The sequence below is a fragment of the Mirounga angustirostris genome, unplaced genomic scaffold (assembly GCF_029215605.1).
Source record: "Mirounga angustirostris isolate CCGP_5_RB_7025 unplaced genomic scaffold, mMirAng1.0.hap1 SCAF_9, whole genome shotgun sequence".
Lineage (NCBI taxonomy): Eukaryota > Metazoa > Chordata > Mammalia > Carnivora > Phocidae > Mirounga > Mirounga angustirostris.
This window is the reverse complement of record NW_026991717.1, coordinates 138,400,065-138,471,998: the sequence shown is the minus strand read 5'-3', so window position 1 is coordinate 138,471,998 and position 71,934 is coordinate 138,400,065. Positions and strand designations below refer to the sequence as shown.

At 46.0% G+C, this 71,934-nt stretch overlaps 1 non-coding gene across 1 annotated transcript; it reads right to left on the bottom strand.

The window, feature by feature from the left end:
• Positions 1 to 39,299: 39,299 nt before the first annotated feature.
• LOC123862558 (U6 spliceosomal RNA) lies at positions 39,300 to 39,406 on the bottom strand. The gene has a single exon (XR_006795262.1). It is a non-coding gene; the product is annotated as a U6 spliceosomal RNA (small nuclear RNA).
• Between the last annotated feature and the right edge of the window lie 32,528 nt (positions 39,407 to 71,934).

The following is a 71,934-nucleotide window of genomic DNA, read 5'->3' as shown; positions in this document are numbered from 1 at the left end:
CCATTTTGACTTTATTTTTGTGTGTGGTGTAAGAAAGAGGTCCAGTTTCATTCTTTTGCATTTAATTGTCCAGTTTTTCCAAAATCATTTATTGAAAAGATTATCTTTTCCCCATTGTATATTCTTGCCTCCTTTATCATAGATTAAGTGACCAAATAGGTGTGGGTTTATTTCTGGACTCTCTATCTTGTTTTATTGATGTATGTGTCTATTTTTATGCCAGTACAAGACTGTTTTGATCCTATAGCTTTGTAGTATATCTTACAGTCTGAGATTGTGATACCTCCAACTTTGCTCTTCTTTCTCCAGATTGCTTTAGTTATTCGAGGTCTTTTGTGGTTCCATACAAATTTTTGGATTATTTGTTCTAGTTCTATGAAAAATACTATTGGTATCTTTATAAAATTTACATTGAATCTATAGATTGCTTTGTGTTGTATGGACATTTTAACAATATAAAATTTTTTCAATCCATAGACATGGTGTATTTTTCCATTTGTTTGTGTCATCTTCAATTTCTTTAATCAATGTAATTTTCAGAGTATAGATCTTTCACCTCCCTGATTAAATTTATTCCAAGGTATTTTATTCTTTTGATGCAATTGTAAATGGGAATATTTTCTTAATTTCTCTTTCTGATAGTTCATTATTAGTGTATAGAAACACAACAGATATCTATATATTGATTTTTTGTACCCTAAAACTTTACTGAATTCATTTATTAGTATTAAAATAGGTTTTTTTTGGTTGAGTCTTTAGGGTTTTCTATATATAATATCATGCCATCTGTGAATAGTGATAGTTTTAATTCTTCCTTACCAATTTGGATGCCTTTTATTTATTTATTTTTTCTCCTATCTAATAGCTATGGCTAGGACTTCCAGTACTATGTTGAATCAAAGTGGTGGGAGTGGACATCCTTGTCTTCTTCCTAACCTTAGAGAAAAAGCTTTCAGGTTTTCACCATTAAGTATGAAGTTAGCTGTAGGTTTTTCATATATGGCTTTTATTATGTTGAGGTATGTTCCCTCTAAACCCACTTTGTTGAGATTTTCATCACGAGTGGATGTTGCATTTTGTCAAATGTTTTTTTTCTGCCTCTATTGAGATGATAATATGTTTTTTATCTTTTCTCTTGTTAATGTGATGCATCACATTGATTGATTTATGAATATTGAACTACCCTTGCACTCTTGGAATAAATCCCACTTGATCATGGTGAATGATCCATTTATTTATTTAAAAATTTTATTTTTTTATTTGAGAGAGAGTGAGCGAGTGCACAAAGAGGGGGAGGAGCAGAGGGAGAGGGAGAAACAGGCTCCCCACTGAGCAGGGAGACCGACATGGGGCTCGATCCTAGGACCCCTGGATCATGACGTGAGCCTAAGGCAGACATATAACTGACTGAGCCACCCTGGCACCCGTGAATGATCTTTTTAATGCATTATTGAGTTCAGTTCGCTAAAATTTTGTTGAGGATTTTTGCATTTATGTTCATCAGGGACATGGTCCTGTGGCTTTTGTAATGTCTTTGTTTAGTATCAGGGTAATGCTGGCCTTGTAGAATGAATTTGGAAGTTTTCCTTCCTCTTAATTTTTTGAAATAGTTTGGGAAGAATATTAACTCTTCTTTAAATGTTTGGTAGAATTGACCTGTGAAGCCATTGATCCTGGACTTTTGTTTGTTGGGATATATATATATTTTTTATTACTGATTCAATTTTGCTATTAATAATTGGTCTGTTCAAGTTTTTTATTTTTTCCTGACTCAGTTTTGGAAGACTGTATGATTCTAAGCATTTATCCATCTCTTTTAGATGGTCCAATTTATTGGCATTTAATTTTTCATAGTATTCTCTTTAATTCGTTGTATTTCTGTGGTGTTGGTTGTTATTTCTCAACCTTTATTTACGATTTTATTTATTTGTTTTCTCTGTCTTTTTTCCTTGGTGAGTCTGGCTAAAGGTTTATCAATTTTGTTTATCTTTTCAAAGAACCAGTTCTTGGTTTCATTGATCTTTTCTTTTTTTTAAGTCTCAATTTATTTTCCCTATTTCCTTAAAAGAGGAGTATTTTAATAGCTTTTTCAGAATATTGTCTATTTTCTTCTTTTATCTGATATCAAAACTTCACAAATGGTAGTTTCTTAAAGGTTAGTTATAATTTTGAATTTGAATTATAATTTGAATTGAGACTATATCAATGAACTTTTAATATTTTGTTTCATTAAAATCCATTGGTTTCTCTTGCAATTGGAATAGGTCATTACTCCTGCATAATTTTGTAACACTATATTGATTATTTGAAAAATATTATTTCTTTGACTTATGCAAGTCTTCCAAATGTTGACATATTTGATTACGTGACATAAAAATTACACTTATTTATATCAGCATTAATCTTACCAGAAAAGTCTTTAAATATTTGGGGAACCACTAAGTTCATGATGGCTAATAAAAAGTTTTCCAAAATATTAACTTCTAATTTCTAATTTGAAAACTCAAATTATATCATGGGTAATACACACCATAAATTGTTTTCCTTAAAGTGACATGTTAACTTTGTTAATTTTTGAGAGGAGGACTACCAAATATCCAAGTTGGAATAACCATAGTCTGTTAGCTCTTCTTTCCAACTGAAATGGTGTTGGATTAAAAGTGGTTAGTTCACCTTGCAACTTAATCACACAAGTGCTCTTCCTTGAGACAACCATTTTATTTCATGATGCAGTAGCTGTGCTTTTTGCCCATGTCCCATTTCATCACATGGAATGTTAAAAATATGTGGTCAAGGGTCATGATTTAATAGAAATTAATGCTTTAAAAAAAACTATTCTATCAAGGATAGTCGAATAAAATCGGCTCCCCGCATCCCACCTTTTCCCTGCAAGTCTATTGTAGTGTAGACTACAATGACTGGTACTGTGGTTTCTTGCACTCTCATGATTTGTGCTAAGGCAGCAGCATTTTTATCCACTGTAGCTTTTACAATATCAGTGCATATGTCGACAAGATAAAAAAAGTGCAAATAATGCCTTAGTATTTTTATGAAAATAGTTTTGACCTTGAAGACCCCTCTGGAACTCTTAGGGCTCTATTAACCACATTTTGATAACTGCTGCCCCAGAGATTACAATGGAAATCTTTGATTTTTTTTTTTTCCTATCTAATATGAAACAGGACTTTCCCCATTTCTTGGCAAGGGTTTTAGAAGGCTTTAACTTATTTACTCCCCCACTTATCTACTTATAAATGATAGTTTACTTGCATTTTATTTCTCTATTCCATGCCCCACAAGTCATTATTACTAACTTCCATACAGTTGATATTCATTTACATCTACCCACACATTCAACTTTCCATCATTTTGTCATTGTCGCCTGTGTCCAAGCTTTCTGCTCAAGAGTGCCTTTCAGTATTTCCTTTCTTGTGGGCTGCTAGTGTGGATTTTCTCAGCCTGAAAATATACTTTTCCCAATCTGAAAATGTCATTATTTCACCTTTATTATTGAAAGACATTTTTTTGCTGGGGAATTTTGTGTTGACAAATTTTGTTTCCAGTACTTTGTAGATAGTGCTCTATTGTCTTCTGGCTTTTTTGTTCTGCAGAGAAGTCAGATGTTAGTATTATTCTTGCTCTTTTGAAGGTAGTGCTTCTTTTTTTCTTCTCTCTGATTTTTAAGATTTTCTCTTTGTCTTTGGTGTTTAATCGCTTTAGTATGATCTGTCTAGGTGTGGTTCCCTTTGTGTTTATTTTGCATGGGGGTTCATAGTGCCTCTTGAATCTTTGCAAATATAATTTACCACTTTTTGAAAATTCTCAGCCATTATCTCTTTAGATATTGCTTCTTCCTCACTCTTCTGTTCTTCTGGGACTCCAGTTTCGTATGTTAGATTTTTGGTAGTTTCTCATATGTCTCTTACATTTTTCCCCTATCTTCATGTTTCTCCATGCATCATTTTAGATATTTTCTTCTGACAGATCTTTCAGTTTACTGATTATTCCTTTAGCTGTATCTTGTTATTAAACCTATCCACTGATTTTTAAATTTCAGTTATTCAATTTTTCAGTCCTAGAATTTACATTTGATCCATTTTATAGGTTCTCTGATGTAATCCTCAATCTTTTATTTCCTTGAACATAATAAGCTAGTTAATTTAAAACTCTGGGTCTGATACTTCCATTTCCAGGAGGTCCTGTGGGAAATTTCCATATTACGTAGTGTCTCTTTGTTTTCAGCCATGTAATTTTGTTTCCTTGTATGCCTGGTTTAGATTGAGCACTGGGAAATGTGTAGAGATAAATTGAATGTTGGGCTTAATGCTTGATTCTGGCATAGGCTACTAGCAAAGCCAGATGTGTTTAATACAATTGGGGTGGAGATGTTTTAGACTGGGCTCATTCCTTTTGAAGGACAGCATATTATAGGGTGGATCCCTCTAAAGTCAGTTAAAAAACAAAACCCAATCAATTCTTCCATAAAAGGCAAGGAAAAAAGAAAAGAAAAGAAAATCATAAGAAAAATGGATACCATTTTGGTGTCAGTGGTTTACTAAGTCCCCCTTATTAATGGTCCCTGAATTTTAATTTTTGTCCCTCTAATTATATGAATTTATCAAAATTTCAGCCTCTCAGCCTCTCCTTCCAGAATCAGTGGGCACCTTTAGGGGAAAAGCTGTCCAAATGTTGAGCTTGTCTCATTGAGTTTCCTTCTCCTGAATCTTGGCCGTAATTCTTCACTATCTTGATAACTCTCCAATGCCTTCAGGCATTTAATTTTTAATTTAAAAGTTTATCCATATTTTCTAGGTTTTACAGTGGTGAAGTTGGCCTTAATTATTAGTCTGCCATTGCCAGAAATGTGGTAATCTGGTACAACTACTTTCAATTTGTCAATATCTAAGAGAATTGAAGGTACTTACATTCCATGACCCAGAAATTCTACACCTAAGAATATTTACCCTAGAGAGAAACTTTTGCAAATGTAAACAGTTTTTATAATAACAATGCCAACCAGCAGGGGAAATGGAGAAATCAATTGTGGCATAGTCTTATACAAATAATACAGCAGTGAAAATTAATGAATTAAAGTTACATGTATCAAAATGGACAAACCTCATGAACATAATATTGATTAAAATGTGATGTGTCAAAAAATGTGTGATTTTTTTTGTGTGTAGTAATACTTACATTTGTAGTAAAATATATGGGAATTGATGGTTATAATAGGCCCTGAATTGGATACTCATTTTCTTTCTGGTGGGAGGATGGGTTTATGATCAGGGAGGAGTACATAGAAGTGTCAATTTTGCTGATAATGTTTTACTTCTTAAATGAGGTGGTGGGTACACCTGGGTGTTTCTTTCTTTTTTTTTTTTTTTTAAGATTTTATTTATTTATTTGACAGAGAGAGACACAGCGAGGGAGGGAACACAAGCAGGGGGAGAGGGAGAGGGAGAAGCAGGCTTCCCGTGGAGCAGGGAGCCCGATGCGGGGCTCGATCCCAGGACCCTGGGATCATGACCTGAGCTGAAGGCAGACACTTAATGACTGAGCCAACCAGGTGCTCACACCTGGGTGTTTCTTGAGTTAAAAAAACAAAAACCATTTGGACAGTCTTGAATTGGTTAGTTTAGTCCATTTATGTTTATCTAGATTACTGATTTATTTTTTATTGTTTCTATTATCTTTGTGATTTCTCTTTTTCCTATGATTCCCTTTTCTTCCTTCTTGCCTTTTGAGTTTTTAAAAAAGTTATCCATTTGCTTTTTCTTCTTATTCCATTTTTCTCTTCCCTCTACTGCTTTGAAATTTATTCTTTCTTGTTATTATTTTTCTGATCGTCTTGGACACTAAACCATGCATATTTAAATTAACAACCCATGAAATAAAGCATTATTGTAATATCTTTTGAATAATAAAAGGAATATCCAAAATTAAATCACCACCTTCTTGACTTACATATTACTGTTGTCTAATATTTTAATTCTGTTATTTTCTTTAACTTTATAAATTAGACTATTAGTATTTTAGACACACACTTTTGTTAATTTTATATACATGTCTGTCAGTTATTCCCTCTTGCATCTCACACTGCTCTTTTTGTGATCATTTGTTTTCCTTCCTTAGGGAAGATTTGCTGGTTTACCACCAACCACATGTGTCTGAATATATCTTCATTTCATTTTTGCTCTTGCTGGGTACACAGTTTTGTGAAGTACACAATTCTAGATTGACACTAAATGCATCTCCACATGTGGAAGGCACTCACATATGCCTTCTGGCTGCATTGTTGGAGCCAAAAATTTTCCCTCAGTCTTATTGTCATACTTTTGAAGATTATCTCTTCTTTTTATCTGACTGCTTTAAAAATATTTTTGTCTTTGGTATTTTAAAGATTCACCATAGGACGTTTGAGGGGATTTAAAATATTTAATCTTACTTGGAATATATTGTGATTCCTGAATCTTGGATTTATATTTCCCATCTGTTCTAGAAAGTTCTTAGCTATTATCTCTTCAAATATGGCCTGTCTCTGCACTCTCCTTCTGGGACTCTGATTAGATATATGTTAGCACTTCTCATTCTATTTTCGTATCTCCTACGTTTCCCTTTATGTTTTCTATTTCCCCGTCTCTTGTTACTGCATTTTGGTAATTTAATCAGACTCTTATTCTTGGGCTCATAAATTTTATTTTTAGTTGTGTATAAACAATCATCCTTTGAGGTTTTTAAAAATCAATCAAAAAGTTCACTTTTAGAACTTATATTTGGTTATTTTTCAAACCTATTTGGTCATTCCTGATAATCTTTTGTTGGCTGTTCATCTTTGTAATTCCTTCCTTTCTGTCCTTATATGTTTCATACTTGATGTTATATATTATGTATCAGACTATTCAATATCTGCCATCTTTGGATGTTTACATCTGTTGTTTGTTGTCACTGCCTCTCATGGACACTTGCCTCCTTCTATTTCTGTTACTTTTCATTGCTTATCTTTAACCTGTGGATGCTTGTAAGCCTAAATTGGGGATGCTTTCCTCCAGAGATTTCTAACTGGTTCTGTTGTGATTCAGGGCCACCAAAGACCTGGAGACACTTCTATTACCTTTGAGCATCCCAGATCTGCAAGGAATCACTAGGCTCAGCTCCTCTGCTTTGACTTTGGCTGAAGGGTCAGAATGCAAATTACAGTACTCTTATTGGTGCTCATCTTCAAGGCAAGCGAACTCCTGCTTTCCGTGCATTGCTACCTCATCCCTGCTTCACAGGTCTAGCTCACATTTGGGGAAAGAATGGGGTGGGGGATTTGGAGACCCCATATGCCTTGCCAGCCCAGCAGTGTGTCAGAAGTGCATGTTATTCAGGATAGTCTTGTTTTGACATGACAGAGTACCTTGGAGGACTTGATCTGCTGTACTCCCAGAGTGGAAGTTCTTGTATTTTTCTGTACTAACCTTTTTACTTCTTAAGCTCTCATAAAGATTACATAATAAAGGCAACTGTACTATCCACCTTGAAGGATTATTATGAGGATCAGGAAGCTTAGAAAGCCTCTAGCATTTAGCAGATGCTAAATATATGAGAGCTAATAACAATGATGATGGTGATTAAATATTTGCTGGACTTAATTGACCATATATTGATTGTTATAGATGCATAGACCCTATACATATATTATCTCACTTAATCTTGTACACCATTAGCCAGGTAATATTATTCTTATTTTATAGACTAGGAAACTGAGGCTCAGAGTATAATGAGCAGCATCCTTTATTAAATGATATAAAATATGCTTTTTCATCCAGTAAGTATTCATTTATTGAGTATTGAGTTTATACAACTACCAAGAGTCACAGAAGGGATTCAAACTCATTTCAGTCTGGATACCGTAGTCCACGCTCTGCCATCGGTCCTAATACCCACCTCCCAGGGTGGTTATGAAGCTTGGAGATACTCTGTGTATGGCTAGCATAGTGCCTCGTGTTGTAAGAACTCAGTATGTGCTATTCTCTTTCTTTCCCTGAGCAAAAGGAAATCTTAGAAGGAAGTGAAAATCTGTTGCCTTGGAGAAGTTTGAGAAGAAACCAGAGTGTGTGGGAAGGAACTTGCTCAGCCTCAGCCTGGGTTGTTGCACTAGTTCTGGTGAGCTCCCAGAGTTCCCCAGCTGATGGGGGGCATTTAACCACCTCCTAAGGTTTTATGTTCCCCCAACATCCCCCACATGGTCCGGCAGGCATCATAGGCAGACGGGCTGGCGGGTTTGCACCTTTCAGTGATGAACTTGGTTACACCAAGGCTTATGTTTTATTTATTATGATTATGCTTACAATGATGGGCTGCAAATCTGACAGATTGAGTAACATCTCAGAGGCTGTACTTTTCATAGTTCTTGCAGTTTGGGTTGATTTGGGAGAGAGAAAAAGGGAGAGAGACTCTTCGTAAGGAGAACATAATTTTTATCTGAATGGTCATTACAGAACATGATATATTGTATTCATCTAACTGTGCAGAAATGATGTTAGCAAACATCCCTCCTTTACTTTGCTGAGTATAAGAAGCCCCTGTGGTTTAATAAGCTGAAGGAACACAAGCAATGGAGTGAAGAAGGGGCAAAGCAGTGGCCTCTACCTCCTACCTGCTCCCAGGAAGGAGCCAAGGGTCAGACACGCAGCGTGGTTTGACCTCTCCCTTTGGACGTGTCACAGCATGACTCTGAGGCTGTTCCTCCTTTATAAGGTGAGTGTTTTGGTTGTCTGTTGCTGCAGCAAACCACCCCACGCTTGGGGGGATAAACCAATACTCATTTATCATCATCGCCTCTCCTGACTGTGGGGGTGGCTGGGCTCAGCTGGGCGGTTCTCGCTCAGGACGTGCCAGGGGTTGTGGTCAGATGCTGGCTGTCTGGGCCACTTGAAGGCATCCTCATAGTGGCTGGGTTCTCAGGGTGAGTGTCCTGTGAGACCCGAGGATGTTGCCTTGCCCTCTACGACTGAGCCTCAGAGGTCACGCAGCTGTACTTACGCAGTCCTCCATTGTTAGACACTCTCCAGGGCCACCAGGGGCAAGGGGCGGGGACATGGACTGCAGCCCTTAATGGAGGAGAGGCAAGGCTCTGATGGGAAATACTGTGGCTGTTCTGGAAAATGCCCTGGGAGTTGGTGGGCGGGTCACTGTGTGCATAAATGAGACACCAGTGGGCAGGGAAGTATGGGGCAAACAGCCTGGTGTGGTGTCAGGAGGGCTTGGATTCTGGCTCTGATTTCACCACTTCTGAGCTGTGGGCAAGCCGACCACATGCCGGTGGACTCGGTCACTCAGAGCCTGACTGACAAGGGTGTGGGGTGAGAGTGGGGGCCTTTCTACCTACTCTAGATAGTTCTCCCTTCTTCTGGTCCTGGTATGTCTGGTGGGTTGCTGCCGACTTGTACAGTGTTTGAGGGTAAACTGCAGCAAGTCTTACCTTTCCTTTGAGATTGCTGTGATTACAGTAAAATAGTGGGTTCATTAGGTTGAGAGTCACATTGGAGGCTGTCCCTGTCACAGTCCTTTGATTTGGGGAGTTTGCTCCTTTATAACACAACTTTCCGTGGGTCACGGCAAAGACCTAGTGAAATAATATGCTTGAGTGGGGAGCATAGGGGGGTGTGGTGGTGATGGGCTAAGTGTGGGCTGTGTGCGTGGGTTTGGATCCTGCCTCAGTGGTTCAACTGGGAACCTTAAATAAGGCAGGACCCATCTCTGAGCCCTTGTTTTCCTGTCTCTAAAGTGGAATGATGTCCAGGGTGGCCATGGCACACGCACACTACAGGAGCACCTCCCACAGAGTCGACCACATGAATGGTGCCCCTTGGAGGTGTGGACAGAGTCAATGACCTCTGCCATTCACAGCCGTTGAGAGGGCAAGAAGAGGGGTGGAAGGGAAGGGAAGGGGCTCTGCGAGCCTGGGTAGAGCAGATCCTCAGCAAAGATCTGCTCCCCCACCTTCCCAAACCCTCAGTGCGGACCTGTGAGGTTTCTGTCTCGTCTGGTGACTTTACAGAGAGGGCCTTCCCCTCTCCCATACTCCGAGCTCAACCCTGGGGACCCCAGAGTGTTCTGATTCCTCACATCCCACAACCCTGGGAAGGGGGCTCTCTTGCTGTAGGTAGTGAAGTGCGAAGCCAAAGGTTTATTCCCTGTGGTTTATGTCCAGATCGAAAGCTCAGAAAGGGGTTTCATTGGTCTTCTGATTAGTCTAGTATGTCCTCAGACACATAGCTCATCGATTCTGTACCTTCCCCTCTAGGCTGTGGGTGAAATGGTGAGGTTTGTGCATTGCATCCCGACAAACCTGGATTTGAATTCTTGGCACCCCCTGCTGCCACGTGCTGGCTGTGGGGCCTCAGCCAGTTGCTCAGTTTCTCTGAGCCTCATTTTTGTTATTTACAAAAGCGGTACAAGGACACCCACCTGTCAGAAGGGACGTGGAGATAAAATGAGATAAAGCCCGTGACTGATTAATTAACGAGACAATATTGATCAAGTATTTATTGAGTGTCCAGGCAGTGTTCAGGTTGCTGGGGGTGTGAATACACTAAGTCCGGGTGCTCACGGGGCAGAAGTGGATGTTGGCGAGGAGACAAGTTAGCACACTAGGTGCCAGACGGTGGTCCCTGTACATGGGGCAGGTGGGGCATCGGTCTAGCAGCTCCTGGCTGATGAGATTTCAGCAGAGCCTGGAGGGAGGAGGGGGTGAGCAGGCAGCTCTTTGTGGGAAAAGCATCAGGCAGATGGAACAGCATGGCAAAGACCCCGCCTGGGGTGTGTGTGTGTAAGTATTGGGAGAGGAAGTAGGAGTTTGGGGGTCTGGGCTGTGACCAGCACAGGTGAGTGGAGGAGGGGAAGGGCCAGATGCCCGTGACCCTGCCGGTCATGGTGAAATCAGTCAGCCTTAGATCACAGTGACAGCAGCCTGTGGGGATTCGGGAAACACCCTGTCCTTCTCTCCTTTCTCTCAATATCTTACCATTTTTTATTTTATTTTATTTTATTTTTTTTAAAGATTTTATTTATTTATTTTAGAGAGAGAGAATGAGAGAGAGCAAGCACATGAGAGGGGGGAGGGTCAGAGGGAGAAGCAGACTCCCTGCCGAGCAGGGAGCCCGATGCGGGACTCGATCCAGGGACTCCAGGATCATGACCTGAGCCGAAGGCAGTCGCTTAACCAACTGAGCCACCCAGGCGCCCCAGTATCTTACCATTTTTTAATACACCTCGAAAGACTGTACATTGTTTTTAAACAATCATTTCTTCCCCACCTTCTTTGTTTCCCTCTTCCTCTAAAAACAAAGAAGCTCTACTCTGGAGTGCAAAATAAATCCAAATGCTTGCATCTACCTGGCATGTTTGGAAGCAATGTATATGCCTAGTTCCTCACTTTGTCTTTTTTATTTTATTTTTTTAAGATTTTACTTATTTATTTGAGAGAGAGCGGGAGAGGGAGGGAGAGAGAGCATGAGCAGGGGGGAGGGGAGAGCAGCAGGCAGAGGGAGAGGGAGAAGTAAGAAGTAGACTCCCCGCTGAGCTGGGAGCTTGCAAAAGGCTTGCAAAAGGCAGACAGAACTTGAACCTGGGTTTTCCTGAGTCCAGGTTGCTCCTCATCCTTGGCTGATGACATCAAGTCCTGGAGCCTCTCCTCTACCCCTTCCCCTGCAGTCAGTTTCTGTTGCTGATGTGGGCGTATGGCCTGGGCATCCCCATCACCTGCTAGGCTTACGGGGCTAAGTGGGTTTCTTTTAGTGATGATGGACGTAATTAATTTGGCAGAGAAGATGCCTCATTCCTGCTGGTGTCATCAAGAAAAAGACTGCACACCAGCTCTGAACAGAACGACACGCTCAGTCAGAACTGGAGGGAAAGGATTCTTTGGGAGGAGTGGACGAAGGGTGTGGGCTGGCTCTTAGAAGTGTGTTGAATGCATATTGTCCTAAACAGCAAGCAAAACACCAGCAGTGTGACAGCAGAGGTGGAGCGCTGGGCTTGGGAAATGGGTGCTGAAAACCTGGCAGGTGCACTCTTTCCTGGACTAACTCATCAGATGGCATGCCGTTCAGTGATTCCCAAACTTCACTGTCTATACAAATCATTCAGGAGGCGTGTTTAAAAAAAAAAATCCAGATTCCTTAGCCAAAGCTCCAGAGATTCTGATTCAGTCCATCTGGGGTAGGTCCTGGAATCTTTATTTTTAAGTCATTCTGAGTGGTTTCGGTGCAGGAGGTTTGAGAAGCATGGGCATGCACTCTGGTGCTTTTCAGTGGTGGGTTTGAAGCTGGTACGACCCAATGCAAGACCTCCAACCTCTCCAAGCTTCACTTTGCCCTGCTGTAAAGTGAGCCAGGAGAACGTCCGCCTTAGAGGGTGGCTGGAAGAATTACGGGTTCATGCACATACCTCTGCTTTCGTTCTACATTTACAAGTGGTGAGGAGTAGACTCAGCCCCCAAGTGGACTGAAGTTTGTGTCCACCCCAAATTCATAGATTGAAGTCCTAATCCCCAGTGTGACTGTATTTGGAGTTAGGGAGGTGATGAAGGTGAAAGAAGGTCATAAGGGTGAGGCCCTAAATCATTAGGGCTGGTGCCCTTATTAGAGGAGGAAGAGACACCCAAGCGCTCTCTCCCACCACAGGAAGACACAGTAGGAAGGCGGCTGTCTACAGGAAGAGGGACCTTGGCAGGAACTGAGTCAGCTGGCATCTTGATCTTGGACTTCCCAGCCTCCAGAATAAATAGAAATAAGCGTCTGTCAGTTAGAACATCCCGTCTGCATTGTTAGAGCAACCCGAGCTAAGTCCCGGGGCCTGTGGAAGCAGATTGGATGGAGAGGAGGAGGTGGATTCCAAGATTTTAGGAGCTCACCTTCATTTTTCCAAATGAACCTTCTCTAGGCATCTTCCCCGGGGCAGGTAGCACTTTGTTGTGTCTGTCCCGGTACACAGGGTCTCCTGGAACCCTGTGCTGCCCCCGTGAGCTTGCATGCTTTGAAACCCCGCTAACTGGGTGTTGGCTAATTGCATAATGAAGTGAGTTATCTGCTAGTGAGTTGAGGCCCGAATGTTGCTCCTTGCATGGTAATTATGCTGGATAAGTGAATGGCTGGAATATTTACAAGATTTTGTCCCTTGGTCGATCTCTTTTCTCAGAAGACAGCCGCTGTGTGGGGTAAAACATAAGAAAGAAAATCTCTCTGCGGCTTATGCAACATGGCGGCAGGAAGGTTTGTGGTGTTTGAGAGAGGAACATGCAAAATATTAAGTTTGGGGAAAAAAGAGCATACAACTGTTCCATCCTTGAGATGCATATGTTCTGCCGGATGATTGGCAGGGCTCGGGCGGCTCTTGCCTGTTTCCAGCCGAGGAGCGCATCTCACTTCCGGCCCTGGTGCGAGCACAGTGAAGGTGCCGTGAGATTGGGCTGCTCGCGGATCCCAGGGTGTGTGGCTGGGTGTTGGGGTTCTACTGCGTTAGATTTGGATCCTGATGTGTCCATGGTTGATTTCAACAATCTAAGCCTTGGTTTCCTCATCCGTAAAATGGAAGAACAGTGTCTTTGGAGACTTGCGTGGAGGGTCCCCGAGGCAGGTAAAGGGTCCGGAGCCAGGGGTGCGGTGGAGGACTGTGCTTCTTTCCCTTTCCTCCCAGAGGCCAAGGGGCAAGTCAGGGCCCAGCAGCTGGGACTCCTGGGGGACCCAGGAAGCCCTGACTCAGGTCACCCATTTCAGCATCCTCCCCATGGATTCAACACAGCAGGATTAGCTGGAGGGGCCTGGTCCACTGAAGATAGGAGGGGTGGGGAGGGGAGGAAAAGAACTAGTTGAAGGCTCTACCTTCCTTCCAGACAAAAGAGAATTTGCCTTTCCTACAAACTACTCAGTACTGTGGGAGAAAATGTTTTTCAATTACACATAAGCCTTGAAAATATTTCCACCTCTGTTCTTTGCAGCATATAAGGCTCAGAGAGGTTCCATGATGTTCTATGGATCACACAGCTCACAAATGGCAGGAACTGGGTTTGGACCAGTCTCCAAAACTTGCGCTCCTTTAGCTAGGCCAGGGTGCAGGAGCCCCTCCTTTGCCTTTTGACAGGCGTGTGTGGGAGGTATGTATTTAGCTGGCTGGGAGGTCGATGAAAACTCTTTGTCCTTCGCCCCCTTCCAGCAGGTTCTGGTCTCTGCATCTGAGTGACTCTTCTACAAAATGGATCCAACCTCCTGACAAGGCCCACTGACCTCCAACCACCTTCATCTGCTCTGCCTGACATGGGAATCCCTGTTCCGTGAGCTCCTGGCCCCGGGAGTCCGAGCTCCCCCACGAGGTGCTTCACAGCAAAGGGCCTGCGTGAGGGGGGCTCCCACAGGACCCACAGGGCAAAGCTGTCTGGCTCCCAACAGCCCACAGCACACGGGGGGCAAGTGTTGCTGAAAGGTTTGCAGAGGGGGTCAGAGTCCTGGGGGGAGGACTGGGGGGAGATGGCCTGGCCATCTACCAGCTGCAAGACTTCCAGCAAGGTCTTCATCCTTTCTGTGCCTCGGTGCACTCGACTGTCAAATGGGTATAACGACATTTCCCTCAGGGGTGGTTGGAGAGGACAGTGCCAGGCTCATGGAGAGTGTGCCATCTCAGGCTTTCTGTCGTCACGGTAATCACTATCACCGTCTGGCTCGTGAGTGATGGAGCCTGGCACAGCCGGAAGTTTCCGACTGGAGCTAGACAGACTTGCGGTGTGAGAATTGTGAGTGTGTAGCATGCACAGGTGTGTGAGGTCTTGCCGTCTCGCAGCAGACAGGAGGCCCCCAGTGAGTGCGTGCGCACAGAGCTTGCTCAGGACCTATTGGTTTCATCTCCTCCAACTTGGGCCCCTAGGGAAAGGGGCCAGGTCCTGTGCTGGGTGGGCTGGGGAGCACTGGGTTGGGAGAGGCAGAGTCCCAAGAGCTCAGGGTGAGCCACACCCCACCTTGTTGTCCTGCTGTGACCCTAGCTGGAAATAGTTCAGTCCCAGCAGCATTTGCCAAGAGCTCACCTGGGGCCAGGGTAGGTCAGGGATGCAGGCAGAGTTCTCAAATGGCTCACAGTGTAAGCGGGCAGATAGACGTGCCCATAATGAATTGCAGTTTCGTGAGGATTTGGAGATACATCGGGGCAGCCTCTCTGATCTCCTGCCTTCCTATCCAACAGGCCTGGCCTTACCAGCTTTGGACCTTTCCTGGTCACTTCCTGACTGATGTGCTCATATGAGGTTTGAATTCCCTATTTTGGCAGCACAGGGCAGCTAAAGCTCATCCCCCCGCTTGGCCTGACCACCTGCCCCTCAACTGTCCAGGAATCAGAACTTTGCTGGACTGATGGGCAGAGCGCAGGTAGATCTAGGACAAGGACGGTCTCATGCAACTGTCCTCCCCTTAGTGCCCACACTGGCCCCTCATGCAGTGGGCCTGGGAGGTCTTAGTGGAGACACGACCTCTCCTCTCAGTAGCCTCACCTGCTCTGTGCCCGGCACTCACGTGTGCCTGGCACATAGTAGGACTGACCAATGTTTCTTGAATTGCTGATGGATATATAAACTCCAACTTAGCCCCTCAAAACAAACAAAATTTTTTTTTTAACGGCAGTTAAAAAACAGTTTAACTGAGGTTGTCAAGTTAAAAATAGAAAGGGTCGTGATGTACTTTGCAGAATGTCGTGAAACATTGTTGGCATTTTAAGCCTAAAATGATGAAATACACTAAGTATAGTTTGAAGTATGATAGGTGATATCTTCTACTAGCACAAAGAGTCAAAAGTTTAAGAGAAATTTAGGACAGGAAGAACTTGAAACTGAGAAAATTCTGCTCATTGATGGTGTGTGTGTGTGTGTGTGTGTGTGAGAGAGAGAGAGAGAGGGAGAGAGAGAGAGAGAGAAGGTGGGGTGGAAAAAGTCTTCTACTGCAGTGGAACTCTTTGATTTTGCTCCAGAGCATTAGGCACATATGGAAGCCTGGCCTAGGTATATAGCAGGTGCTCAATAAATCCTCTTGGATGAATGAAGCCCCCTGCTTCATGCCCCATTTCTTTTTACCAGGGTGTATTATTTGAAAATTGCCTGGCCAGCAGAAGGAAAAAAAGCCTCAGTTATCAGTTAATTTGGTAAAAAGTCTATTATTTTGACCTCAAAACATCGTACTCACCTGTCCCTTTGCTTACCCGAATGTCCACTCCTCAGACTCGGGCACTGAGGTGGGTGTGGGGTACAAGCTTGAGAGTCCAGTGCTGGCTCCAGTTGGGTTAGTTTCTGGGGGTTGCCATGACAAAGTACTATGGCCTGGGTGAGTAAAACCAACAGAGATGGGTTGTCTCATGGTTCTGGAAGCCAGAAGTCCAAGATCAAGGTGCCCCCAGGGTTGGTTCCTTCCGTGGGTTGAGGAAAAATCTATTCTGATCTCGCTCCTTTGTTTGTCAATGCTGTCTTCATGTTCACGTGGTGATCTCCCTGTGTGTCTCTCTGTGTCTAAATGTTCCCTTCTCAGAAGGACGCCCATCATATTGGATTAGAGCCGACTCTGATGACTTCATTTTAACTTGAAAACTTCACTTTAACTCTGTAAAGGCTCTCTTTCCAACTATGATCATGTGCTGAGGTACTGGGTGTTGGGCCTCCAACATAGGAATTTTGGAGGGACATATTTCAACCCCAGACATTGGGACCCTAAGGCCCAGTGGGAAGGCGGGAAGGCCATGGACAACCATTTAGGAGCTGGACCAAGGTATCTTGGAAGCGGAGAAATAGTTGCTGAGTCTGCTTGGGAGGGTCTGGAAGCCTTCATAGGAGGCCATACATAGGTGGGAGTGAATGGCCAACCAGGGTTTTGTGGATTGCCAAGGCAGGTGCTGTGGAGGGTGTTCTCTGGGAGCTCATGAAGCATGGTGGCCTGGGAGGGCGCTGGTAGCACCCTTGGGGGCCTCCAATGCTGCCTGGGCAGTGGCAGAGAATGCTGCAGGTGTGTGGGGCAGCCACGGGAGCTCCGAATGCCAGGCGAGGAGCTTGGGCTCAGTCTGAAGGTCATGGTGGCTTGGAAGGGCTTTATGCAAGGCAGGAACAAGATCAAATTTGTGTTTTAAAAAATTCACAGTTTAAAAAACTCTTACCTTTAGTCACTCATTCACTAGCTTGACAGATATTTACTGGTTGGCTTTTTCCTTGGGCCCTGGAGTTTCTATTGTTGACTATCAAAGTCACCTAGCTGAGTGATGTTGGCTGAGTTATTCAAACTCTCTGAGCCTTGCTTTCTCAGCTGCAGAACGAGGACTTGGCAGTGCCTACCTCCTGGGCACTGGGAGGATGAGGTGTTGGGATGCACAGAAGCACTCACTTTGGGCCTGTCATATAGCCAAGTGTTCAGTAAACATGAGCTACCTCAAAGGAGGACAAAGGAGAGGCTGCAGGGGCACCTGGGAGGCTCAGTGGGTTAAGCACCGACTATTGATTTCAGCTCAGGTCATGATCTCAGGGTTGTGGGATCAAGCCCCAAGTCGGGCTCCATGCTCAGTGAGGAGTCTGCTTCAGATTCTCTCTCCCTCTCCCTTCCATTCACTCTCTCTGTCAAATAAATAAATAAAATATTTTAATAAAAGGAGAGGCTGCTGTGAGAGGCAGGGGGTCCGGGAGGGCTAGCCCCAGCACTGGGAAGACTGGCGGGCAGGGCTGAAGCCAGCAGGGGCAGCATGTCCTACAGCGACTAGAGCTACGCCTTGGCGTTCACGTCTCTCTCTCCTAGCACGTTCTCCCTTCCTGTGGCCGGCAGACAGCTTTTTGGACCAAGGGCAAGGCTGCTTCCTTGGCTCAGCGTCTACATTTCTGGTGTGTGCACGGGGATAGTTCCTGCAGATAATCGATCACTGGGAGACTGACCTTTCCCCCTTGGCTGTCTGAGTGGGATGGATCAGGGTTTGGCTGCTTCCCAAGGTACAGTGCCCTCTGGACGCTGGCCCCGGCTCTGCCTCTGACAGTGTAGGGGTTGTGATCCTTCAACTGGCAGTTTGTGCATCCTTGCTAAGCACCTTCTGATGGTTCCTGTGATTTTAATGGCCTGGTGTCATTCCCCTGAGGACTCAAGAGTGTGTTGAGAAATGGGGTCTGGCCCTGCATTTCCTCATTTGTGAAATGGACCTCTCGGACCCAAGGCTGGGATCTCGGCTGTGGTCTCAAATCTCTTGTGCATTCCAGCAGGACGGGTCTGTGCTGTCTGGTTGTTATACGTTATCTTGAGGTTGTCAGAGGAAGTGAAATAATCAGTGGTGTGGTGTGCTGTTAATGTGTAACAACCAGCGTTTTGGGGGGAAATTCCTGATTTGCAGCAATTTGCCAATTTCCATGGTGTCAATACTTCTACCCCAGACAATTTCAAGCTACCAAAGGATGCTACTGAACGCCGAGGTAGGACTAGATGACCAGTCGGCTTCTGGGAGCTGCTGTAAGATACCTCCCCAGGACATGGATGCCCCTGGAGGTGGACACAACGTGCACTTGAGGTGACTGTCATTGCTACCTTTGAGGACTGGCCATAGTCAGTTGATCTGCCAAATGAAAACTGGTAGGGTTTTGATGGTACGATTTGCTGACGCGTGTGTCCATTGGGCGCCACACTAAGAGTATTAATGCACATGACCTCACTTAACCCTCATGGCCTTCCATGGTGGAGACCTATATTCCCATTTTGTAGATGAAGAAACTGAGACCTAGAGACACTCACCCCCTTGTCTAAATTCCCCAGCCAATAAGTGGCAGAACTGGGTCTAGAAACATGAGGAGAAGGATGATGGTCAATAGTAATATTAATAGGAAACCTTCATCGGGTATTTGTCATATGACAAGACCATTCTTGTGATGCTCTTAGGTGTAGTAGGAGGGCATGATTCTCTGCCCAAAACACAGGTGATGGGGCAGAGGCTCAGGAGGTTAAGGAACTCCTCCTAGGTCACACAGCTTGGACGTGGTGGAGCTGTCACTTGAGCCCAGGTCTTTCTGCTTCTAACACTCAGGCCGCCATCACACCACCCTTCTCCCCTTCTCCTGTAGCTCTCCTATCATGCTTTCTGTTGTCTTTCTTTTGGTAAAGAATCTCTGTTTTTAGTCCTCAGACTTTAATAAAATATAAATCACATTTTGGATGCCCTGCCAAGTCCATGTGCACCATCCACCCAGCTGGGACTGCTCTGACAGAGGTGAGGGGTGGCGGATGTTTAGGGAGGGAGGAGGAGGCCTCTGCACATCTGTGTGGGGGAGGGGCAAGAGCACAGGCCTTGGAGAGGGAGACACCTGGGGTCCTGGTGAGGGTGGACAAGTCCCTCTCCGGCTCAGAGCCTCGTTTGCTCATCTGTATACCAGTTATGATGATGCCCTCCTCACTCACAGAGGTGAGATGAGATAAAGGAAGATAGACTACATAGCACAGGGCCTGGTATCCAGTTAGTGTTCAGTGGTTGGAGATTTCCTCCCTCTTCCTTATGGTCCACATCATGTCCTTCTTTTCAAATGGCCAGGGAGTAAGACTTGTTTCCAAACTGTCGGGGAGTAAGTCCTTGTATACTTCTAGCCCCACAGAGAAGTGTTGGCAGGCGGGGTCCTAGGATCAGCTCGTCCACTCCCTGGAAGTCCTCGTGTTTGCAGACTCTGGACCAAGCCTCCCAGAGCTGGAGGGTGGCGTTGTGTATGTGGGCTGCCGCCTGCACCCTCCCAGGGCTTTGCAGACGCTGGCTCACTGGGGCCCGGACAAAGCCCTATTATGAAGGGCGCTCACACACATGTCTGAAGTGTGTGAACCTGCCGCCCCAGCCCGCCTCGGCCCACGGAGGGCTGGCATCGCTCTGCCCAGCCATTGTTCCCTCAGTTCCAGGCAGGTCACCCAGGGTGATGCTGCCCAGGGGCGTCTTTTCTGGGTGTGGGCCATGAACACACTTTTGCTGAGATGGGCCTAGCTGTCCAGCAGCCCTGCTTGGTCCTGGTCATAGCCCATGGCTCCGGTGGGAGGGAGGAGTCTGGAAAGAAGGGGCCCAGGCTCTGTTCAGCATCAGGGTGGAAAGCCAAGTCCCAGGGTTCTTTTCAAACAGAGAAGATGTTTAACTGGAGGATGCTGCACTTGTCGGCAGCAAAGGGGCGAACCACATTCGCTCTTCCAGTCAATAAATATTTGTTGAGAGCCCATGATGGGCCAGGCTCTGTGGATGCGATGAAACCTGATACAAATCTCCACTCTCGTGGGGCTTATATTCCAAGGTAGACTTCTTCTGGAAGGCCTCCTCTGGCCTAACCTGGCTTTCCATCTCTATGAAATAATTCACGTGTCCAGCCAACACTTACTGAGTCCGGGGAGATATACACTCATTCATTCAACAAACATTTGTTGAGGGGCACCTACTGTGTGCCACACCCTTCCTTAGCAATGGGGATGTTTTAGCTTTGGCTGCTCAGAAACAGATCCACACACAAGAACCATGTGTTAAGGAAGTGCTCCCAGGAGAAGCTGGTAAGAGGCAGGGGTAGGGATGAGAAGAGGACAGGGGAGAAGCTCAGCGAGGGCGTGATTTCGGGCAAACCCCCCTCTCAGCCTGATCCCACAGGGGCGCTTTGGAGCACAAGTTGTACCTCTGAGCTCATAGGACCGAAGGCCAGGGAGCTGGGCCAGGCACCAGCCAAAGACTTTCCAAGGGACTGGTAAACTTCTGGGCGCTTAGACTTTCTGAATGCAGATGAGGCAGCTCAGGTAGCCCAGACCCGTCCCCTAAAGGGTGTTGCAGGTGCAGGCTGATAGAGGCAAAATTGATGGAACCAGAGGAGAACACACACAAAAATGCAAGGAGGATCCTGGGGACCTGGGCCCATAAAAGAGATGAAAGGGCCCAAGACCCGACGAGGGAAGGACAGGTCAATAGACAGTGACATTATGAAGTGAAAGCCCCCAGCATGGCTCCCACTAACACCCCAGGAAGGAGCTGTGGCAAAGCTGTGAGATGGTACAGGTGGATCTGGGTCAGGCACTCCTGAGAGGCCCTTCCCCCGGGAGCCCAGGGAAGAGAAATCAGGGAGGGCTTCTCGGAGGAGGCAACACCTTTGTTGCGCACGCACACGCTCACACACACAGAGGCAGAAACTCATGGCAGAGTTAGAATTCAAAGCTAGATCTACAGATTCTAAACTTGTGTTAGTTTGTTTCTCCCTAGATTAGTGTCATGGCTTCACAGAATCAGGGCTCATTGTGGGGTGGAAGGAATTTTAGTGGTCATCCTAACAGCACCTTTGATTTTCAGATGGGGAAACTGAGGCCCAGAGGGGGGCAGTGGCTTGCCTCTGTCACACAGTGGTTTGGCACCTGAGTGGGGTTAGAGCCGCCGGCCTCAGAGCCCCAGCCTGGACTTGCCAAGGCTCAGTTCCTGCCGACATTGATTCATGGGCTGTGGGTTCTGTGAGTCCGCAGTGCAGACGGGACAGACTGCATCTTCGTGGGAAAGGCCCTCGTGGTCGCTCCGAAGACAAGATTGCCACGATGGCTAGTGGGGAATGAGACAGCGCCTTGTCTGTCTCCTTCAGGAAAGCAGCGGGGATTCGCCCAGGTGAGGACAGGTAATCTTGGTAGGGGTGAAACTGTAAAGCACATTTTGTCAGTTTTGACTAGTAAATTGGTTTAACACTTGTAGTTTGGGGCGCTTGTCCATCGTACTTGGAGACTGGAGTGCAAGGTGAGAACATCCCTCCCGTCCCTCCACTCTTAGGGGTGGGGGCCAACCATCACTTGAAAGAAACTTCAGCTAGAAAAGAAGTCTGTGCTCCTCAGCTTCGCCTGGGGTGCATTTCTTATCTGTGAGTAATAGGCTTTCACAATCCACCTTTTATGTTCTTTTCAATAATGCACCTCCCTAAGCCAAGGTTCTCTTAAAGGAGAAGGTGCTGCTTATTTTCCAATCTGCTTCCTGAGCGCTGCACCTGAGCTAAGAGCCTCAGTGAACCTTGGGAGTTTCATCCTCCAACCTACTCTCCCATCAGTGAAAAATTAAACCAAGAATAACTCGTTTTATCTAGACCAGAAAACCAAACAGAATGAAAAACCCCAAGCTCCAAAGATTTCAAAGCAACCCAGCTTTAGGGGCTTTTGAAGGTGGAAGATGAAAGCCCCAGATGGCAAAATATACTCTATGTCGTGCATGTCTTTGGTCATGGCTGCTGGCCAGCGATCCTGGACAGGCGGTCACAGGGCGGGCCAGCCAGGCTGGCTGTCAGGAGCCTTCCTCTTGGCCACAATAGGTAGGAATGCTGAGCTGTCTCTCACTCGCATGACCTGCATGGTACATCCCTCTTCAGATGGGTGGGACATTTCCTGATCCCCTAAGCAAGGTGGAATTAACCTCTATAAAGCATGCTACAGGAACTTTATGTAGGTTCTTGCAGTTCATTAATGAAGGCTGCTTATTTCTTTATTTTTACATATCTATTTCTGGGCTTATTGGAAGCCGAGGCTCAGAGAGGAGTAGCGACTGGCTCAGGGCCACACAGCTGGTTCGCGATGGAGCCAGGACACCAACCTGCTTCTAAAGCCCTTCTGTTTTCCAGACCAGGGCCAGTCATCATGACCGAGATGGTTTCAGAATAAGCTTGCGCAAAGAGAACAAACCATGGTCACATCCATTCCTCCTCTCCCGTGTCCTTCCACAATGGTTTGGGCTGCTTTTTACCATAATCATCAACCTTTAAGTGTTTGCTTTTTGAAAATGATCTGTAGCTGTGGGTCAGCAGCCGCAACCGGGAGAGAGAGTGTCCGATACCTTGCAGTCCTCCCCAGGGCGGGAGGTAAACAAACAGGCTCCCGGGACTCATGCGGAACATTTTTTAGTGTCTTGCACTTTTGGTAAGTGACAATTTTGCAAATTGCGGGTACAGAACTTAAATGTCTAATTAAATCCTGAAGATGTACAGGAGTTTGAAACTGGTGATTGATGTTCACGGAGGTGCGGGTCCCTGATGGAGGCTGCCTGACAGGGACTGCAAAGCCCGCTCAGCAGCTGATGTCTTGTTGTGATCCGTGTTGTCATTTTTTCATTACTGATTAAAATTAAAAATCTGCTTGGCAAATCCATTGTAAAAATTCCCTTCATGAGCATCGACGGGTACAAATTATTTTGTCAATCGTCTGGCAATCAAAATGGGGCTGGAGACGGCTTCTAGCCCACACTTTTTTTTTATCCCCCTCTCACTCACGCCAATGACTTTTCATAACAAAGTTTTAAAAAGCGTAGGTAGCAGTCTTGGCAGTGCTTAAAAAAAAAAATAAAGATTCATCTCTATTTTTTTAATGAAATGTTCTGTTTATGTGTGCCCCTCCCCCTGCCGAAAGCAGAGGGGAAGGTTCATGGTGGGAGAGCCAGTCTGTGCTCTATAATTGTCTAATGCCTGGTAATGACAGGTGGATAATAGTAATAAAAGCCTTTATTAGGAGAAAAATCTGTTTTGAGAATGGAAGCGTAAATTGTCTAAAACCACGAGGCAGGAGTCTCTCTAACCTGCAAACCAAATGGAAAATATTTGCAGGGATTCCACTGAGATAGTTTTTGACTTGGTATCCAAACGTCATTAAAAGATGGAGGGAGGGAAGGGAGAGCATGCGTGTGGCATGGAGTTGCACGCGGAGCCCTGAGTTGGAAGACCTGGATTCTAAGGGCTGTGTGACTCTGGGCAGGGCAATTCCCCTCCCTGGGCCCTATTTCCTCTCTTGCAAGATAAAGTGATTGGATCACTCAGCTAGTTCCTGGGTTCTTTCCAATACACACTCTGCAGACATGTTGATTCATTTGAAGTCTGGAAATCAGCTGGGCATTTAAAGATGCCCCGGATTCATCTCTTAAGGCAGAATGTGGTGCAGGGAAGAGAGCATCCCAGGGTCTGGAGCTGGAAGTGCTGGGTTGGATCTTGGTCAGCTACATACAGGTTCCAGGTCTTGAGAAATTTACTCACATCCTAGAGGGTCAGTCTCTTGAGAGTAAATGATAAAATGAGCTAGCATCTGAGGAGCACCCAGTGTGGGGCTTGTCATGGGGTCGTCACTTTTTTAATTTTACCTTTATTAAGGTAAAATTGGCATATAACATGATATTAGTTTCAGGCATATAGCATAAAAATTTGATTTTTGTATACACTATAAAGTGATCACCTCAATAAGTCTGGTTACCATCTGTCGCCACACAATTGACCTCCTTTACTCATTGTGTCCACCCCAACACTCTTCCCCTCTGATGACCACCAATCTGTTCTCTGTATCTATGAGTTCTGTTTTGCTCATTTGTTTTGTGTTTTAGATTCCACATATAAGTGAAATCATATGGTATTTGCTTTTCTCTCTCTGATTTATTTCATGTAGCATAATACTGTCAAGGTTCATCCATGTTGTTGCAAGTGGCTTGAGTAATACTCCATTGTATATACACACCACATCCTCTTTATCCACCTCCCCACTGATGGACACGTAGGTTGTTTCCCTGTCTTGGCTATTGTAAATAATGCTGCCATGAACGGAGAGTGGCAAAATCTTTCTGAATTAGTGTTGTCATTTTCTTTGGATAAATATCCAGATGTAGAATTGGATCATAAGGTAGTTCTATTTTTAATTTTTTTGAGGAACTTCCATACTGTTTTCCAGAGTGGTTGCACTAGTTTATATTCCGACTAACAGTATACGAGGGTTCTCTTTTTCCACATCCTCTCCAACACTTGTTATTTCTTGTTTTTTTGTTAGTAGCCGTTCTAACAGGTATGAGGTGATATCTCATTTTGGTTTTGATTTGTATTTCCTTGATAATTAGTAATGTTGAACATCTTTTCAGGTACCTGTTAATCATCTGTATGTCTTCTTTGGAAAAATGTCTATCTAGATCCTCTACCCGTTTTTTTTTAAAAAGATGTATTTATTTATTTTAGATAGAGAGAGTGGGGGAAGGGGTAGGGGGAAAGGGAGAAGGACAAACAGACTCCCCGCTGAGCATGGACCCTGACGTGGGGCTCCATTTCATGACCCTGAGATGACGACCTGAGCCGAAATCAAGAGTTGGCTGCTTAACTGACTGAGCCACCCAGGCACCCCTGCCCATTTTTTACCTGGATGTTTTGTTTATTGTTTAGTTGAGTTCTTTATATATTTTGGGTTTTAACCCCTTATCAGATACATGATTTGCAAATATTTTCTCCCATTCAGTAGGTTGCCTTCTCGTGTTGTTGATGGTTTCCTTTGCTGCGAAGAAGCTTTTTAGTTTGATGTGGTCCCAAACATTGTATAGTTTTGCTTTTGTTGCCTTTGTTTTTGGAGTCAGAACCAAAAATTCAACACGAGACCAATGGAGCTTACTGCCTATGTGCCTTCTAAGAGTTTCATGGTTTCAGGTCTTGCATTCAAGTCTTTAATCCATTTTGAGTTAATTTTTGTGTGTGGTGTAAGAAATGATCTAGTTACAATCTTATGCATGTGGCTGTCCAGTTTCCCAACACAATTATTGACTGTCATAAATTAATTGACCACATATATGGGTTTATTTCTGGGCTCTGTATTCTGTTCCATTGATCTCCGTGTCTGTTTTTAGGTCAATTATGCTGTTTTGATTACTGTAGCTTTGTAGTATAGTTTGAAAACAGGGAACATGATATCTTCAGTTTTGTTATTCTTTCTAGAGATTGCTTTGACAACTTGGGGTCTTTCCACACAAATTTTAGAATTGTTTGGTCTAGTTTTGTGAAAAATGCCATTGGAATTTTGATAGGGATTGCACTGAATTTGCAGATTGTTTTGGGTAGTATGGACATTTTAACAATATTAGTTCTTCCAATCCATGAGCACAGAATATCTTTCCATTTATTTGTGTCATCTTTAATTTCTTTCATCAATGTCTTACAGTTTTCAGAATACAGGTCCTTCACTTCACTGGTTAAATGTATTCCTAGGTATTTTATTCTTTTTGATGTAATTGTAAATGGGATTGTTTTTTAATTCTTTCCTGATAGGTTGTTATTGGTGTAGAGAAATGCAACAGATTTCTGTATATTGATTTTTGTATCCTGCAACTTTACTCAATTCATTTATCAGTTCTAACAGTTTTTTAATAGTTGTCTTTAGGGTTTCCTATATGTAGTATATCATGTCATCTGAGAATAGTGACAGTTTTACTTCTTTCTTTCCCATATGGATGCTTCTTTTTTTCCACTTATTTGTTGTGGCTAGGATTTCCAATACTATGTTGAATAAAAGTGGTGAGAGTGGGCATCCTTGTCGTTTTCCTGATTTTAGAGGAAAAACTTTCAGCTTTTCACCATTGAGCATGATGTTAGCTGTTCGCTTATCATATATGGACCTTATTATGTTGAGGCATGTTCTCTCTATACCAATTTTGTTGAGAATTTTTATCATAAATAGGTGTTGATTTCTGTTAAATGCTTTTTTTCTGCATCTATTGAGAAGATCATATGATTTTTATCTTTCGTTTTGTTAATGTGGTGTACCACAGTGATTGATTACAGATGTTGAACCATCCTTGCATTCCTGGAATAAATCCTCACTTGATCATGGTGTATGATTTTTTTAATGTGTTGTTGAATTCGGTCTGCTAATATTTTTGTTGCTGAGGATTTTTGCATGTATGTTAATCAGGGATACTGGCTTGTAGTCTTTCATTGTGGTATCCTTGTCTAGCTTTGGTATCAGGTAATGCTGGCCTCATAAAATGAGTTTGGAAGTGTTTCCTCCTTTTTGATTATTTAGAAGAGTTTGAGAAGGATAGTTATCAAATGTGTGTGTGTGTATATATACAAATATATATTTTTAAGTAGGCCCCAATGTGGGGCTCGAACTCTGAGAACAAGACCTTGAGATCAAGGGTTGGATGCTTAACCCACTGAACACCCAAGTGCCCCAAGCTATTAAATCTTTGAATGTTTGGTGGAATTAACCAGTGATACTGTCTGGGTCTGGACTTTGGTTTATTGAGAGGTTTTTGATTACTGATTTAATCTCCTTGCTAGTGATCATCTATTTAGATTTTCTGTTTCTTCATGATTCAGGCTTGGAAGATTGTATGTTTCTAGGAATTTGTCTATTTCTTCTATGTTGTGCAATTTGTTGGCATATAATTGTTCATAGTAGTCTCTTGTGATCCTTTGCATTTTTGTGGTATCAGCTGTGACTTCTCTTTCATTTCTGATTTTATTTATTTGAGACTTCTTTCTTACTTCTTGGTGAATCTAGTTAAAAGTTTGTCAATTTTGTTTATCTTTTCAAAGAACCAGCTCTTAGATTCAGGGATCATTTCTACCTTTTTGGTCTCTATTCACTCTTTATCTTTTCCTTCCTTCTACTAACTTTGGGCTTCTTTTGTTTTTCTTTTTATAGTTCCTATAGGTGTAAAGTTAGATTGCTGTTTGAGATTTTTCTTATTTCTTGAGGTGGGCCTGTGTCTCTGTGAAATTCCCCTTAAAACTGCCTTTGCTACACCCCATAGATTTTAAACTGTTGTGCTTCCATTTTTGTTTGTCTCAAGGTATTTTTTTTTTATTTCCCCTTTGATTTCTTAATTGACCTATTGGTTATTCAGTAGCATATTGTTTAATCTCCACATATTTGTCATTTTCCCAGTTTTTCTTCTTGTAATTGATCTCTAGTTTCATACCATTGTGGTTGGAGAAGACGCTTGATATGATTTTAGTCCTCTGAACTTTATTGGGACTTGTTTTGTGACCCAACATGTGATCTATCCTGGGGAATGTTCCATATGCACTTGAAGAAGAATGTGTATTCTGCTGCTTTTGGATGGGATATTCTATATATATCTATTAAGTCGATCTGGTCTAAGGTGTCATTTAGCTTCCCCTTAGCCTGAAGGAGGGCTCAGAGGTGGTTTCTCCCTGCCTATATTCCCTGAGAGTGCCTCTGTAACCTCTAGATGTGTAATGAACCTGAAGCCTGTACCTCAGGTTGAAGCTCTAGGGTAAGAAGATGGGCCTTTCTCACAGCAGACTGCTGAAAGACTGCTGTCTGTGCAGTCTTCCGGGTGTAGTAGGCTTCCAGGAGTTGTCTTTCTGATTGTTACAGTCCCATGGAGTCCAGAAATGCAAACCCCTCTGGCCACCATGGCCAGGGGACCCAGGGATGTCTCCTATGAGGACTGTATTCATCTGCCAACCTTAGTGAGGCTGTGGGAGAGTGCTGGGGGCAGTGCATGCTGTGACCTCACTGGAGCCAGGGAAGAGCAGCACTGGGGCGGGACACATCTGTAGCTTTAGCGAGGTTGTGTTTGCACGTTTGTGTCTGTGCTAGCAAGGTAGAGGGAGAGCGCAAAAATGGCACATGTCAGCGTCTTGTACCCCAAGAGAGCCTCAACTGGTGTCTACCCTTCCGGCAGATGCTTTAAGTTTAGCAAAGCGTATCCTCCATATATAATCTAACCACTTTCAAACTGCTGCTTTTGAGCTGGGTCCCAGGATTGGCGAGTTAGTGTGTGAGCCCCCTTGAAAGGAGTATCTCAGATCCCCACAGCCCCTGCGGTCCCCTGGATATAAGCTCCATTGGTTTCCAAAGCCAGACATTTTTGAAGTCTAATCTGTCTGGTGCAGGTCCCAAGGGTGGGGTGCCTGATGTGGGTCATGAACCCCTCACTCCTCTGGGAGAGGCTCTGGACCTGTGAGATCCCTCCCTAGTGTGGGCTGCCATACTGGGGGTGGGATTTTTGGCAAAACCGCCTCTCTGACTCTCCTACCCATCTTGATGTGGTCCTTTATCCCCTTGTTGTGGAGGGAATTATTCAGTTAGTTCTCAGCTCTTTTCCAGTGGAAATTATTCCGTATTGCAGCTGTAGATTTCCACAGGAGGACGTGAGTTCAGCGTCTTCCTATGCCACATCTTGGCCTGCCTCCCTGAATTTTTAAAAAAATCACCATCAGCTTTACAAAGATATCTTTGAAGGCCTCTGAGAAAGAAAGTGACTTTTTGTGTCTGTTTCCCAGGTCTCCAGATCCTTAGGTTTCTGGTCACCGGTTACAATATGTGAGGTTTTCCCTACACCAAGCAGTTGTCTGACACCAGACATAATTCAACTCAATTCTGACACCATCTATCTGGAGACAGCATCAGACCCCACCGGTTAAAGGCTCAGTCCTACAAGCCTGCCTTGCCCCCCACTTCAGATGCCAATTGCAAGTCCAGGTTGTCTCTTGTACTTCTGACCCACCAGCTATTGATCGAAGATTATGATGACTCCCTCCCTGGGCACTATGGATTTGCTAGCTTGGCTCACAGAACTCAGAGAAACATCTTGCTTAATAGGTTACCAGTTTATCATAAAAAGATATAACTCAGGAACAGCAAGATGGAAGAGACGCACAAGGCAAAGAGTGCAGGAAGGGTCTTGGGGCTTCCCCACCCTCTCTGAGCATGCCACCCTCCCCACATCTTCACATGTTTATCAACTCAGAAGCACTACAAAACCATCCTTTTGGGTTTCTATGGAGGGTTGGATTTTGTTACATAGGTGTGACTGATAAAATCGCTGGCCATTCATGAAGGATTTAAATTCCAACTCCTCTCTTCTTCCCCGGAGGTCAAGATTGGGTGGCACTGAAACCTCCAGTCACATGGCTTGTTCCCCTGACAACCAGCCCCCATCCTTAGGTGCTTCCCAAAATTCCAAAAGTCATCATTAACATAAACTTAGGCATGGTTGCAAGGAGTTTGTTATGAATATTAAGACACTTTTATGGCTCTTATCACTTAGGAAATTCCAAGGGTTTTAGTAGCCCTGTGCCAGAAATAGGGACAGAGACCAAATATATATTTCTTATAATAGATCACAGTATCACCTCCCATCCTCAACCCAGCTTCCACCAGCCTGCTACTGGGCCCCTTGGATTGTACTCAGTAGAGTTGGGGGCATCTGCTTTTGGCTGTCAGCGTCTGGAGGGCAAGAACTGATCTCATCCATTTCTGGGTTCCCACAGCCCAGCCCAGTTCCTTGCACCAAATAGGTACTTTGCCCATGATTTGGAATAAGGAGTGGATGCTTGATTGAACACACCTAAGGGAACATGGAAATGTGAATTTCCCCAAATAAGATAAAGCTGATCGCAAGAAAACCTGAAGCCAGTGCCTGGCCCTGGGGTCCCAGCCGCAACCAGCTCTTGTTCTGACAAGCATCCCATCCGACAAACATGAGTTCTATATCCCAGGATGAGTTACCACCCATTTCTGTGGTTCTCAGACACAGGGACAAATGGAGCTGTGAGAGGCAACTTTTAGTAGCTTCTAGAACTGAAACAGACTAAATTAAAAAATATTTTGTTCTGTTTGGGGTTCTTTATTATAATTTATGCAACTTCATTTTGTCCTTCCTCCCTCCTAAAAATCAAAGTGTTTCCTTTCTTCTAGGAAAGGCAAAAGCAGAATATATTTTTAAAGGCTTGAGATCATAGGGTCATCTTTAATGAAAAACAATATGCTTTTTGTCTTTTTATAGACTCGTTTGCTTATTAAATACCTTGAACAAATCGCAGCATGGAGAAAGAATTTGTAAACAATTGAAATCAGGAGGTTCAGAATTCTAACTCTACATCCTTTTATAAGTGAATTGGAATATTTATATTTCTTCACACATAGCTGGCATGTGAGCCTCATACAGAAAGTAGGGATATAAAAAGCAAATAAATCCACATTTCCCTTTCTCTGTAACACAGCAGGTACAGGACTACTGGGAATAAAGGCCATGGATATTTGAATGGTTAAAAACAAAACAAAACAAAACAAACCAACCCTTTAACGATTGGGCAATTTTCTATTTTGGAAAATGGTTCATTCTGTTTTATAGGATGATTTCCCCAAACCTATATTTTGTGGATATTTTGCTAATGTGCCAACCCACAGCTGGAAAGATGGGCATGCACTTTCCACACCCCCGAAATGTGAGCTCACGCGTAAAGTGGTGGGTGAGAGTCCTGTATCCAGGAACCCCAGGGAACCAGGCTCTCTCTGTACCCTGCCTGGTGAGGCTGATGCAGATGGGACATTTAGAGAAGTGTTATCTGAGAGTCTACTGTCCATTTGCATGTCCACCCACTTACCTTCTGGACCCATCATTGTTGAACCAAGTTTAATTTACTTATTTCCCCCCACACACACTCATAGGACCTTGTATTATGTGCAGGTGGTGGGAGTGCAGAAATTAACCAAACTCAAAACTTGCCCTTGAAGAACACTCCAAACTAATTGGAGAGAAAAACAGGCAGAGCAGGAGAGAAGGGCTGGGTACGGAAAATTTGGCAAGGATGTGGAATGGATCACTTTAAAATTTTGTCCTGGTGGCAGGATCTATCAATAAACAATAATGTTAATAGATGTGAATAGTATGGTCTAATGTCACAGTCAGCTGACAACCCTCTACCATATCCCCATCTTGTGTCAGGGGTAGACGTTGCTAACTGACTGTGGCATGCTATCCGCTTGAGCCAGGGACAACTGTTGCTAATCCACTGGAGTTGGCACAGGAGGGTAAATCTAGGTGTCGGTGGGGGCCTGGTGGTTGGGAAGGAGGCAGGAGACTTGTTTGCTGTTAACTCTCTGGATAGCACAAGCAAGACTACTAAATTGGGGGACGATAGATGATCTTTAAAGTCTTTTCCGGCTCTGACATTTTAGCCACAAGTTGATTATTGAGGACATATTTAAGTCAGCATACCTTGCTTGAGGACCTACTGTGTGTTGAGCATTGTGTTACTTCTGGGGAGGTGAGAAGTGTAAGACATGGCCAGTAGGAGGAAGATGGGTATGTGTACAGCAAATCCTAGTATCACCAGAGTGGGAACAAAAGTAATAGTGTTTTGATGAAGAGCTCTGGGAGATAGGGGAAGACTGGGAAAGCTTCACAGAGGAGGTGGCATGGGATCTCAGCCTTGATGGATGAAAAGGAATTCGGTAAGCAAAGAGGGTTTGGTTTGCCATTCAAGTGAAGAGATTCCTGTTCTCTGTCAGTGTCCATTGCTTCATCTGCGAAGTGGGAACGTAACAACCACCTCTCATCAAGACTGGACAAGACAATGTCTGGACACTTGCCTTCGAATGTGCCTTGTAATGCTTTATTCAAATGCCCATTATTGTTAGCTCAGGCATTTGTTCATTCAAGAAATATTTATTGAGCACTTACTATGCACCAGGAATACTCAAACCCCGGGGATAAAGAAGCGGGTGGAGAGGTGACATCTCTCCCTCCGAGAAGTCTGCGTTCTGGTCGGCATTTCCAATTTTGTTGGCTATCTTAGAGTGTGAGTGTGCCAGCGTAAGATGCCTCAAAAAGTCTTGGGAAGCTGGGGAGGTTGTATATGGTGAGTTTCACAGAAGAGGGAGACAAAGTGTCTGAGTCTCTGGGGTTTAGAACCCATATTATTTCATGGAAATAGTTTGTGCAGGAAAGGTAGCTCTGCTCTTCTGGAGATCTTCTAGAACTGGTTTTCTGCTGTGCGTGTAAAAATGAGCATCACCAGAAAGGCAAGGACCATGAGATCATGTGAATGGAGGGTTTCCTGTAGCTCTTGGCCTGCGGCGCATGCTCTGCAGATGCCGGTTGATGTCTGAGATTGTCTGCAGGCTGCAGGGCATTCTTACCACCACGGCCTAACCTGAGCCTCCCAGGAGCTCATGGGCCCTCCACTTACGAATGTGGGACTGAGGGTTGCCAAGGTGCATGTCTGCTGCAGGGGCACATGGCATGCCTGTGGCAGAGCCGTCCTAGCTCCACGGAGCCCATCGTTTGAAGTGTGTCTCAACCCCGCCAACTGGAATCAGCTATTCCACCTGTGTGTTGCCTCGTTCCCTGCTTAGGCCTCATGGGGGAAGTTGAAGGTAGGCAGGGTGAGGGGCTAAGCCTGGAGTCTGTGACCTGGGCCAAGTCCTGGGGCCAAGTCCTTATGAACTGTGTGTCCCTGGTCATGTCACCTCCGCAAACCTCAGTTTCTGGATCTGTAGCATGGGGATTTGAAAGGAGCTGACTCAGGCAGGGCGACAGGAATGGGCAGTGAATTGGGAGGCAGAAGACATTCAAGCATGTGGCCAAGGCTGGCTGTGAGACCAGCCACACCTAGCCGGTGCCCCTCGCCCCCTTCGGAGTCAGGCACCAGCCTCCATGAGAGAGAAGCCTCTGGGCTGCTTTGTCATCCACCCCCGAAGCTGCCACTCACAGGCCGGGTGCACACGGTGTCCTAAAATGCTCCCTGCCTCTCTTGAGCTGATACATACTTGTCGTGGGCGATGTTCCCACTATCAGACATTTGGTAGAATCATAAAAATCCATTCCCACCCTGCTTAATACATTTGCATGTTTTTTCTTTGATAGGCCTGGGCGCATTGGATTTGGGGTCCCACTGTCTTGAGACCCACACTTCTGGCGCACTTTGGAAGGGAAGGTGTGTGCCCAGGCCACTGCCCAGGCCACTGAAACAAGAAAAGAGAAGACAGGGTCAAGGGCAAGAGTGAAGGTGGAGCCTGCCCCTGAGGTGTGCCCATTTGCCTCTTTCTGCAGCCTCAGTAAGAGGCTCGAACACACTCAGAGCTTAAGCCCTGTTTCTAACCACGTGCCCACAAGTAATCTCTCTGAGCCTCAGTGTTTATGAAACGGGTATAATAAAGATGCCCACCCGTACAGTTAAGTGATTAAACGAGTGATGCATGAAGACAGCTGTGCCCCATGCCCAGCTCATGGCAAGAACTCAGTGCATGCTCTAATATGAAGGCATTAATATTGTAAGTCAGCAAATATTCTGATTCTATGGTAGGAGCTATATCCATGTATCTCACTTAAAAAAATCACAATTACCCTGGCGGTTGGGGGAGGTTGTTATTACATCTTTATTTTGTACATACGAAAACCAAGGCTTAGGGTGGGGCATGGCATTGGCAAGCGGAACCCCAGGAGTTTGCCAAAGCCACCAGTGTGATCTCCTTGCTGCACCCACCCGAGCCCACGTTCACGGCCTGCAGGATGGCTGAGGATGGGCAGCACACCGAAGTGGGCTCTGGTTGGAGAGGTGGCCTTTAGAAGGTCGGCTGAGTAATCCAAAGCTCTGTGCCAACCAAGGCTGTTAGTGATGCTTCTGGAGGGCCCTCCCTCTGACAGTATGGACCTGTTGGTTCCCGAGCACTGGAAGCCTCAAGCATGTGTGGCCCTCAAACCTCAAAGAGGGGTTGGCTGCTGTGGCTTTTCTGGCAACAAATACTGTTGATTTATTTTTCAAGCCAAGTGGCTACTTGAGCGCACCAGCTACAACATGCTATTAGAAGCTCCTCACTGTGGTCTACGTGGAAGGCTTGGGTAGAGCCCCCAAGGGTGGTGGGATCCCAGCATCGCTCTCTTCTTTCCTGTAGGTTGGCACGTGGCTGGGACAGGGAACACATGGTGAGCGTCTCTTCATGGCAAGACTGTGTAGTCCCCTTGGAGCTCATCTGAGACTTGTGGGTCCTACCACATTTGATATTGGCTTGGAGGCTGGTCTCCTCCTCTGGGAGGGGTGCTCAGGACTCCTTAAGTGCTTCTAAACACTGCTATGGGACCAGCTTCTGGATAACTTCCTACAGATACTGATGCAAATGCAGAAGGGTGGCCCAAAGCACTTGTAGTGATTCTGATGTCTACCATCATGGATAACCTTGTCTACTTCTGTCCACTCCTCACCAGAATGAATGCTTCACAGGGCAGGGTTCTGGCTTCTCTTGTTCTCCAATATATCCTCAGTAACTAGTACAGGGTGTTCTGGAATAGCATATAGCAGGTGCTCAAGATATTGAATGAATGGATGGATGGTTGTGTCAGTGGAGGCTGGGTGGATTTATCCTTAATTTGGACATATTTTGGGGGAGCCATTACTGGTCAATGACTCTGCCCCAGCAAATGGTATAAAGTCTTGTGCTCAACATCTGTTTAATCAGGGAGTTGGACTCAATTATTCACTAAGTGAGCATCTCCCCTTTCTATGCCTAGGGTTTGGCACAGGCCTGGAATAGTAGGTGAATGTTAATGATTGTTGAGATGAATAGCTGGTGTGGAACTTAAACCATCAAGTGAAAGATTCTTTTGTGCCAAGTCCTGATCCCCCTCCCACTACCCTCTGTCTGTTTCTAGAGAACCCTCTCTGTGTGGAAGAAATACAATTACACCATAGATGCTCAGGACACATAAAAGTGCCCACTCTACTAAGAATCTCAATTAGGGCCAGAGTGTTAACCTCCAAACAACCACAGCAACATGCATTTCTATTGACTTTATAGGCTAGGAATAGAGCTGGAGGTTTGGGGTCTGTGGGCAGCTGTAAACATTTGTATCAGTCAGGATAGGTTAGTTATGTTGTATAACAAATAGTCCTAATATCTCAATGGTTTAATACAACCAAGGTTTGTTGCTTACACTACACAGTTTAGTCACATGAATAAAAGGGAAAATTACGATTGTGATGTGTACTTCAAAATGGAGTGTGATACACTGATTGCAAAAATAGTCCCAGCTCCCCACCTTCCCTGTGCAATGTGACTTTTCATTTCCTCCCATTAAGAGGTGGAAGCTATTTCTCCACCCCGTGCCTATGGGATGGCCAGTGACTTACTATGGCCAATGGAGTGCAGTGAGAGGGATGCTGTACCAATTCCAAATCTATGTGTCAAGAGGCCTTACATGCTTCTTGCCACCACCATGAGCACATGCCCAGGTGAGCTTGTTGTGGATGAGAGGCCATGTGGAGCATGGCAGTGTCATACCAGCTGAACCAGCCTCCAACTTTGACTCACCAGCTGACCCCAGATATAAGTGTGAACCCACCTGAGAGCAGTTGAGTCTGGCTCAGATTGGTAGAACAGTCCTGCTGACTTATAGACTTATAGGAATAATATGCAGTGATTGTGTGAAGCTTAGGGGAGGTTTTGTTCCACAGCATTATCATGGTAATACATGACCCGATACAGGGAGCTCCATGAGAATGTGTAATCAGTGAATTTGACTAGTCTGGAAAGTCCAGGAGGGCTTTCCTGACGAAACGAAGACTGAGCTGAGACCTGGTGGCAGAGCAGAGTAGGCGTTAACTAGGTGAAAGGGTGGAGAAGAGTATTCCACAAAGAGAGGACAGTGTGTGTGCAAAGGCCCAGTGGTGGGAGGAACTTGGCCTATTCAGGAACTGACAGGGGCCCATGTGGTGGGCAGCTGGAGTAATAGCAGCAGGAATGCTGGCTCCCTTTCCCACACCTCTATAAATAAGCCTTTTCATTTCTAGGAACTCAACATCCCACTTATCATGAGCAATACTAATGATGCCATGTTCTTCACCATGGCTGGGGCTGATGTTTGCATAGGACAAGCCTTGAAGGTTCTGCTTTTATGGGTCCCAGGGGAACCAAGTGGGTGACCCAAGATGGCAGAGCTGAAGGTATTCTTAGAGACTGTCTGGACCAACCTGTTCTTTAATGACTGGGAAGCAGAGGCCTGCAGAGGGTGTGTGATTGGCTTAGGGTGTTCTGGGGATGGCCACGTGTGTGCAGGACAATACACCATTTTTTTTTTTTTTTCAAATGTGACCTGTGTGATCTGGGTAAGCCTATGAGGCCCTGTGCTCAGGAGTTTGGTATTTTTCTGTAAGGACAGATATCTACTAGATGATTTCATTTTATTCTTGAAAAAACCTTAGGTAACTTGTATGGTAGGGTTGGTGATGCCCATTTTAAAGATGAAGAAATGGAGGCTTAGAGAAGTTAATGCTTGCCCAGGTAGATGTTGAGTTGGAAATTATCACACAGAGAACTATGTCTTCTTTGTTTTCATATCCTCAGGCCCACAACTGACACTGAAGAGGTGGAGTGTGGTATGATTCAAGCTGCATTTTCGCACCATAAATGTCTAGAGAGCAGAGGATGGGTGGGAAGGGGGTGAGGCAGGAGCATTGGTTGGAAGAGAATAAGTATCTGGTAAAGATGGGGGTCCCAGGGATCATAGAGACAGGGTGTTTGCAAAATAGATGTCTTCAAGTTCCCAGAAATGTCATGCAGTATCTAGAGTGCATTTAATTGATTTGGAAGATTATGGTCTCATTTTTTCCAAGTCTCTGGGCCTGTGTGGAACTTCAAATTCCTCATCTGGAAATATAGTTTGTAATACTCTTCTCCTAATGATTGCTATGGTTTGAATGAGATATGAGTGCTTAAAAAAGACACTTTTCGAACTTAAAAATATGAAGAGTAATGTAATGCCCATGTACCCACTACCTAGAATTAACAAATATTAATGTTTTGCTAAACTGGCTTTGGCTTTTTGGTTTGTTTTGGAAACACAATCTTTTTTTTAATTATTTTTAAAATTATTTTTATTTTTTTATTAAAGATTTTTATTTAATTTATTAATTTATTAATTTATTTGACAGAGAGAGATAGCGAGAGCAGGAACACAAGCAGAGAGAGTGCGAGAGAGAGAAGCAGGCTTCCCGCCAAGCAGGGAGCCCGATGCGGGGCTCGATCCCAGGACCCTGGGATCATGACCTGAGCCGAAGGCAGACGCTTAACGACTGAGCCACCCAGGCGCCCCCTGGAAACAAAATCTTTGACAGTTATATTGACTCTCCATTGTACCCTTCTCCAAATCTATTTTTCTCACTTCCTGCCTGAGGCAACACTCTCTGGAATTGGATGCATCCTTTCTTTCCTTTACTACACATGAGTGTATCCGTAAATGGTAGATGGTGTTGTTCTGTTTTAAACCTGTATATACATGGCATCACACTGTATCATTCTGCAATGTGGATATTCTAATAGATAAATTTAATGCATTTACTTTTATTGTGATTCCTCATGGACTTATTTTTTTTTGTTTTTTACATATATACATTTTCTTGATTATTCTCTTTTGTCCTTTCATTTGCAAAGGTGGCAAATTATGGTCTTCAAATCAAACCTGGCCTGTCACCTGTTTTGTAAATAAAACTTTATTGGAACATAGTTATGCTCATTGACTTACAGATGGTCCATGGCTGCAGAGTTATGCTCATTGACTTACAGATGGTCCATGGCTGCAGAGTCGAATTGTTTTGACAGGAACCGTACAAAGTTGAAAATATTTACTATCTGGCCCTTTATAGAAAAAGTGTCTAGCCCTGTCTGTAGGGTTGATCTTATTTTTTGTAACTACAGGTTTCGAAGAAATACATTCTACATTTATATTTTTAGCAGTTGTCCTCAAATTTTAAGGTGAATATTTAGCAAAATCTGCAGGTCTCTGTATCGTCTGCCTTAACTACTCAGTGACCTTAGAAAATGCTTTAAATTCTGAACTCTTCCCTTTTTTAAAGAATATTAGTGTTGTTTAATATTTTAGTTCTACCCTATTTTTACTCTTCCTTTAGTCATTCTCACTTCCTTTCAGTTGATATTTATTTGGATTTCCAACTATTTACCAATTTGTAGACTCACACTGCTTTGTGCACTCCCCTCCTTCTTTCTGACTTCGCTTTCTCGTTGTAGCACTTTTCTTAGTTAAGAGTCTGTGGGTGATGTGTTTGTCCTTTTCCGTGTGTATCTGAATATGTCCTTTACAGCTCTCACTTGAGTGGTGGGCTTATCATTTTCTGTAAGTCTTTATAAGATTGTTTCATTGTCTTCTGGACTTGAAAAGGAATGGGAAGAGGTCTGCTATCATTCAACTATCATTCAGTCCTTCCTTTCTTTTCTCTCTAGTCATTTTTAAGCTTTCCTCCTTTGTCTTTGATGTTTGATAGGTCCACTACACTTTATTTCTATTGTTTTGAGTCAATATGAGGACTCATGTTTTTTTAATTCTGCAAAATTCTCAGCTGTCAGCTCTCTAAACATTGTCTCTTTCCCACATTCTTTTTTTTTTTTTTAAGATTTTATTTTATTTATTTTTGGAGAGAGAGAGAGTGCAAGCAGAGGGAGGAACAGAGGAGATGGGAGAGGGAGGGGAAAGAATCTCAAGCAAACTCTTCACCCAGCGTAGAGCCCAATGTGGGGCTTGATCTCAAGACCCCGAGACCATGACCTGAGCCGAAACCAAGAGTTGGGATGCTTAACTGACTGAGCCACCCAGGAGCCCCTCCCACATTCTTTATTGTTTTCCTTTCCACCACTTATATTAGACACTGTAGGTAAAACTGTATGAAATTGCTGATAGTCAACCATTTTAGACCTACAAAGAGAGTTCAACTTACTATATTGGAGCTACTCTTTTTTTCTTTTTTTAAAAATATGAAACACTTCATGAATTTGCATCTCATCCTTGTGTAGGGGCCATGTTAATCTTCTCTGTATCATTCTAATTTTAGTCTATGTGCTGCCAGAGTGAGCACAGGAGCTCCCTTTCTGTTAGGCAGATCTTAAATTACTCTTTCATATTATCCACTTATTTATTTTTTCTGCATTCTGTGTGATTTCCAAATGTCTGTTTTAGAGTTCAGTATTTTTGCTTCAGTGTATCTATTCTTCTACTTAACCTATTTATCTTTTCTACCTTAATGAGTGTATTTTTCATTTTTAGAATCTCCATTTAGTTCTTTTCAGATGTGCCTTTGCTTTGACATTCAATCTTGTTTTTGTATGTATTTTTTCCTATTTCTCTTTGAAGATTTTACATGTGTTTAAAGTTTCTTTTTTTAAATTTTATTTTATTATGTTATGTTAGTCACCATACATTACATCATTAGTTTTTGACGTAGTGTTCCATGATTCCTTGTTTGTGTATAACACTCAGTGCTCCATTCAATACGTGCCCTCCTTAATACCCATCACCGGGCTAACTCATCCCCCCACCCCCCTCCCCTCTAAAACCCTCAGTTCTTTTATTTTTTCTTTTATTTCTAGTTCTTAAGGTGAATTTCTCTCATTTGCTATGTCTTTTGATTGTTACTAGACCTCAGGGTGGTTTTTTTGTTCCTGTGGATTGTAATTTTTTGTTGTGAGCTCATCTTGAAGGGGCGAGGCTTTCATAGGAGTCTTGTTCTCTTGAGTTTTGGAGGGATCCCTTCTGAGTAGATTCACATGGGGAGCTACTCAGGATCCTGTGAGTTTTATCGGTTCTGGACAAATTTTTATAACATTTCAGCTTGGAGTTTCATGGGCATGTCATGCTTCATGGCTCCTGGCTTTATGAAGGGACTCAGAGGCATACTCTCCTCACTTAAGCCTGAAGTCTTGTTCTTCCCCTAGACTTTAGCTCCTATAACCACTTCCAATATCTTGTGAGATTTTTGTCTTCAGCTTTTATCAACTACTCTGGTTTGGGTTTTATTTTCATTTTGAGCTCCTGGAGATTTTCCTTTCTGTACTTTTGAAATTAATTTTGTACTTAAATAATTTATTGTTACACTGTATCCAACATTTTTATTTGTTTGGACTGGGGGTAGGTGGGGTGGATAGTCTTCCAGTGTCTGCTCAGTCTACCATACTGACTGGACATCTGAGGCTCATGAGTTGCTATTATTATGGATATTTTTATTATCATGAAAGAAATGTCTAAGTCTCCATAGATAAGGTATGAGGTGCCCAATTTCCATTCCTAAAGGAGGAATTTTAAAAATACCTTGCATGTATTGAACTTATTTTCAGTCTCTGCCTTCCCAACTCCTTCACAGAAATGGTGTGTATCAATCAAAGTCACCCATGTGATCTTCATCTGGCCAAATCCAATAGGCTGTTCTCTGTCCTCTTCTTGCTCACTTGGCTCAGCTGGCTTTCCCTTCTTTACCAAATTCTTTCTCTGCTATGTTTCCAGGACATTGCACTCTCCTGGTTTCTTCCCATCTCACTGGCCACACTTCCCACACTCCTTTATCCAGCTTGTAAAGGTTAAACTTCTTTTCTCCAGATTCCATCTAATTTCATCGACAAGTTGTATTCCCAGATTAATATGCTTCTCTCCATCTCCATTGTGGCCATGGTAGTTCATTATCTTTGGCTAGACTGAGAAAGTGTCTTGGCTGGTCTTCTTCTTTTCCTGAATATCTTACTGTGATTCTGTCCCCATCTAGCAGAGTCAGGATGGAAATTAATCCTGTAATTTCACTGCTTAAAACCTACAGATGGCTTCCCATTGAACTTAGAATAAAGCCCAAAACAACCTCTTGTTGTGACCTTCAAGGCATCCCCTGATCTGGCTGTTGTGTTCCCTTGTAGCCTCTCCTCCTCTACTCCTTGCTAGCTCACATGTTCTAGCCTGGACATCTCATTCTGCCCCAGGGCCTTTGCACATGCTGATCCTTTCATCTGAAATACTTTGCCCCAGCCATCTTTCCATGGATGTCTCTTTCATACCGCTCAGCTTCAGTTCAAGTGCCAACTCCTCAGAGAGGCCCTCACTGGTTACCCTTGCTGAAGTAGCCCAGCCCCTCCCCCCATCACTCTCTACTGCAGTACCCTCAGCTCTTTAAGCCTTCATTATCAAATATGATCTCATTTATGTCTTTACTCATTTATGGTCTCACACCAACAAGAATGTGAGCTATATTAGGGCAGCATCTGGGTCTGCCTTGTTCACTGTTGATTTTCCAATATTAAAAATAATGCTTGGCACTTAGTAGGTACTCAACAATTATTTTTTGAAGGCATGGGTGAATCTACTTTGTACTTTACATACATCATCTCTTTCAAGTTTTTCAACAACCCTAAGGTAGAACTTACTGTGTCCATTATAGAGATGAGGAGAGAGGATCCTCTGAGATTCCTAAGATTCACAGAGTCCTAATGCTAGGAAGAAACTGAGCTAGGCATTAAGTTTTCCTGGCTGGATCCAAAGTCCATGCTCATTCTCTTGTATCAAATTGCCTCTTGTGGGCAGATTTGGGATTTGGGTGCAGAGGTCAAAACACAAACAGTTGTTGAGTCAGGATGTCCCTTTTGTTTGAGAACAAAACCTTTTATTTAAGCCAATGAAGAACATCCAAGTCTCCAAAGTCCCAGCACCGGATGGCATGCTTCCTTGGAAATGCCCACACAATGGTCGGCATTATGCAGAGGCATTTTTTTAATCAACTCTGTTTTGGAGTCTTTTGAACCATAAAAAGACCAGTGTGAAACCACAAAACTTCTATGTTTCTTGCACTCTTAAAACTAAAGAAGAAAAAAAAGGGGGGAGGCGGGATTATTTGAACCATATTTTGCAAACGCTAGCTTCTCTCCCAGTCTGAGGCGGCTAGTGCCAAGTTGCAACTTGCCGTACGTTTTTATGGGTCGAGTTGTTAACTTTTGCGAGCAGCTGCCCACAGTGGAATTATTGATAGGGCCTAGGTCTCTGGGCAAAAGTAGGCATTGCTGCAATGCCCACCAAATGCAGAGCTCTCCACCTTGGCTCCAGATATTTAAAAGTTCCTTTGGCCACACATGTTTACTGGCATTGCAAAGAATTCCTTTTTTCTTCGATTCATTGAAGACTTGGAAGTTCTGGGAGTTGGCATTAGCAGTGTTTGGGCCACAAGGTAGGCCCAGCCAAGAAGAACATGCGTCTTGAGGCTTGTGTTACCCAGAAAGAGTGTGGAGTCAGGCAAAGGGCTGTCCACTTTGATGGACTAGAATTTGAATCCTGGCTTCCCTGATAGACACTCACTCTGAGTGACAATGGACCAGTGACTTGATCTGGCCCATTCCCAGTTTCCTCATCTGTAAAATGGGGCTCCTTGCCTTGTAGGCTGAGCGTCAGGATTCAATGAGACATTGCATGGGAGTGAACATAGCCTGATGGTTAAAAGCATGGACTCTGGAGTCCGTGAGACCCCTGTTTGAACCCAACTTCAGCTCCTACCAGCTGCCTGATCTTAGATCAGCCTAGACTAAATGTCTCTTAGACTCAGTTTCCCCATCTCCCTGGGTTATGCAGAGGTCTAAGTAAGAGAATGAATGTGAAGCTCTTGGCACAGAGCCTGGCTCATCATTCTGGATAAATGCATCCCATTTTTGTCTTCTTCCTAATAACCAGTTCCTAGGATAGTGGATCATACTGAGAATGTCCGAAATGAGAATCATCGATATTATAAATGTGTTCTTAGGCTCTTTGGCTAACTTAAAAAGTATTTTAAGTTGGTAATCATGATGAGGTTTTGTGTGTGTGTTTCACTTAAATTCAGAAAAATTGGGAAAAAGAAGAAAATCTTTTGTTCAGTGGAGAACATGTTTCAAAGAAAAAGTCATCAGCCAAGAATATTCAGAACCTTTTGTTATGTTTCGAAGAGATGGTTATTTAGTAGGCTCTGAGGCACTTAAACTCTGTCCAGAAATTCCTTTGGTAAATAATAATAATAGAAAATATCCTTTGGAAATAATAGAGGGGATTTAGCAAATGCTTTTCTTTCACGGATCTCAAAGGCTCTCGCGTAATTTTAGGGCTTTAGCGATTTTCTTAAAAGGGTTCGACTTTCTTTCCTTTATCAGCCAGAGGTATGTTTACAGGAACTGTAGAACTTCAGAGCTGGAACAGGTCCTAAGGGTGAATTTGTCCAGCCTGTCTGCTATACCAACAGGAGAAACTGAGGCGCAGAGAGGTGATCAGTTGGCAGGATTGGAGCGTAGGACTCCCTGTAACCTGCTCAGTGCTCCAGCTCAGCGCTCTTTTTACTGCAGGCTTCCTGATGCCTTTGGCTTCCACATTCTCAAAAAGGCATCTGAAGGCCGACGCTATATTGACATTTGGTACGTGTTTGCTCGTCTCACCTTTGGGCTTTTGCCTGAGCGTGCTTGACCGGGAGGGGCAGGTGAGCAGCGAGGGCATGGGCTTCCCCCTGGGGCTCCTGCACTGGAGTGCGAGCGCCCGGGCAGGCAGGGAACCATCCCTGGCTTTGGAGTCAGGTTGGCTGTGACCTTGGGTGATTCACCTAAGTGCTCTGGACCTCTTTGCCTTGCCTTTAAGAAGCAATAGTTCATAGTTACTTGGGTGGGTTTTTGGGTTACGAGTTAAGAGCCTGTGTGCCCTGTTCATCCACCCCCAGAGGGCGGACTGTCATTATCCGCTCACGGGTCAGATTTATCTCCCCAGTTCAAGATCCATCATTTACATTGTTTTTTTGGACTCATTTCCTCGTGGAGTTTTCATTCTGTCGTTGAACAGACATTCTAAGCCCGGCGACATGCTAGGTTTTGGTCACGCATCATGCATTGCCTGGTAGTCAACATGAAACATGGATCCTGTCATTAGGGACCATTCTCAGAAAAACGAGAGCGGCGAATCCGTAGCAGCACCACGGAGCTGTGTGTCTGTGAGGGTGAAGCAAGTACGCTGCGGTCACAGACACCCCCACACGCTGCGGCTTAAAAACAACGAAGCTGGACTTGGGCTCTTGCTACGTGTCTAACGCCGGTCAGCGGGAGGGCTCCGAAGTGCAGGCTGATGCAGAATCACCTCCACACGGGCCCTCATGATCACTGAAGCAGCGCAAGGGGGAGACTGGGGAGTCACCCCGAGACTCTTAGAGCTTCCACCAGAAATGGCACACGTTGTTTCTACTCCTGGTTCGTTGGCCAAAGCCAGGCATATGGCCACACCTAACTTCAAAGGAGGTGAGGAGCCGCATTCTGGGAAGAGAACCGACATAGCTGTGTGCCTCGGTTTGCCCATCTGTTCAAGCAGGAGGCAGGACCGGCGGGCACCATGCATCCCGAGGCAGCGCACGGTCCTGTCTCCTGTGTAACAGGAGCAGGATCGCTCATGTTCACCTTCAGGGAGTTGGCGGGGAAGTGGGTGTAGCCAGTGCTTAGAACTAATTTAGATTTCTGATTTCCAGAGAGATGCCTTTATTTTGGGCCTCCTTTCCCTTCTGCTCTTAAATTCTGGCAGAAGTATTTTCAAGGTTATGCTTATTACATCAATTATTTTTCTAATTTCTTTTTTGAGTGAAATCCATTTTTGCAGAGCGAAGAAGGAGTGGCGTGAAAGGGGCTTAATAAGGGGAGGGAAGCCATAATTTTGGCAGGAGAATCGTGACACTTTCAAAGTGAGTAATTATGGATGGGGTGAGCTTGAAACCAATGTTCACAGCAAATTCTCCTCCTGTTTCCAGTTGGTTTTGTTGGTTAGCTTTAAATCTTGCCCTGGCTTTTTCCACTGCTGCTGGAAATCCTCGGCCCACGGCCGTTGGCCCCTCTGGCGGCGGCCGCATTTCCAGTGCTGGTGAACGCATGGGAGTCGTCTTGAAATACAAACTTGGAGATTGGTTTCTGTGCAAATCTCAGGCCACTATCTGCGGGGGTGCCAAGGACCTCCTTGAAGGTCTTATGACCGAGCTTAATTCCAAATGACAGAAATGTATCTTAGTTTAGGGGGGCCCCTCGCTCTGGGGTCGAGTCCACCTTCTAAGGGGAGCATGTGTGGGCCACCTGTGATCATTGCCTGTCCATCTCTCTACTCTATGTGGTCCCTTGCATGTCCCTTGCCTTTTCATGGTGGTCTTCTAGCTGCTTGCAGACCGGCAGGGAGGCCTGGGAGCATCTTCCTAGGCCCCCGAGAGCTCTCTGTGGCCACATCCCTACTTCTGGGCACACTGCTGGTGGGGGCGATGACGTGGGCTTGCCATATCCCGTGCTCTCTTGGAAGCAAGGCAGAGCTCCACTCTGTCCTCAGACTGGCCGAACTCCACCTCCACGTCTCCCCCCGGACTCGGCTCTCTTTTCCATAAAAAATGCCAGCACCCAACTCTCTGACTTCATGTTTGGTTCGAGCAGTTTTCTCCTGGGATTGATTAACCTTCATTCTCCGATGATGAGGACCTCGGGCACAGGGGAAGGCCAAGCAGCCCCAGTCTGGGTTAGCATGACCCCTCAGGCTTGGGCGCTGGAGCTGGGGACCCTTGGGTGACCGTCCTCCCACACGGCAGAGGCCTGGCTCTGACGGGGCCTCCTTCCTCAGCCTAGGGACCACAGGCTGCCTCCATCAGATGCTCCTGATCTTCAAGGCTGAGCTCGGAGGACACTCCTCTCTGGAGCTTCCCCTGGCATCTCTGCCCCACGATGCTTCGGTGTTCCCATATCGGAGCTTCTCGTCATGTTTCAGTCTGGTTGTTGAGCCAGTGCAGGGCCATCTTCTTCTACCATCAGGGTTGGGTCAGAGGAGCAGGACCACCAGCAAGTGCATCGTCTGCTGCAGGCACTTGGCTTCACACCGCTGTGGGAGCTGTGCAAGCAGTCCCTGGGCATCTGTTGGCTTAACTTCTGACGCTGGAGCTCCCAGTCTGCAAAGCAAAGGGTTGGGAAGGGCAGCAGGGTATGAGGTGGGAGGTGGGGACGTCAGGAGTCAAGTGGAGTCATAGTGCTGCCGTGTTTGGGGACGGACGTTGCTGCCCCCAGCGCTGATCATGTCCTCCAGGCTGTCCTGCCTGAAGGAGCTGGAGCCCTGCACCGAGAAGTGAAAGGCACGGCGGCCCAGGGCTGGAGAGCCGAAGGAGTGTGCGGGTGATGACGGGGCAGTTGCAGCCTCGCCTCATGCTGAGGCAAGCCAGCAGATGGGCATTGGGTGTGAGCTACAGAAGTGCTCGCCCAGGGTGCTGAGCTTGAAGTACAAGAGTGGTTGCCACTTCACCCCACCGTCCAAGCATCCTTTGAGGGTGTGTGTGGGGCCCCTCCAAACTGGAGGGCTGTGGGGAGTGAAATCTGGGAGGCATAGCCCCGCCTAGCCAATCCTGTGCGTCACAAAGTCACCCCACTGGTCTGGTAAACTTGAACACCCAGAAGGAGGGATTGTGTCTAGTTCAGCAAATTTCATTCACTGGGCAAGTTTTTTTTTGTTAGGCATCTACTATGTGCCAGGACCAGTGCCGGGGACTGGCAACACAGAGATGGTTGGAACCCAGTCTCTGCCCTAAGCACCTGCATGGTGAGAGGGACAGGCTCAGGACCAGGCAGAGGTTATCGTGGAGATTATATGGGGCTGTGGGCTCACAGAGGGGCACTGAACCAGCCTGCAGAGTGGTGGGAGAGCCGCAGAGGCTTCCTGGAGGAGGGGCTGCCTGAAGGATGGAGGGGTCAGCCAGGCAGAGGAGGAGGGGTGTTCCAGAGATAACATATGCAAAGGTCCTGAGGAAGCGCACACAATGCTGAAGCATGAGCCACACAATCCTGCCAGAGCGTGGAGGGGTGAAGCTCTGGACGAGTGAGATGGGGGCAGGGAAGGCCAGGATGGGCCGACGTTGGCAGGATCTTAGGTTTTCCGCTAAGGAACTGGGCTGAAGAGATACGGGGTGCCACGAGGGCTTTAGGAGATGTTCTGACTTGGATAGGAGGGGAGAGACTGTAGGCAGGCCGGCCAGTTCTGGGTCCTGGTGAGCGATGACAGAGAGCTTGAAGGACACAGGGAGGTGTAACAGGACCTAATCGTGTCACCTCCTTCACAGTGTGGGCGGAAGTGAAAACACACACGGGTGACCAACACCCCAGTCTTGGCGTAAGAAGGTCAGTTAGACAAAAGAGCAGACTTTATTTTTCACACTCTGAGCTCCCAGGCCAGGGGGCCTCCTGACACTGAGTTGGTTGGGGCTGGAGCAAGAGGTGCGGGTTTGGGGGGGTCCCCAGACACCCTGCGGGCGCCCCTCCGCATGCCTCCGGTAAGGAGGACGGAGCTCGGGGAAGGCTGTCGAGGCCTCGCGGGGGAGCAGAATTCCACAGGCCACGTTGGCTGTGTCCCCTGCCCCCGACCGCACGTGGCCACATTCCACAGGCATGGGTCCTGTTTTGGGAGTTCCAGCCACGGGTGTGGGGGGCGGCAGAAGCGAAAGCCCGCCAACGCCGGCCTGTCACATAATGTGTTGCAGCCGTAATAGAATTCTCCTTAGATTTCAAACAGAAATGTTCATCTGCAGTGTTTTGGAAAGGGTATTATTACGGAGCTTCTAATTCCCGCTGCCGCTAAGTACGCATTAATAACCAGGGGAAGTGTGGAGAAGGTGCTCCAGCCAACGGTGCTTGACATTTAGTGGATGAATTAAAGTTTACAGAGAAACGGGTCTTTAACTAGTAATATTAGTGGGCTTTGTTCTTGGCTTTTCTTTCCCAGTGCCTTCATTTTGGCCACGTTTCTCTTTCTCTCTCCCTCCCTTTCCTCCCTTTTGGCGGCTGAGCTGATGCGTGATGTCTCCTTGTCCCTGTCCCCGTCCCCCTGGCCCTGGCCCTGTCCCCCTGGTCCTGGCCCTGTCCCTGTCCCCCTGGCCCTGTCCTGCACCAGCCCAGCTCGCGCTTGTCTTGCTGGCAGCCAAGGGACCGGGGAGGAGCTCTGGGATCAGCTCCGGGGATCCAGGTAGGACCTGGAGGTGAGTGACAGGCAGCACAGAGCCCCCGCTGTCCGGCCTTCAGCCCTGCTCCTCCGTGGACTGGCTGCCCTCCTCACCTCCTGAGTGCACACAGCCCCCTCTCCGAGGAGCCTGCCCTGTTACCTGTCTGGCAGAATCAGGAACTAATTATGGAAATAGAGTCTGTTATACAAAAAGCAACTTCCACAGGCTGGGGCACTCAGCAGGGGGTCTGTAAATGCAGGGTCTTTCCTGTTGTCTGTCCTCTCCTGGGTCTGGGCTTGGGAGCTGGCCCAGAGGTCCAGCCCTGGACAGGGCCCATGGGATGTGCATCTGGGCTCCACCCTGTAACTCACATACTACCCGTCTGTAAAATGAGCTGGGTTTGGGACACATTCTGCAAGTCCTCTCCAGGTCTCCATTGGAGGGTCCTGTCCGGGCAGCGACGGAGGGACGGACGATGGGGGAGAGGAGAGACAGAAGCCATCAGAGCAAAACAGGCATTCCGGGTGCCAAGGGCATTGTTTTGTATCCACCCCTCTCCTGGCCTTTGCCCAGCGCCCTCCCGTTCCACCTCTCCTTTTAAGGGTGGCTGTGGGGCTCATGGTGCCAGGCCCGCAGTGTCAATCATACCGGGCCTTCAGGGAGGGCAAAGCCTTTCGGGATCATCACACTGGAACCGTAGATGAGCTGAGGAGGGTGGAAGGTGGTGGGGAGGTGGGCAAACACTGTGAATCCGGCTGTGAGGAACAGCTTCAAACGGGGGCAGGGTGTGGGTAGAGGGACCAGGGAGGGCAGGGTAGACAGCCATGGGTGCTGTGTGCGGCCTCTTTTCTCTGGGCCAGGCTCTCACTCGTGGAGGACGAGCAGGGGCAACTGTTCCCTCTGGACTGGGCTGCTAAGAGCAGCTGTGTCCTCTCTTGATGCTCTGGCCCCTCATTCACTGGGGGCAGACATGTACCCCAGTGGATGCTCTGAGGCCCAAAGTGGTGGTCCACTTGTTGGAAGGAACCTGGGTCCCCAGAAAGCTGCCTGGAGCCAGGCCAGCCCCCCAGTCACCTCCCTTCTTCTGTGGTGAACCAGGACGTGAGTCAGAAATAAACCTTGGTTGTGTTAAACCACTTAGGTTTTCAGGTGGTGTGTTATGGCAGCTAGCAGCACGGGGAGAGGGAAAAGAGTGGGTGGAAGCTGGCAGGGATTAAATCTGAGGGTCTGTTTCTGTATCCAGTTGAATTTTCTTTTGGGACAGAAACCCTATTCAAAATGGCTTAAGAAGAAAATAGAATTTATTAAAGGGTTGGGGATAAAGAAGCATCAGGTATGGCTAGATCTAGGTGCTCAGACATGGTGGCAAGCTCTCTTTCTCTTCCCTGTTTTTCTTTATGTTGACTTCATGTTCTCTAAGGTGGCAAAGATGATCAGTAGCAGCTCCGAACTTAGCAGCTCCTTTATCTTTGGGGAAAGAGATGGTATTTACCTCAACCATTTTAGAGTAAGGCCTGAAGTCCACTCTGATTGGTCCATTTGGGTCACATATATATCCTGTGGTTGGTGGTAGGGGTTCCAGTGTTCTGACTGGCCAGGCTGGGTCACGTGTCCATCCTTGGAGTTGGGGGTGGGCCGGTCTTGGGCGAAGCCCGTAACTGGGAGCTGGATAAGGAGAAGGGCAGGTGGTCAGAGGAAGACACATGTATATCCCTGGCAATGTCTGTGCACTCCCAGGGTGGTCTGCCTCTGGGGTGATGGAAGGAAGCTGGTCAGGAGGGTCATGACCCATGGCCTGGCCGTGTTTGGGGCAGGGAAGGATAGAATGGCACTGGAAAAAGGCACTTGCATCCTTCCCAGCTGCCTCACTGAAGGGCCGTCTCCTGGAGGGGAGTGTGCATCCTGCTTTACCCAGAATGTTTTTTTTGTCCCGCAGAGAGAGTGCTGTGTGGTTCAGGGCCAGATTCCTGCCCTCAATCTCGTTTCTGCACGGTGTGTGTCCCTGGGCCATTCACTTCCCTCCCTCTCCCTGAGGTCTGAGTTTGACCCTGGCTGGCATGGCGTCTGCACATGCAAGATGCTCTGCCCTGTAGAGACGCTGATTTCTGCAGCATCAGAGTGACTTGTCATCCTATCAGCCTAAGGCCACCAATCTGGGGAGGCTGGAGAGCTGTTATTTTTTTTTTTTTTTAAGATTTTATTTATTTATTTGACTGAGAGAAAGAGAGAGAGAGCACAAGAGGGTGGAATAGCAGACAGAGGGAGAGGGAGAAGAAGACTCCCCGCGGAGCAGGGAGCCCAATGTGGGGCTCGATCCCAGGACCCTGGGGTCATGACCCGAGCCGAAGGCAGACGCTTAACTGACTGAGCCACCCGGACGCCCCTGTTGTTTTCTTTATAACCAATTTTTTTTTTATTGTGGTAAAATACACATGACATAAAAATGATCGTCTTCACCATTTTCAAGTGTACAGCTGAGTGGTACCAAGTACGTTCACACTGTCGTACAACCTTCACCTCCGTCCATCCCCCGAATACTTTTCATCCTGCAAAACTGAACTCTGTCCCATTAAACACTAACTCTCCATTCCCCCTCCCCCAGCTCCTGGCATCCCCCATTCCTCTGTCTCTATGATTTTGACCTTGCACTGAGTGGAATCACTCAGTATTTGCCCTTCTGTGACTGGCTTATGTCACCCAGCACAGTGACATGAGGTCCAGCCACGTTGGGGCTGGTGTCAGATTCTCTTTCCCTTTTAAGGCTGAATAATATTCCATTGTCTGGATGGACCACGTGTGGCTTATCCATTCATCCTCAGGGAGACACTAGGGCTGCTTCCACACTTTGGCTATTGGGAATAATGCTGTGATGAATCTGTATACAAATATCTATTCAAGACCCTGCTCTCAGTTCTTCTGACGGTATACCCAGAGGTGGACTTGCTAGACCTCATGATAGTTCCATTTTTAATTTTTTAAGGAACCACCATATCGTGGGAACCACTTCTAAAAGCCCCTGGTCTCAGTAGCAAGGGTTTATAAATCAGAGGGGGGACAAAACAGATAAGGGAAAAGAAGAAAAAGCCCTACCTTTGGGGGCTGAAATGGCACCCTGGCGGGAGAAAGAATTCGTTTTGACTAGCAGACGAAGCAAGCATAATCTAGGTGCTGGGCAGCAGGTGGAGGGGGACGGCCAGGAAGAACTCCGAGCCTCGAGCCCAGATGCCCAGCTGGCTAGCAACACGGGCAGCGGCTTTAGGTTGATGGCAAATTGTCACTTCGGCAGAATTCGGGAGCACTACTTATATCATTAGGAGGCAATCTATAATTAACTCACTCAAGGATGTGTGAAGGGTAGGATCCTTCCAGGGACAGCTAGAGTGATCCCACCTGCACCTTCCCGGGAGGAGGTAGGGACCTCACTCCAGCCAGTGCTGATACATAATTAGTGTCATTGTATTGTTCAAGGCAGGGAGCCTCTGGACTCCCAGCTGGGGGTGAGGCTGCCTGAGACGTGGAGACCCGCCTGTGCGCACAGACCCAGAGGGGCCCGATGCAGAAGCGCGCGGGGGGCGAGAGGAGTCTGGCCTGCTCTGCAGACTCACTTGTATTCCTGGCCATGGGGGCCTTGAATGCCAGGGTCAGGGCCCAAAACGAGTGGCCCAAACTCCTTGAGGGGTTAAGCAACTTTTAAAATGTCGACGGGGAAGGGAAAACACTGTGGCACTTTCTGACCACGGGGCTGCCTGCAGCCCGGTTTCCCAAGCCATGGGCGGGATTGGCGTCTGCATGTCCCCTCTGGAATGTCTGGGCTGCAGCCGGGGCTTGCTCTAAATGAGAAACAGGCTGGCAGGCCACGGCCAGCTCCTCGTGCGGTCTGGGCAGGGCTGCTTGGCATGGGCCACCACGGAGGACACACTGGCTGTTCCTGGCGGCCCTCCCACCAGCATGGGAGGCTTGGGGGGCCGGCCAGCCGGTTCAGGCCAGCGCCTGCAAGGAGGGAGGGCACCGCCCTGGAGGCAGATGGAGCCGGTTCTGCTCCTGGCCCAGCCCCCATCTCGTTCTGCAACCTTGGGAGCAACAACGTGGTTCTCAGAGCCTCGGTTGAATATGGGAGCATTGACACCTCCCAGGAGGGCAGTGACTGTGCCTTATGGCATAGACTTGGGGGAACATGGGTGATGCTTTTAATGCCTGGAAAGATCTAAAAGGCTAGCCCAATGTTCTGATTTTACAGCTGTAGGGAAGGGGTTCAGAGAAGTTCGGGAACATACTCAGGATCACACAGCAAGGTATGGGCAAATAAAGTCTTCTATGAACAAAGGATTCTGCAGATCAGCACTTCTCTGGGGGAGTCCAGCCCATAAGACCATTTTCCAGCTCCTTCCCAGCCTTGCCTCTTTCCCTTTCACTAACCCCCACTCTCTCCCCCCACCCCCAGCCAGGCAGCCAGGCGTTGGTCACCGTAATCTCCCCATTTGCTCCAAGTGTGCTTTCATGCACTTTTTCTGATCCTACGGGGTGGACGGTCAGTCATGTCCCTGGGGACTTGCAGATCAGAGTTATCCCTGAAACTTGAGGGGGCACCAAGTGAGCCCCAGTCCTCCCCCGAATGCTTGTCCACTTTCCCAAGTGGGGAGAAGCCTGGCAATGGGGACTCTGCCTGCCGAAGGCCACTGCACTTTTATGAAAGACCCAGGATGCCACAGTAAGCCTTCCAGGTTGTGTCTCGTTCCACCCAGAATAAGAGCCTGAGGCCTTCAGTGACCCAGCAAAGGTCACCCTGGGAAGGAGGGAGGAGCTGGGCCTCAAACCAGGGCCACCAGGAACTGCAGGCCATGCTGCTTCTGCGCCATCTGGGGTACAAACGGGCAGAGAAGACGGGCAAGGCCTCACCATCTGACCCTTTTCCTGTGGGAGAAAGGGTGTGGGCTTCGGGTCTGGGCACATCCCAGTGTGCGACCTTGGGCAAGCAACGTAGTCTCTCCAAACCTTGGTTTCTCCACCTGAAGTTGGGGCTGATGAGGCAGGAGCGTGAATGAAGGAGAGGAGGTGCGGGGCGCACCATGGGGAGACCCTGAGGTTCTGGTGTCTGGATGGGGTTCGTGGCCACGGGCAGGCCGGGTCTGCAGCAAGGATCACCCCGCGACCAGACTCCAAAGGACCTTGAACATCAAGAAAAAGGTCTGATTTTATCCCCTTCACTGCAGGAGACTGAGGGTTAAGTGGGAGGTGACCTGTCTCTTGGTGCCTTGGGAAGGCCACCCTGCTTGCCAAATTGGAAGAGGGTGGCCCGGAGGGACCAAGGCAGGAGCAGGAGTAACAACGGGGGGCAAGGGGCTAAGGAATGGAGGAGGCTCAGGCAAAAACGAATCCTCGGTTCCCCTCAGTTCTCTTTCCTTATGCGGTCGGCAATATCTATTTCCTGTCCCTGCTGGAAGTTTTGGTTTTAGTTAATGGAGCTGGAGCTTTTTTGTGATTAAGGTAAAGGAGGCATCCTCAAGGTTAGTGCGAGGGCAGAGCAGGTCCCCCTTCCTTCCCTGCCGCCCCTGCACTTGATGCCCACTTCCTGTTTCGTGTTCCCTGGGAAGCCCTGAGCCCCAACCCCTGAGAAGGGTCCACTAAACCCTGCGTCAACAGATGCCCTATCAGAGGCCCTCAAGACTGGCCATCACTGAGGACAATGGAGGTGCCCCGTCACTGCTGCTCAAGGCACCCAGCACCCCAACTCGCATGGTTCACCTGCACCCCGAGCCCCACATGGGCTCTAGCTGCTGGCTGGACCCCATCCCTTCACAGTCCTGTGCAGACCCAACCCCAGTGACACACAGTGTCATACAATCCCCCCGCAAAGATGAAGGGCCACCGGGGGTGGCTGAGGCAGAGGCACATCAAGCCACTGCGGGGAGAAATCACAGACCCAGGAGGACAGGCTGGGATTCAAATGCTCCATAGTAATGCTACTCCAGGGATGAGCTCTCGTCTAAGTTATAAAACTATCCCAAAGCTCTCTTTTAAGTGACTATTTTTTTTAAGATCTTATTTATTTATTTGACAGAGAGAGAGAGAGAGAGAGAGCACAAGCAGGGGGAATGGCAGAGCGAGAGGGAGAAGCAGGCCTCCCGCTGAGCAGGGAGCCCGATGTGGGGATTATGACCGAGCGGAAGGCAGACACTTAACCGACTGAGCCACCCAGGTGCCACCTAAGTGACTATTTTTAATAACAACTTGGGACATCTCAAGAGCTATCTCCATGGTGCATCTGTGCTTGGTAGTGCTGTGGATGAGAACCGTTAGTTACATGTGTGGGTGACATCTCTGAGCCGGGGGGAAGGAGAGGCTCAGATCAGAGTTGTCCCTGCAACTTGGGGTGGCCCAGAAGGAACTCCATTGCATACCATTGTCCCACCTTCCCAAGTGGTGAGACTGGGACAAAATAGAGTTGGAGAGACAGCGAATGGCCCCTTTGTCATGGTGCTCAGAGGTGGTTTACAGACCTATTGCTTGTATATGCCCCTCATGCTTTTGCTTTATTTCAGTGCTGGGTTTGCAGGGGTCTCCATAGGTGTACTTGAGATGATGTGTGCAAGCGTGCGTGCACTCGTGCATGTGCGTAGGTAGGGGTGAAGGGCACCTCTTTATTTCCCAAATGCCTTGAAAGTCACACTTGGAGAACTGGTTCAGCCAGGCTCCGGGCCCAGGAGGGAGCATCAGCCTGTGTCGGCAAGCCAATGGCTCTTGCTGGGAGCGGGATACCAGAAAGGGTTAAGGGGCTTGACGAGCTGCTGCCCTAGGGGTTAGTGCCCCTCGGTGCCCAGGGACAGATCGATAGGCCTTTAAAGTGATTTATAAAAATGGATGGGGAAGCAACGTCCTTTTCTCAACTCCGGTGAGTCAAATCAGCATCCTCTCCTCAGTATTGATCGTCCTGCTCTGTCTAAATACACATTAGCAGGGGCAGACCATAAAAACGAATCCTCCTCTTTCATCAAATGGAAGGTCATCTTCCCAGCTTCCCCAAGGGGAGTGATGTCATGAAACGTCTTGTTCGGAGGGAGAGATTTTTATTAGATCTGATGAGGCTGTTTGCACAAAAGCTAATTAGGGTGGCCGACGGGAGAGCGGAGCTCGGGTGAGTGTGTTAGGAGGGTTCTGGTCTACCAGACACGCTGGCGAAGATTCTCTGGGTTATGCAACTCAACGTGGAAAGCCTTCATTCAGAAGTTTTACCTACAGCTGACCTAACTGACTGATATTCTGAGTTTTTTTTTTTTAAATGCATGTTTTTTTTTTTTTTTAAGATTTTATTTATTTTTTTGACAGAGACACAGAGAGAGAGGGAACACAAGCAGGGGGAGTGGGAGAGGGAGAAGCAGGCTCTCCGCTGAGCGGGGAGCCCGATGCGTGGCTCGATCCCAGGACCCTGGGATCATGACCTGAGCCGAAGGCAGACGCTTAACGACTGAGCAACCCAGGCGCCCTGATATTCTGAGTTTTTAAGGAGCATGGAGCTAGTGCCATACAGATGCTGGCAAAAACTTGGCAAAAATAATACCTTCTGCTCCTGTCTGCTCCCTGCTAGCACTCCTTGTAGCCCAGGTGGGCCCCAGCTGGCGGGGTGGGGCTGGTGTGAGCATTACATGATATAATGCAAGGTTCCTCAACAGCGTGAGGAGATTACAACTTTGGCCCCACGTATGCACTTCCTTTACTACTACTTATTTACTATCTTCGTGTAAATCAGTTCATTTTTTTCTACATAAACTTGTTTAAAATGGAGACATTAGACTACCATTATAAATGGGAAATTAGGATCATGTACTAGAAATAGAAGGCAGTAATCAAAACAAATATACACCTGCATATGACACGATGGTCTATGTGGAAAATCGCAAGGAATCTACAAAAAAATGCTCCTAGAACTAATAAGTGAGCTCAGCAAAGTCGTAGGATACAAGATAAACATACAAAAAAACGATTTTATCTCTACATACCAGCAATGAGCACATGGAAATCGAAATAAAAAAAAACAGTACTGTTTATAAACACTCAAACAATACTTGGGTATAAATCTAAGCAAACTCTTAACAGAGCTCAGATGCTGAAAACTACAAAATACTGATGGAAGAAATCAAAGAAAGTCACGCGAATGGAGAGACATGCTGTGTTCATGCTGGGAGAGTCAGTATGATAGAGAATCTCTCCAAGTTGACAAAGGGGTTTAATAGAAGGCCTATCAAAACATGATTTTGTAGATAGCGGCAGACTTACTCTAAAATTTATATGGAAAGGAACTAGAATAGTTAAAATAACTTTGAAAAAGAAGAGTAAACTGGGAGAAGTCATTTTACCTGACTTCAAGACTTACTCTATAGCTACAGTAATGTTAGCTACAAAAGAAATGTAGATCCATAAGGTTGATGAGGAGTGAGCACAAACTACTTGCAAGCTTATGGCACATGATTGTCTTGTCTGGGACTTGGATGTGCACTACACAGAAGGGTGGGCACTCTCCCTGCCCTCAAGGGGCTCCAGTCTAGTGGGGAGATGAGCTTGATGCAGAAAATTTGTGTGAATGTGTGTGTGTGTGTGTGTGTGACAGGTAGGAGAAAGGGCAGAGCATCACATAGGGTCCTGTACTGTGTTGGAAGCCCCAGATGTCTTCCTCCTTCTTTTCCCTCTTTCTTTCCTCCTTGTCTTTCTTTTCTTCTTGCTTTTGATCAGCTATCTTTGGGAATGCTGCATTGAGGAGGAAGTGCTGCGGGGTGCAAAAGCTTTCATAATTTTCTGATTTTCAGCAGTGGACCCCTTTTAAGAATGCAGCTTGACATGGCACGTGCAGCGGACTGCATGTTTGTGTCCCCCAGATCCATATGGTGAAGCTCTAATCCCGAATCCTAGGAAGTAGGGTCTTTGGGAGGTGAATGGGATTAGTGTCCTTATAAAAGAGACCCCAGCGTGCTTCCTCGTGCTTTCTGCCAGGTGAGGACAGAGCGAGAAGGTGCTGCCTATGAACCAGGAAGCAGGTTCTCACCGGACACTGAGTCTGCAGGCACCTTGACCTTGGACTTCCAGAACCGTAAGAAATAAATGTTTGTGTTTTGTGAGAGCAGCCCGAATGGCCTCTACAGCGCCCCGGTATCTACACTAGAAGTAAGTGCAGGTGCTCGGATGGAATCCTACCCACCTCCACACGAATGGCAGGTCAGCGTCTCAGGAAGCAGATAGGAATGCGACGGGCAGGGCGTTAATTAGGGATTCACTCCTGTGGGAGGTCAGGGGAGGCAGCAGGGCTGTGTGGAGGAGGGAGTCCAGCTGGGATGCGGGCTGACAGCCCCTCTGTCTACCCCACGGTGAGCATTGATGGTCCGTGTTGGTGAAATGGCCCGGTCTTCAGACTCCTGTTAGTCTCTGGCTGGGGGTTGCTCTGGGAAGCACATGCTATTGGGTGAAGGGGGTGACTGGCTCGGGGCTGTTGGCTGGGGCAACAAATCCTTTGTTTAAGGGGATCTGGGTGAGAGATGGCAGGACCTTGAGGAAGGAGAGAGGTGGGTGGGCTTGTAAGACCTGTTTTAGAGGTGGCGTGGGCAGGACTTGGGGATGGGAAGGAGGTGTGGTGTGAGGAAGAGGCAGGGACCGGGAAAGACTCCTGGGTTCCTGCTGTGAGGATCTACCATGGAGGATGGTGCCATTTTTTGAGGCTGGTTCCAAATAATCAGCCTGAAAGATGATGTTGGGGATATAAGGTCTGCAACCTAGTTGGTGGCTGATTGGTCATTCTTTCTGCTGTCTGTCTGGTTATTCGATTAAAATGTACCAGTGTTTCTCTGTATGAGGCGCTGATTGGGGTTCCAGCTACACAAAAATATGAGTTTCTGTCTTTAAGAAACTGGCATGCTGGTGAGGGAGGCGGTGGCTTGTTAAAGCACACAATCGAAGTCCGTTCAGGGAGCTCTGGGGAGTGGGGGGCAGGGGTGGGAGAGGCAAACTCCATGGAGGGTCGACCGTGGGCGGCCCTGGGCTGAAGACCCCCAAATGAGTAGGTGCTTCTAAGCAGGGACGGGGCAGGGAAGGGCGTCATAGGCAGAGGGAGCAGCATGTGCCAAGCCCTGACCCCTGCAACAGCGTGACCTGAGCGGTGTAGCTGGGCATGCAGCACCAGTGGGTAGGAAGGAGGACCTGAAGAGGCGTGAAGGCCAGGCTTGCTGTCTTCTGCTTGCTGTTAAAGAGTCTCTTGAAGCAAGGAGAGTAAACATGCCTCCCTCATGAGTTGGTAAATCAGAAAGTGCTTCCAGAATTGCTCAGGTGAGGTGGACGCTAACCCGTTCCAGGACGGTGTGGCCAACGACCAGGTCAGAAGCACTGCCCTTGCCCAGCATGGGACATTCCTCCACAGAGGCTCCCTGCATCTTCACACATCACTCTACGGGGAGAGGCCGATGTGAACATGTTAATCCAGCCCCGTCTGCTTCTTTCCCACCAAAGCTTCAATATGCATCTGATCTCAGGATATTGGATTTTTCTTTGAGGAAAGAAATAAATGACTTATCTGGGGAATAAGCCCAGAGTTCCCTCCATGCATCACACATTCTCTATATTGGGCTAAAATAAGGTTTGCTGATTCTCATGTAAATCTCTAAAGCCTGCGTGTCATAATATGAGTATTTTATGTGCCAGGTGAGTAGGTTGCCTCCCCAGGGGGAAAAAAAAAAAAAAAGAAAGAAAAAAGGCAAGGAAGAAAGATTAGTGATTGTATCCAAAGAGAAGAAGAACAGATTCAAATACTTTAAGTGCCTATAGCTTCTTGATGCAGTGGACAAGAAATACGATTCCCCCTGAAAAGCAGTCATTTTGGTTTATCCTGGAATTGATCTTGAAGTCTGGCAGACATGTTCTTTTTGTAGTTCTGGCTGTGCATTTATTTTCTACGTCCTCTAAGCCTGACAAGGTGATGCTTCATCAAATCCTAGCGGTTTTTGCTTCTTTCCTGTGTGGCTTGTGTAGGACTGATGGGAGAACGAGGTTCCCTGCCTGCTGCAAGTATTCATCGTGCCACTGATCCGTTCTCACCAAATGGGTACTTCGGAGAACCTTGTTCATGTCTTGATCGGTTTGAGGAGTGAAAACTAAGGACAGCCCATGAGGTTCTTGTCAGCATGACTTTGCCAGGCTGGTAGGAGGGAAAAGAGGTGTCTTTTCTGATATGAAAACCACGGGAGCGTTTCAGGGCTTGGCAAACACAAAGCAAGAATCGGGGTGAGTTAGAGGGGTGATTTTTGCCTATGTCAAATACACAAAATCTAAGGTGGTGTATGTGTCCCCCAACTTTATCCTGAACACAGAAGTTTGGAGTTGGAAAGTCTTTTGACATATTTAATTAATTCCTGTTTTCTATTGATGAGAAATGGAGCCCAGAGCAGATGAAGCAGTCTACTCGCAATCCCAGAGTGAGCCGAGGGAGAAAGGATTACCCAATTAGCCATTGCAGCAGATTGTATTTTCCACGGGTGGATGCAGCCATGTCTCCCATTCCACAAGGTCTTCTGCGATGTGGACTTTCTGTCCTTCCTCTCAAGGGTGAAGTCTGTTTCTTCCCTCTTGAATCTGAGATGATGCTGTGACTGCTTTGACCACTTCCAGCCGTAGCCTTTAATGGCCCGGAGGCTTTTGCTTCTGGCTTCTTGGAAACTTTACTCTTGGTTCGCTTTCTTTCTGAACTCAGCTGTCATAATGGGAGAAGTCCATGTCACCTGGAGAAGCCAGTGTTCCAGGTGACCGCCTCAGCTGACCTCCTAGCTGACCACCAGCATCCACTTTTTTAGCCCTTGGAGTGCACCATCTTGGATGTCCAGCCCAGCTGAGCTTTCAGATGACTACAGTCCCAGCCGGATGCATGCAAGCTCATGTAATCCTCCCAGCTGTGAGAATTAATAATAAATTATTGGTATAAGCCACTATATGTAGGGTTGCTTGATGTGCAGGGATATTTAACCGGAACTCCACCCATAACACTAATCTCCCAACTTAGGGTTGACCATCACTCTGCAGCTTTATCAATGACTCTTCCATTTCTCTTCCATTTATTGTAAAGCTTCGTGTTTTTCTAATGGAGGGTCATGACTCATTAGCGGATCCTGAGATCACTTGCGTGGATTGCAAAAATTTAAATCAAATAGAATAGAATTTATTAGAGTGCATTATACACAGTAAAGGAAATCATTGTTTCATGAAATTTTTGTTTCAGTTGTGTGTGTGTGTGTTCTAGATCTTACTGTATATTTCTTATTGTGGGTCATAGTCAAAAATGTTAGGAAAACGGTGAGATCTGATTTGACCCTCACTACAGCTTTGACAAGAAAGTAGGAGCAGTTTCACTGTCTTCTTTTCCATCAACGAGGACACTGAAATGAGAAGGTAGGTTACATGGCAGATCGGGACTTTTCCTCTCCTGTCACCCCCCGTCAGATGTCACAGAGCTTCCTTACCATTCTTAATTTAAAATCTCTCAGGGAAAACCTGCTTCCTTGACCTGGTGTGTGTGCATAGACGATGGTAGTAGGAGACACATGCAGGTGCTTACCCTGTGCTCGGTGAGTTCTCCTCACTGGGCGATGATGATGCCCATTTTCCAGGCGAGGAAGCTGCATAATTTAGCCAGTATAATGCTTTCAGGAGGTGGCAGAGCCAGAATCCAAGGCTGCGTGATCTGGCCCCCACATCGTCACTCTCAGCCTTTACACCGACTCTGGTTCTGGTTGGGAAATCTCTAGTGTGAGAACAACTTCCCCACTGTGTACGTTCCTGTGTTTGATCCCATCGGGCTGCTTTCCTCACTTGTTCCCTGCTCAGTCTGTCACTTTACAGCCCCAGGCCAGGCTTCTGGGGCTGGACCTGGGCTGTCCTTTCCCGGGCTGTGTGTCCTGTGGAGACTCCGCGTGGCCACCTCCCGGGGCCTGGAGGGGGGCCAGCCCTTCTCAGTGCCTGCGAGGGAGGGTGTTGTCTTTCCAGACGCTTCCCTTCTTGTTTATAAGATGGGGATCAACTCCGTGGTCAAATAGTTGATTTTGGCCGAAGAGCTAAGATAAGGAAATCTGTGTGTTTGGAGACCTGTTTCTTTCCCCCTTTCTTTACTTTCAGTTCCCTCCTGACGTGTGCTTGTTGACGGGAAGTCCTCCAGGGAGGGAAGCCTGGCTGGCAGACAACCTCCATCCCCTGTTTCCCTGCTGGAAAAGTGAGAGCCTGCATTGGACTAATCCAGTGGTTCTCAACTGGGAGCAACTTCTACCCCCAGGGGACATTTGGCAATATCTGGGGACATTTTTAGTGATCACAGTTTGGGGTGGAGGATGTCGCTGGCATCTAAAGGGCAGGACAAGGGCTGCTGCTAAACATCCTCCTGCATAGGGAACAGTCCCCACAACAAAGAAGTATCGGCCCCAAATGTCAACAGTGCTGAGGGTTAAGTAACCTGGATGAATCTCTTAATGTAAAAGTCCCCGCTCATGGAGGGACTTCCGTGTGCCAGACCATGGGGAAAGCCAGAGAGGAAAACAAGACAAAACAAAGCACAGTCTCTGGACCAGGATGCTTGCAATTTAGTGGGAAAGCCAAATGTGTAAATATTTTCAGAAATGATAAACCCCAGAGAGGAGATGCATTTACATGTTGCAGTGAGTGGCCAAGTGCCAGGCAAGCTACTGAGGACTTCACAGAGGAGGTGCCCCTGGAATCGGCCCCAGGGCCCCCAGGGAAAGGACGAGCAACACCGACAGGAAGATGGGAAAGCACTGGATATGCTCAGGGTGACTGGAGTGGGGGATTCATGGAAGATGGGTGTGGAAAGCCTAGAAGAGGCCAGAGCTGCTCTGCCTGCCTCAGGGCCTTAGCACACGCTGTGCCCCTGTGCCTGGAGGCTTTCTCATGTCTCATCGACTTTTCTCACCTCTTTGGTCTCCACCTAAATGTCACTTCTTTGGGGAGCCTTTCCTGACCTCCTGAGGCCCTCATAGCACCCTGTGACTAGGCTTCCTCCCATTTACTCAGTTTGTGACTTAACGCTTATTTCTCCGGGATTTGATTATTCTCCGGGCACTTCGGCCGGCACCACCCGTTCAACATGGCCTCCCCTCTTCTGAAGCAGGCTGCACCAGTCTCTTTGGGGTCCTTCAAGCTCCGCCCACTAGGGCAACCAATCACATGCCCTCTCCTGTGTATTTGAACTTCTCATTAACCCCCACTGCCTTCAAAGTAGATCCCAAATACTGAGCTCTGCACTCTGGGCCCTTTGTCCTTCGTGATCTGGCTCTACCTCCTGCTCCAGCCCATCCCTACTCATACCTCTCACCCGTTGGCTTCACCCACCCTTCTCCCAAGGGCCCCGAGTGGCCCTTTGCTCTGCGGTATCTGGGCGTTGCCCAGAAAACTCTGCATGAGTCAACCTGTTTCTGGTTAGATCGTAGACTTCCTTCAGTCTGTCTTGATGACTTCTCTTCCAGGAAGCTGCCACTCTTTCCCCCAGGTCTGAGCTAAGTGCCTTTCCTCTGTGTGCCCAGAGTCGCTGGAATTACCATGGCTTTCGTACATTCCTTGCAATGAAATTGTCTTGAGGGAGAGGCAGTGTTTGGGACAGCATTTTCGGCACCCCATGCAGACGCCAGCACATTCAACTATTCATTTAATGAGCTAGATCACGGATGCCAGTTTCTTCCTGCTAATTGCAGATCTGGTTGAGAATGGGTCCAGCCTCCTTGGGAGACTCTTATCCGGAAAAATCCTCCCTGGTCCTGCAAGCCCACGTCTTTGGATGTAAATTTATAATAAAATCTACATTTTTTTCCCAGCAGTGCTAAAATTGAGGCCAAGTCCCTGTTTCAGTGATATAATGGCACCAAATAGAAATAACATTCAAGGCGCCCCTCATTGAGTGTCTGTTAAGTGTCTGACTCTTGATTTAGGCTCAGGTCATGATCTCAGGGTTGTGAGATCAAGTTCTGAGCGAGGATCCTGCTTAAGATTCTCTCTCCCTCTCCTGCTGCCTGTGCACACACACGCTCTCTCTCTCTCTCTCTGTCTCAAAAAAAGAAATAGCATTCAAAAAACAAGAAATTATTACTGAAAGTGACCAATGCAATTCTTGAGTGATCAAGAGATTCTATTACACATATGCATTAGCCCCTGAACTGGACATGTCGGGTAAAGATATTGAACTACCCAAATTTATACTGTTTAGTACTTACAGTATAATGGTGGTTCTAATGTTTGATGTTTGCAGTGATCACGAAGGCAATGAACAGGCTCAATTAACAGGTATGCTTCCAGCTCTTAGAATCCCAGCAGCAGGACACATGGGCTGGCTCTGAGCTGTCACCTCCATCACTCTTGGCATACGGCAAGGTCTTGGCAAATGTTGGTAATGCCTACTCGGTGCCAAGTACCTTGCTAAGCACTGGGAGAAATTAGAATATAAATTAGATCTGATCTCTGCCTTCAAGGAGCTTCCTGTCTTGTAGGAAAATTAGGATATCTATATATCTCAAGAATTCTAGATAGTCAGTGAGAAATACTGACAAAACCAGAACAGGTTGGAAAATTACAAAACATGAGAGATTAATTCTACCTGGAAGGATTCAGAGAATGTGGAAGAGATCATATTTGATGTGCATCCTGAAAAAGTATGGATTTGAAAGAACTGTTGTTCATATAACATCTTGATACACAGAAGTGAAGGAAAGGGTACTCCAGGTAGAGAGAATGGCCTGAGAAAATGTCCAGAGGAAGAAAAATGAAGTTATGAAGATGGATTTCTATGTTTTCTCCCAGAAGATTTGTAATTTTAGGTACAATTTAGATCCATAATCCATTTTGAGTTAGTTTTTGAATATGGTGTGGGGTATGGATTGAGGTAATCCCCCCCCCCATGTAGATATCCAGTTATTCCAGCATCATTTATTGTATTATGTTTTTTTAAAAAAATCACCCAATTGGTGATGTTTAGACCATTTATATTTAATGTGATTATTGATATAGATTTAAATCTACTGTCTTGCTGTTTTATTTTTCTATTTGTCCAATCTGTTGTTCTTGTTTTCCTTTTGTTCTTCCTAATTTTGAAATATGTGAGTATTTTTTTGTTTTTTTTTTTTAAATTCCAGTTAGTTAACATATAATGTATTATTAATTTCAGGGGTAGAATTTAGTGATTCATCAGTTGCATATAACACCCAATGCTCATTACAACAAGTGCCCTCCTTAATGTTCATCATTTGAGTATTTTTATGATTACAGTGTATCTCTTTCATTGGATTATTAGCCATAACTATTGATTTGATAACTCTAGTGGTTGCTTTAACTTATCAGTCTAACTTGAAGTGATGTTTTATTTCTTCTGAATATCATCTATATAAGTATAGAATAAGAACTTTATAATAACATACTCCCATTTCTTCCTTCCTGCCCTTTGTGTTATTGTTGCCCCATATTTTACTTTTTATATCTTATAAATCCCATGCTACATTGTTATTATTTTTGTTCAAATGACCAACTACCTTTAAAGAAATTTGAATAGTAAGAAAAACATCTAATGTGTTTGCCCATGTATATTTACCATTTGGGTGCTCTTTCTTCTTTGTTTGAAATATTTCCATCTGGAATATTTTTCCTTCTATCTAATAAAGATAATTTTTTTTTGACTTTTGCATGTTTTTCAAAGTCTTGGTTTCCCCTTTGTCTTGGGAGATATTTTTGCTGGTTATAGAACTTGAGGTTGGCTGTTTGTTTTTCTATCCAGTAGTTTAAGGAAGCCACTCCACTGTTTCCCAGCCCCATTATTCTGAAAAGAAATGTGTTGTAATTTTTACATTTATTCCTCTGTATGTTGTGACTTTTCTTCCTCTTACTGCTTTTAAGATTTTCTCTTTACTACTGGTTTTGAATAATTTGAAGATATGCTTTTTTTTTTTTTTTGAAGATATGCTTTGATAGAGTTTTACTCATGTTTCTTGTTCTTGTGGTTCATTGAGCCCCTTGGATCTGTAAAACAGAGTTTTCATCCAATCTGGAAAAACATTTCAGCCATTATTTAAAAAAAATTTTTTGGTCATACCTCTCCTCATCTTCTGGGACTCAATTTCATATATTTTAGGCCACTTGAAGTTGTCACACAGCTCACAGGTGCATTTAATGCTCTGTTCATTAAACTGTTTTTTTTTTTCCTGTTTCTGCTTCATTTTGGATAGTTTCTATTTTATGTCTTCAAACTGTTAATTTTTTCTTCTTCAAGGCCTAATCTGCTATTAGTCCCATATAGTGAATTTCCTATCTCAGGCATTATAGTTTTCATCTCTAGAAGTTTTATTTTGGTCTTTTTATTGATCATATTTTTTCTGCTTCTTTGAATGTCTATTACTTTTTGCTTGAATGCCACACGTTGTGAATTTTACCTTGTTAGGTATTGGATAGTTTTATATTTTTATATTTTTGAGTTTTGTTATGTGGGGTAATTAATATACTTGAAAATAAGTGGCTCTTTTCGGGTTTTGCTTTTAAGTTTTTTTAGGCAGAATAAGAGTAGTATTCAATCTAAGGCTAATTATTTTCCGCTGTCCACTTGTTTCAGTGGTGAGGGCATGCTCCAGTTGGAGGCTCCTTCTCCAGTCGTCTTGTGGGTCTAGCAACAGGGGACTACTCTTGGCTCTGTGTGAGCCCCAGCACTTGTCCCTTGGATGGGGACCATTGGATGGTTCTTTCATTAGCCTTGCATAGTTTCCTCACACATATGCTGTGGTCCAAACTCAGCTGGATGCTCTGGGAACACTCTGCAGATCTCTGGAGTTCTCTTTCTCTGTATGTCTGTCTGTCCTTCTCTCTGCAGCTTTCTCTCCAGTGCTTTATTTTCTCTTGTTCTCAGCTCCACGTCTTCAACTTTTCCTGGAAACTCTCAAAGCAGTAAACTGGGACAATTGTGACACCTCACCCCATTTGTTTCTTATCTCACTGGGATCATTGCCCTCCATTGCCTATTGTGCTTCATCATCCTGAAAACTCTTGATATATACATATATGCATATGTATATCTATCTGTATCTATCAAGACATGTATTTTATACATATATATATATTATAATATATATATATATAAATGTGCCTGGGTGGCTCAGTCAGTTCAGGGTCTGACTCTTGATTTTGGCTCAGCTCATGATCTCACAGTTGGGAGATTGAGCCCTCTGTTGGGCTCCATGCTGGGCATGGAGCCTGCTTGGGATTCTGTCTCCCTCTCCCTCTGCACCTCCCCCTCTTTTCTCCCTCTCTCAAAAAAATTATATATATATTCCCCCCTTCCCCCGGTTATTTTGTTTGTTTCACTCAGCATAGTAAATCCAGTTCCTGCTATCCCATCTTTGTTGGAGTGGAAATTCTCAGAATTTCTTACATCTCCAAAGAAACTGATCAGACCTCTCTTGAGTATGTCTTCCTCTCCACCATCAGCATCCCCTCCACTACCATCGTTTACTTGGATTCTGCAATCACTTCTATAGGGTCGTCCAGTCTCTACCTCAGCCCCTCTCTAATCCATTCCTATGTAGTAGAGCATTTCGCCTTGCTCAAAGAGAGGCCTGGCCTTTGCCCTCAGCTCTTTGAAAGAAATGTTTAAGCGCTTGGAATGTTATTCCTGATAGGAGTATCTTTGTTTCCCTGGGGACTTTGGGCTATACCAACAATGTGATTTGGGGTGGGGGGCTTTGGGTCATGAGGCATCAGCTTGACCTCTAGAGGGAATGGGGACAGGTCAACCACATTGGCAGCCAAACAGGTTTATGAGAATGAGCCTGAGTAAAGATTGAATATCAAGGCTTGGGTGAGCTTCATGGTTGGCAGTACTCCATGCATATTGTCACATACTGACACTGGGAAAGTTTTGCTGTCCATGACTCCACAGGCAGAGGACAACTGGAAACTCTGCCTTTGGAACCTCTGGCCTCTACAATTCTTTTGTCTGATTTTAGTCTGCATCCTTTAGCTGTAATAAACTGTAACCACAAGTTTCACAGCTTTCATCAGCTTCTCTGAGTCTTTTTAGTATGTTATTGATGGATGGCCTTGGAGATCCCCAAACTTTTAACTGGTGTTGGAAGTGAGGGCAGTCCTGTGGACTCTTCCTTCTAACTCTGAAATTCTTTTTAGTGCAACCTGCTTGATCTCTAAAAAAGAAAAGAAAACAAAACAAAAGAAACTTGATATGCTCCTCCTTTGCTTAGACCTTTGGTGATGGTGTTAAGAGCAAACTCTGTAAGACTGTGACCCAGAGCCTGCTTCCCTCATCTTGTTGTCTGTCACCCCCACCCCTTGCTTTCTTTTTCCTCTTCCTTCATACTCTTCCCCACCTTGTTGTTTTTAGTTAACTCAACTGACTTTCAAATTCAGCCTTCTTGGCCTAGCTGGCACTTCCCTTCCACAGGTACCCCTTCAATGACTCTTGAATTCTCTAAGCCCCTATGCAGGTGCAGCCCACAGAGCAGCCAGCATGTGGTGAAATGTACTGTTTGTGTCCATGGAGGCAGAGGCAACTCAGTTCTCAGCAGAGATTGACCCAGGTACTTCTGAGAAAGTTTTTTTAATTAACACAGGTGGAAGATTTAAATATGGTCTTGGAGCCAGAATGACTTGGCCCCGGACCCCCAGCTAATTGCAGAACCAATGTTCCCAGAAAGAGTCATCTCCCCTTGTTTGTAACCACCTTCCCTCTTCTCCCTACTCTCAAGCAAGGAAGTGGAGTGGGGACTATGAATCATTTTTCTGGATCACATTTCTTGGTATGTCACCACCTTCTTTTATGATCTTGGGCAAGATATTTCCCATCAAGCCCTCTGGTTTCTTCTATGGAAAATGAAGGGTTTCAACTAGCTCAGTGGTTCCCACCAATTTGACCACAAATGTCCCCTTTTATTTTTCCTTCTCCTGTGAACAACAATCATGTTGCAAATGACAAAGAAACTTAGGTCTTGAGTTTGTTGGTGTGGCCTTAGGGTATGACAAGGTCCTACTAGGTGTCATGCCTGAGTTAGATGGCAGAGATGCAGGGGTGGATCACGCATGGGTCCACACCCACAAAGAGCCCACAGTGTTCTGGGCAAGGCAAACACACAAACAGCTATATTCAACATGAGGAATAGGGCTTAGGGGGACAAGTGAGCTGGATGGTGTGGGAGCCCACAGGAGGGCCAGTGGAGGGGAACTTTGCATTGATCCTGAAGGACAAATAGGAGTGTCAAGTGGAAAGGGCATTCTGAAGATCCTCCAGATCTAGGCAGATGGAATGCTGTGGACAGGCAGGCTTTTTGTATCACTGTCAAGAGCTAAGGTGTCTTGGGAAACACTGGAGGAGATACTTTCTAAAGCCATGGCTTCAAGTCCTGCTGTAACACTGGGCAAGTCACCTTACCTCAGTTTCTCCCCAAGCGCGTAGATTTCCAATATGTGCGTGAGTTCACATATTGGTGTAAGGTTTGTCCTCATACTCGTTAGTGATGGCCAACAGAGTCTTTGGAAGATGAATATTGCAGCTGCTTATAAAATCCCAATCTTCATAGACCTCGACTGGTTGTGTGGCCCTCTCAAAGAACCCCTTACTAGTCTGATCTCCTGGGTATTTACAAAAGTAGAGGGGCACAAGGGGTATCCTCTGTTTGTTAAAAACCAAACAGGTTACATTTACTAGATGATATAATTCTCCTAAACTGAGGAGGTGGAGTTTGCTCATTTGAGAGGTGAAGATAGGGGTGTGTGGAGAGGTCAGGTGGCCTGTGTGGGTCCTGCAGCTGGCCCAGTGGCAAAGCCAAGATTCAAAGTGGGTTTGAGTGGACACAGAACCCATGCTCTTCCCACTAACAACCCCCCTCCTACGTGAGGGGGTGGGCAATGGGGAGCCGGGTGGAGTGCTGGAAGTGAGGAGAAAATGAATTAAGATCATTGTAGCAGATCAAGTGGCCAACCCTCTTCAAAAGATATGCCTGTTTGGAACATTAGAATGTGAGCATATTTGCAGTATTGGCCCAGGCAGATGTAATTAAGGTAAGGATCTCAAGATGGGATCATCCTGGATTAAGGTGGGTCCTAAATCCAAAGATGGGCATTCTTAAAAGAGACAGAAAAGAGAAGACAGACAGATGTAGAAAAGGAGGCAATGTGGCTCCAGAGGCAGAGATTGGAGCAAAGCAGTCAGAAGCTAAGCAATGCCAGGGGCCACCAGAAGCTGGAAGAGGCCAGGAAAGATTTTGCCCTGGAGACTTCGGCAGGAGCACAGCCCACCTGACACCTTGATTTTTCACTTCTTGACTCCAGGATAATAAATATATATTGTTTTAAACCATCAAGCTCATCCCCACATTTGTCATTTGTCACACAGCCACAGGAAGCTCATAAGGTCTTCATGATGGTTGTGAAGTTGGTGTCACACCTGCATGTGGTCATGGGGAATGCAAGAGTCTGTGAATGGTGTTCACGAGCAGTCCTGGCTTGGAAGGATCCTGAAACTCAATCCTAGGAAAGGAGAGCTGCCCTGCCTGAGAAAGGCAGTGGGGCAGTGAGGGGTGGTCTGAGACTGGGGCAAAGACCCTTCTGGCCGCCTCCCTTCCCTCACTTTCCACAAGCTGGTGTCCCATGCAGTCGCCTGCTGTGAGGGCTTTTCTGGGGAGTTCAGCAGACCTGGGTTTGAGTTTCGATGCTGCCACTTTCCAGCTGTGTGAAACAGGATGATCCTTTCCTCATCTGTGGGATGGGTTAATATCCTTCCCTGGCAGAGCCAGTGTGGGGATTAGAGAAGGCGTTGCATGTCAAGTGCGTGTCGCTGCTTCTGTGCTGTGCAGGAAGCACTAATACTTGGTGGCTGAAAACACACCAGATTCCCTTTTGAAACATCGGTTTACTTCTCTGTGAGATGGGGGTAATGAAGGTCCCCACGGTCAGGTACTGGGAAGATGAGAACTGCTGCACGTGACTGGCACTCAGTAGCTGGGAATAGCTGTGATCACTGATGCTACTCCTGAGAACAGAGACACCTGGGTTCAGGTGTTGCTGTGCTGTGGTGTGCAGATCCAGCCTTGCAGGCCTCCTCTACCCACACCCTGAGACCACGAGCCCTGGGGAGCCCAGCCTCTCCACCAGTGCCTGGGAAGTGTTGGCCAGGGAGCCTTGAGATTCCCCCCATGGCTGGGCTTTACCCACGTGTCAGGTCTTGGCATCCCTTCCAGGGCTGATGTTGCCTATTGACCTTTATTTTAGTTCTGGGAGAGAGTACAAAAACCACCTAAGTGATTCTTGATGGGCTGCTCCAGGGCGATGCGGATCCCTGAGTGTTCTAGGGTTGAGGGTCTCATCAGGAGGGAGGAGAGAACCTGCCGTGTGTCCAGAGGGCATCAGCCAAGTGCAAGGGATAGCTGGGAGGGCTTCTGTTGATGAAGTGGTTTGATATTTTGGGAACACTGAGGTGCCTTGTCCAAAGGCTGACAGGTTCCTTCCTCCCTCCCCTCTTTCTTTAGAAAATGTGTATTGAGGGTCTGCTTGCCCAAGTACTAAACCAGGCGTGGAGGAGACAGGGAGACAGAAAATAGACCGTTCCTGCTCTTAAGTAACCCACAGTCTGGTTTAGGAGATAGCCAGCTGATTGCAGTCCAGGGTTGACGGAAACTCAGAAGCCACAGCCTCAGCCACATGGCAGCCTGGGAAGGCTTCTTGGAGGAGGGGACCCCAAGGAGAGACAGCATAGGGGTTGTGAGAGGAAGAAAAGGGGAAAGATATTTTAAGGAGATGGAGAACTTGTCTGACAATTGAGAGGCCTTTTCTGAACGGGCCCATTTGGTGTTCAGCAAACTGCAAGTGTCAGAAGGATGGGAAAGAACCGGGAAGAGTTTAAGTGGTTCACACTCATAACTGTGCACCATATGCCAGGCCTCATTTCAAGGGTTGTATGTCTATTATTGGTGTCGATCCCCCAGGACATCTCAGTGAGGTGGAAATCCCATGTTTGGATGTGGAGATTGAGGCAAAGAGAGGTGAACTTGAACAAAGCTTGCCCTGGGTCACATGGTCAGTGTATTAGCCAGGCTTCTCCAGGGAAGCAGAACCAATAGGATATATCTCTATCTAAGTACAGATATATAGATTAGAGGAAATTTATTGTAGGAATTGGCCCATGTGGTTATGGAGGCTGAGAAGTCCCATGATGTGCCATCTGCAATCTGTAGGACCAGGAAATTCAGTGGTGTGATTTCGTTCGAGTCTGAAGACCTGAGAACCAGGAGCATTGGTGTCCAAAGACAGGAGAGGATGATGTCCCAGCTCAAGCAGAGAGAACAAATTTGCCCTTCCCCCACCTTTTTGTTGTATTCAGGCCCTCAACAGATTGGATGATGCCCACCCACATTGAGGAGGGTGATCTTCTTTACTGTCTACGAATTCCAATGCTAATCTCTTCCAGAAACATCCTCACAGACACACCCAGAAACAATGTTTTATCAGCCATCTGGGCATCCTGTGGTCCAACCAAGGTGACATGTAAAATTAACCATCACTGTCTGTAGGGGGTGGGGGCAGGACTCACAGCCCCCTCTTCCAGATCTGCCCCTCAGCCCTCACAGAGTGTT